The sequence below is a fragment of the Panicum virgatum genome, chromosome 7N, assembly GCF_016808335.1.
Source record: "Panicum virgatum strain AP13 chromosome 7N, P.virgatum_v5, whole genome shotgun sequence".
Taxonomy (NCBI): domain Eukaryota; kingdom Viridiplantae; phylum Streptophyta; class Magnoliopsida; order Poales; family Poaceae; genus Panicum; species Panicum virgatum.
Genome location: NC_053151.1, coordinates 9,021,236 through 9,077,053, shown reverse-complemented (window position 1 = coordinate 9,077,053; position 55,818 = coordinate 9,021,236). Strand labels below are relative to the sequence as shown.

General features: G+C 46.1%; 2 protein-coding genes and 1 long non-coding RNA gene across 3 annotated transcripts; all 3 read left to right on the top strand.

Moving 5' to 3' along the window:
• Positions 1 to 12,841: 12,841 nt before the first annotated feature.
• LOC120683529 lies at positions 12,842 to 27,024 on the top strand. The gene is made up of 4 exons (XM_039965607.1): positions 12,842 to 13,329; positions 25,997 to 26,066; positions 26,148 to 26,219; positions 26,678 to 27,024. The coding sequence occupies exons 1-3, from the start codon at positions 12,991 to 12,993 to the stop codon at positions 26,174 to 26,176; spliced, it is 438 nt and encodes a 145-aa protein (XP_039821541.1). The 5' UTR covers positions 12,842 to 12,990; the 3' UTR covers positions 26,177 to 26,219; positions 26,678 to 27,024.
• An 8,475-nt stretch (positions 27,025 to 35,499) lies between these two features.
• On the top strand, positions 35,500 to 36,345 carry LOC120680907. The gene is made up of 2 exons (XM_039962486.1): positions 35,500 to 35,523; positions 35,683 to 36,345. The coding sequence occupies exons 1-2, from the start codon at positions 35,500 to 35,502 to the stop codon at positions 36,343 to 36,345; spliced, it is 687 nt and encodes a 228-aa protein (XP_039818420.1).
• On the top strand, positions 36,344 to 40,212 carry LOC120683643. Its single transcript, XR_005678864.1, has 3 exons — positions 36,344 to 36,825; positions 37,276 to 37,367; positions 39,954 to 40,212. It is a non-coding gene; the product is annotated as an uncharacterized LOC120683643 (long non-coding RNA).
• Positions 40,213 to 55,818: the final 15,606 nt, after the last annotated feature.

The following is a 55,818-nucleotide window of genomic DNA, read 5'->3' as shown; positions in this document are numbered from 1 at the left end:
GGATCAACCTCATTTTAACCCACAAAACCAAATAAAAAAGTGAGATGTGAGAAGATGACAGATCAACACATTCCTCAAACCAAACACTGCCTTAAGGCAAGTATATTGACATATGTCTGCAGTGTCATAAGTCATTTTATGATTAATGTATGATTTTTTAATGATGTGGAGGAGAGAGAATAAGATGCTTGTTTTGCAAAACAACCGCCTCATAAGAATTAAAGGCTACAGGACCATCTTTTCATCATGGTACTAGTTGTGGTTGTCATTGACCTTAAATATTCCATTAAACCATGCACAGATTAAGGTATTGAGAGATTAATAGGAGACAGTTTAAAAAATATCATATTGCAAAGGTCGTTTGTTAAACCGTCTGAAAGTTACTTGGCAATGCATATGACCACCTATTAGACAAGAGCAATTTACTTTCCTTAAGACTTTGAGTGATATTTTTCTAGTATAACTGTATAAGCTATATTTCCCTATTCTTTTTCCTTTGAAAATTCTCAAACTGAATAATATCTCTGCACCTACCCCTTACACAAAAAAATTATCCAAACCACTTAATTGTCCAACAATGATAATGGCCATCGCATCGTCACATTGGTTTGATTTATCTTTGTTGAAATTATCTAGGTGAATGCCTCTGCACCTCTAAAACCTTTGATCTTACTATGTGGCATACCCACCCATCTACCACACAGCACCTAAACCACTCAACTTCTCTCTTTTCCATTCTTTTTTTGAGGCAGCAATCAATATCTCTTTGACATAACATGGGTATGATGAGGATACATCCTGAGACTTTTAGTAAGAAAACGTGGGCTGAACCTTTTAGTGTGCTGATTTAAAACTAATTCCTATCTGGATATTGTGCTCCAAACCGTTTGTGCTTTGTTTGTTGGGTTTTTTTTTGTCCAGAGGACACATCCAAAATGTGGTTTGTGCAGCGTACACTCCACACTCCGTTTTAGCAGGTTGGACATTCTAAAAATAGGATTTTTCCTGTTGCACGCCGGCCATTTTAGAAAAAGATTTTGTAGCCACGGAGGGAAGATGATGCCTGGTAAATAGACGATTTTACCTTGCTTCATTTTGTGGGTGTATCGTTCTAGTGCGCAACGGCCGGCTGCTTGCATGCAACATGCTACCTCCTATCTATCCCTTCCTCCTGATTTTCTGATTTACCCACACCCACTACCGGAAAACCCACATATGCTGAGTGCCCGGATATTTGCCGAGTGCATAATCTCGAGCACTCGGCAAAGCTACTATTTGCCGAGTGCCAAAAAACATGCACTCGACGAACAAATATCACTCGGCGGCCTATATCTTTGCCGAGTGCCAGCCAGTTGACACTCGGCAAAGAGCGCCACGTGCACCGACAGACGACCCGCAGACGACTGTTACGGTGGCGATGCTTTTGTTTGCCGAGTGCCTACATGGGGACACTCGGCAACAAGATCTTTGCCGAGTGCCCTACAGTCGACACTCGGCAAACGCTGTCACGTGCACCGCACACGCTAGCTCCCCAAGGCCGTTACGCTGTTGCCCATTTTTCCACGGCCGTTACCGTTATGCTTCGCCGAGTGCCAAATTGGGGCACTCGGCAAACATATTGTAATGCCGAGTGTAATGGAACAGGCACTCGGCATTTAATAAACTTTGCCGAGTGTCGTCTTTAGCACTCGGCAAACAAATACAAAAACTTTCTCCAACAACCTCCAAACTTTTTCCTCCGTTCTCATACTATGTGAAAGACATCATATTTAAATTTGGCAAATTATCCTTTATGTTTACTATATTTAGATTATTTATTTGATTACAAGAATATTTTGTGTATAATTCAAATTTGAACTGCCAAATGTTGTCAAAAGTGTTCATAATTAATGGAAAAATTATATTCATGTTATTGAGTCAAATTTGAGGGTTTGTACAAGAATTTAAAGAAAAAAATCAAATATCTTATTCAGGAAACATAGCAATGAATTTGTGGCCGAATAGATTTTAAATTCTATAAAACACAAATGAAGTCCGAAAATTATGAAATTTGTAGTGAAAGCATGATATCATAAGTAGAGGCTGTGGAAAAAATTTGAGAAGATTTCAAAAAAGTTATCACATACGTTGGTTATAGGATGAGGAATCCCGAAGAAGATCCAAAGACATTTGAATGAGTCAGTTAAGTTTTTGAGTCCAATGGACCATCCAATTGAGTTTTGACTTCAAAATTTTTTTGTGTAGGCAATGGTCATGATGGATATGTTTATGGTAAATATTCATTATTTTTTGAGCCCATTTGATAATATTAAAGTTTTTTTTAGTACTATGTAAATTGAATTTGAACTTATACTGCATGAAATAATGGAATTTTTTTGGCTAAAGTATGTTAAATTTTTTATATACGCAATAGACCTCATAAATTGGTTTATGTTAAAGTTTGGTTATTTTTCGAAATGTTTTCGTATTTTTTAATTTTTTTGAAAAATGTAGTGAATTAGTTCATACAAATTGAAATATAGCTAAAAGTGATTGAAATAATATAATTTTTATCATTGAAGCATGATATATTTGTCTGAAATATAAGTTTAGTAATGAAATGTTAAATTATAATAAAAGAAATATGTTTAAATAAATTTTGAATTGAAGGATTTTGAAATGAAATCCTGGCTTTGCCGAGTGCTGCCACCATGGCACTCGGCAAAGCGGTAGCGGCTTTGCCGAGTGCCAGATCACGGCACTCGGCAAAGCGGTCGTGTCTTTGTCGAGTGCCGTGATCTGGCACTCGGCAAAGTTTCTGCCCCCGCCCCCAGCTAAGTGACCGACCCGCACACACGCGCACTCACTCACGCTGCACACACCCGTACTCACGCCGCCGCCTCCACTCCGCCGCCCCGCCGCCTCCACGCCCCGCCCCGGCGCGCCATGCCCTGCCCCGCCGCCTCCACGCCCTGGCTCGCCGTCCCCGGAGCGCCGCCCCGCCCTCGGAGCGCCGCCGCGTCCACTCCGCCGCGCCGCCGCCTCCACGCCGCTGCTCCGGCGCGCCGCGTCCCACCCCGCCTCCTCCACGCCCCTGCGTGCCGTCCCCGGAGCGTCGCCCCTCCCTGGCGCCCTGCCCTCGGAGCGCCGCCCCGGCGCGCCGCGCACCGCCCCGCCTCCTCCATGCCCCGGCGCACTCGGTAATGATGCCCTCAAAGACTTTCCTGACAACTTCATTGTCCTCCTGCTCAATTAGTATTACAAAATGATTTAAAGAAGAAAAATGCAGGATGAGAATAGATTTATCATCTACTGTATACAACTATTTTAGACACCACAACTATCATTGTGAGCTATTATCTTTTCTGTACATCAGCTATGCAAATGAGAACTGAAGTTCAGTCCGATTCTTGGCAAGACTAATCTACACCATACACCCAAAGATTTTGGTTATCCTTGCATTACATAAAGAATCCCCAGTGATACATAGAACTGCCACCAAGGAAGTATACTGACAGCTATACCAAGGAAGTATACTGACAGCTATCCCCAGCTATACATAGAACTATCATTGTTTGTTACTAAAATCCTTGAAACAGAAAGTGCAGTATGATGAGACTGATTTCCCTATATCCAAATAATACGTAACACTTATTAGCCCTCATATGCATGCATGAGCCTTAAGAGGCGGATATTATGTCAACAGAGAAAGTCGTGTTCAATGTGCCCTCAATGCTTTAGTAGTTTCCGCTGATGATTTTGCTTTCTTGCTAGTCATGATGCTTAACCTTTTATTTGTTCTGACTGCACAAAATATAGGCTGGTAGCGGCGTCCGCCTGCGACGTGCTCGACAAGAAGCTTGAACTGCGAGTCCACACCAAGCCGGCCACGCCTACACCGCCGACCCGTTGTAAGCACCGCCACCGTCTTTGCATATCTAGCACCGCCACCGTCTTTGCATATCTAGCACCTCGTAGTTCATGTAACCTAGTTAGGCGTCTCCCATTCGGAAGAGATACAATTGAGATATGCGGATCTTTGCATATCTATAATTATATCTCTTTCGAATTGTCCACGTTATTTGGACAGCCCGAGGATGCGTAGATACGGATAGTTACCATGATCAACTCCCATCCGAGACAGAGTCTCGGCATCACCTCCCCGTTGTTCTCCGGATACACAATCTCCCTTTCGGGACGTGTATTTGGTGAACAGCGGGGAGGTGCTGCCGAAATTTTGTCTTGGATGGTAGTGGACCATGAAAACTGACCATATGTACGCATCCTCGGGTGGGATTAGGACCTACCTTCACCTATTAGAATGTAGGGACAACACGTAGATGCATTTGATTTTTATTCTCACTCCGGTTTAGAGGATGGATGACCGTCATTGGATGTACATGGGCCGTCCAAGTCAGGCTACCATGACCGATGAATGGATTCGAAAGACCAATGATTTTTTGGAAGCCGCGTGGAGTCAGGCTGAAGGATCGAGTTTCTTGTGGTGTCCGTGCAACATATGTGGAAATAAGAAACGGAAAACGAAGAAGGTTATGGGCCAACATCTTTGCAAGTATGGATTTATGCCGGACTATACCCGGTGGATCTTTCATGGTGAAGGCCACCGTATGAGGGACGAGGTCGTGAGGCAATGCATCGATGATTGTGATGCTGATGGTGGGGTTGGAGACATGTTACATGACTATCATGAAGCACATTTCGGTGAACGACTGCAGGAGGAGGAGTCAGAGGCATCCGCAAAGGCGTATTTCGAGATGTTGGAGGCTGCACAGAAACCACTTCACGGTCATACAAAGGTTTCTCAGCTGGATGGCATCGGACGGCTAATGGCCTTGAAGTCTCAGTTTAGCCTGAGCCGAGACGCCTTCGACAGTCTGTTGATCGTGTTTGAAAGTATGCTTCCAGAAAATCACATTATGCCAAAGTCAATGTATCAGGTACAGAAAATTCTCGGTGCACTTAAGATGCCATATGAGCAGATACATTCTTGTCCAAATGGGTGTATCTTATTTAGGAAGGAGCATGAGAAAGATGCTTACTGTCCGAAATGTAAAGCCTCTAGGTTCCTCGAAGTGGACTCTGGTGATGGTCAGCCTAAGAAGCAGCTCATGATTCCCTTGAAAATCCTACGCTACCTTCCTTTCATTCCGAGGATCCAACGACTATTCATGACCGAGGAATCCGCGCAATAGATGACCTGGCACAAGAAAGGTGTTCGATACAACCCTGACAAGATGGTGCATCCATCCGATGGTGAGTCATGGAAGAATTTTGATAGGATTCATCGTGACAAGGCTAATGAAGCTCGTAATGTACGTATTGCGCTTGCAACAGATGGGTTCAATCCTTATGGGATGGTGGCCGCCTCGTACTCATGCTGGCCTGTGTTTGTTATCCCTCTGAATCTCCCTCCAGGGGTCCTATTTCAACAACAGTCCATATTTGTGTCGTTGATTATTCCAGAGCACCCGGGGAATAAAATGAGTGTTTACATGGAGCCTCTGATTGATGATTTGGTCAAGGCATGGGACGAAGGGGTGTGGACCTATGATCGAGCAACAAAGACAAATTTTAGAATGTATGTTTGGTACCAATTCTCCCTGCATGACTTACCCGGGTATGGCATATTCTGCGGCTGGTGTACTCACGGGAAGTTCCCATGTCCAACATGCAAGGCAGCTCTGCAGTTCATCTGGTTGAGGAAGGTGGGTAAGTATTCGTCGTTTGACAAACATCGACAATTCCTCCCCGCTGACCATCCTTTTAGACAAGACGTTAAGAACTTCACAAAAGGTGTAAAAATTACAGAAATTGCACCGCCGATCATGACGGGTGCTGCGATTCATGCTCAGATAGACGCTCTCCGAGTCAACGATGGCGGTGGTTTTGTTGGGTACGGTGAGGAACATGCTTGGACTCAGAAGTCTGGGCTGTGGAGGCTCCCTTATATTGATGATATTCTGCTTCCACACAACATTGATGTGATGCATACTGAAAAGAATTGGGGGGAGGCACTTTTTGGAACAGTCATGGATATTTCTGATAAGACAAAGGACAACGTAAAGGCAAGAGTGGATCTGGCAATGTTGTGCGATAGACTAAGATACGAAATGAGGACTCCTGGACCCGGGAGGAAATGGAAGAAGACACAGGCCGACTTCGTCCTCACGAGGGCCCAGAAGAAACAAGCACTAGAGTGGATCCAAAAGTTACAATTTCCCGATGGATATGCAGCGAATCTTAGGAGGGGTGTGAACTTGACTACTATGCGAATCAACGGGCTAAAGAGTCATGACCTACCATATATGGATTGAGTGGCTTCTTCCGGTGATGGTTCGAGGCTACTTACCTGATAATGTATGGCTCGTGCTAGCAGAGTTGAGCAATTTTTTCCGTCAGCTTTGTGCTAAGGAGTTATCTCGGGCTGTTATTGCGGACATGGAAAAAATGGCTCCCGTGTTGCTCTGTAAGTTGGAGAAGATCTTTCCACCAGCCTTCTTCAATCCAATGCAACATTTGCTTCTGCATCTGCCATATGAGGCAAGAATGGGAGGGCCTGTGCAGTTCCGTTGGTGCTATCCAGTTGAAAGATGCCAGAAGGTTCTTCGAACGAAATGTAAGAATAAATGCAAAATTGAGGCTTCGATTGCTGAGGCATACATTTTGGAGGAGGTGTCAAACTTCACGACTAAATACTATGGTGAGAAGCTTCCCAGCGTGCATAATCCACCTCCTCGTTACAATGCTGGCGATAATAAATCGAGTCTCAGTATTTTCCGAGGGCAACTTGGAAGTGCAAGTGATGCGAGGTACAAGACCCTGAACCATGAAGAGTGGCGTCGTATCATGCTTTATTTGTTGACCAACCTTTCTGAGGTGGAGCCATACATAGGGTAAGTTCTCATTTAACATGTTCATGATGTTCCACGATTTAGCATCTCATTTAACATCTTCTTGCATTTGCACTAAGCAGCATCCAACCCCTTGATCATATTTCACACAGGCAATTTGTTCGTCTATTCTGGCGTCGACAAGGTCTCCGACCCAGAACGAATCGGAGTCTCTTCTAAAAAATGGCGCCGGAAATTCTCAGCCCGATTTCATTTATTGGTTGCAACAAAAGGTAAACTCCGGTTCACATGATCTTTGCTATAGCTATAGGTTCAAGTGCATATGACGAACTTTGTCCCTTTCGCTTTCAGGGGCAAACCGATTCGTCCATGAGTGCCGAGTTGAGACAAGTGGCTGATGGATTTAGCTATAGGGTTAGGTCATTTAACGTTTATGACGTGAATGGATATCGCTTTCACACAACAGGATACGAGCAAAGTCGGCCCAATCGAAAAACCACTAATACTGGAGTATTTACGCCAGGCCAAGATGGGGTCGAGTATTATGGAAGACTTGAAGAAATATACGAACTCAAGTTTCGAGGTTCCGTACCACTGACTCCCGTTATTTTCAAATGCCATTGGTTTGATCCTACATTAACCTAGGCGGACTCCAAATGTTGGCCTAGTCGAAATTCGTCAGGATTCAAAGTTACCAGGCGACGATGTCTACATTGTGGCTCAACAGGCCACACGAGTTTATTATCTCTCATATCCGTGCCAAACCGACAAACGTCTTCAGGGTTGGGATGTTGTGTATAAGGTATCGCCACACGGCAAACTTCCTGTCCCAAACAATGAAGACTACAATAATGGCAGAGAGTTCTTTCAAGAAGAAGGACTAGAAGGGAGTTTCGAGATAGACTTAAGTGACATGATGGGAATGGAAGTGGACAATCAAAGGATTGCTGACGAGGAAGCTGGAGACGAGGTTGAAAATGCTCATGATTTAGAATTACTCGAGCGGCTGCGTTTGGGCAGAGACAGTGAAGATGACATTCCTCCTTCGAATTATGCTGATTACGTCGAGGAGCCAAATAGTGATGATGAGGATTATGATCCAGCTAATCCCGATTATGATGACTATTTCTAGTACATGTATGAACTGAATTATTTAATTCTATGTATATATATTATTTTATTTTGCTTAATTTGCTATGAACCGAATTGTTTGATTCTATGAACCGATTTTGCATATTTGTAGATATATTTATTGTTTATTTTGCATAATTTGTTAAGTACATATTGTTCATTTTTGCTGATTCATTTACAATTATTGATTGCAGGTTATTGATTCGAAATGCCAGGCGGGGGCAAGATTGGTTTCCTGAGCTCCTTGTACAGGAGTAGTGGTGGAGAGCAAGAGGCTCCTGAGGGGTCCAGTGCAGCAGGGGGGGTCCAATGTCTCAGAGGGGTCCAGGAGGCGTTGGGGACGAGGGCCAGGGAGAACGAGAGGAGGTAAGACAGATGGTGGATACCAGGGGAGGACGAGAAGAAGCAGGAGGGAGAGGACACCTCCAGATTTGACGGCGGCGGCGGCGGCGGAGGAGGAGGAGGAGGAGGAGGAGCGGGAGTAGGAGGAGCCGAGACAGGAGGAGGAGGACCAGGAGGAGGAGGAGGACCAGGAGGAGGAGGCAGGAGGAGATACGAGGGCGGTGTGGTTGCGAGGACCGTCGCAACTGCCGCAGCGGCCGATACCTTTTGCGAGACGCCCGATCATTCGACCGGTACCGGACAGGTAATACTTTATGTTATACACAATGGCATTTATTTTTCAATTCATATGTTCAAAATGACAAGATACTAATACTTTATGTTATACACTTTTACAGGTATTGGATGCTCGTGCAGGCGGGTGCCCACAAAAGGAAGCCCAACGGCATCCTGGGAACCCTATGCAGGGAGCTCTTCCCTGGGCTGGTGATGCATGCTGGGAACCTGGAGCCGGCATACACGTGGGACCACTACATCGCCGTCCCAGATGCAGAAGATCGGGAAGGGAGGTCCTTCGGCAACAAGGCGAGACGGGTGGTGGGAGAATTTTGGGTAAGTCGTCGCACTATATTGGTGAATAGTTACCATATATTTGAAACTCTTTGAATATTGACTGCAATTATTGAGTCTATGCAGGATTTCTAAAGGTGCGAGCCAGGATATGAGGCCATAGCGGCTCAGGTGGCTGACACAGCATGTCGTAAACTAGTGAAGGACATGCACTACGAGGCGCGTGTTCAGGCCGTAATTACCTACTGCTGCCGATGTGGAAAAAAGGAAGGTCGGCAAGGACGTAGCAAGAAATATGTTTCTCACGCGGGAACAATACTTGAGGGTAAATGACGAAATCACTACTCATTTCTTTGAATTTCATTTTCGGAAATGTCATCCACTTTGCTTCCATTACATGTAGGTGCCTCCGAACTGGTGTGTTGGCTAAGGGCGCGTGCTGGGAAATGATGGTGGACATGTGGCTTAGCGAGGAGTGGATTCAGCGGCACAACTTATGCCGGGAGCGCCGCTTGTTGATGCAAGGTGCGCCACACCATCAAGGCAGCCGAGGCCTTCCCGAGTACAGGGATGCTTGGGTAAGTCATTACACTTTTTGGTACTTTCAAACTCTAAATTCTGCATTCTTATTAATCATTGTATTCTTTCGCTTTGCTTGCAGTCGGGGTCACAAGAAGACCAGGAATGCAACGACTTCCAGGCATACTATATGGCGCACAAGGGCAGGGCGACGTCCGACGTTTCCTACAACCCGGCGGATCCACCTGAGGCGTACAGCAACCCGAGCGTCCACACGCGCATCACTGAGTACACGGAGATGGGAAAGGCACTCCATGGGGACACATGGGATCCGGCCACCCAGCCCCTTTCTGGAGAAGCCATCATGAGGGCAGGAGGAGGGAAGAAGCACGGCCATTACTGGATCGCCAACAGCCTTGTCGACACAGCCAGTACGCCGACTCTCTCCCAGTTTCGGGCAAGGACCACCGACTCGACTCCGCCAATACGCCCACGGCCTGAGACTTCAGTGGCCAGCGTGCGTGCAATCCAGGTTATTTCTGCTCCATTTGTCGTTCGTTGCTTTTAGTTATATTTTGTTCGCATTGTAACATTTGGGTGAAATCTTATAGGCCCGGATGGACGAAGAGACGAAGAGGCGGGAGGAGATCGAGGCGAGGCTGGAGGAGGAGCGGACGCTAAGGCAGGAGCAAGAGCGCAGGTGGCAGGAAGAGCGGATGCAGGAGCGGCAGAGGATGGAGCAGGCGCTTCTTGCTGAGCGACAGGCCGCGCAACAACAGATGCAGACCATGTTCTCATATCTCCAAGGCCTTGGCGCGACAATCAACTATCAACCGCCGCCAACGATGCCCTGGCCTCCACCACCGCTGCCACCTCTAGGCATTCCGTCTATCTTTCCTCCATCTGGCGCTACAAGGCACTCCTGTGAGTATGATATATAGATTTACTTTGCTTGCACATATATATTCAAATTTTGAGATACTTTATGTCAATATATCATGTGCTATATCTGAAAGAACATCTAGACTCACTTAGTGGAGTGTTGAGATACTTAGTGGTTGGCTGATCGAACACGTGTGCTACATGATCCTTCCCAAGATCTCTCGCGCTATATACTAGAGATTAGCTAGGCTGCCAATGTAATTTCCCAGCAATTAGACAGTAAATTCGTGACTATATATTGCTGTTTAATTACGTATGATTAGGAGGCACCAGGACTGATCTTTCAGCCACACTTGGAAAATTAGTGGAAGTTTAGAACGATCGTACATGATGGACAGATGCATTGCAAATAATACTTGTGTTTGATGCAACATACACAGCCTGCATTTTTATTGTATTTTACCTTGTTCAGATAGTGGCTCTATGCATCACCATGCCAAAAGTTAAAATATATTTTTTTTGTAGAATCAATCGATTGGGGGTCAAATGAGCCTCCGGACGAGCATTCACCGGCACTGTGCTGCATCGTAGTGGCCACCTAGCTGAATTTAGAGTTGTTTATGATATTTGTTCTATGGGCTTGTTGTTGTTGGACTAGACTTGTTTAATTAGTTGGACTTGTGCTTGTTGAACGTTACACTTATACCATCGATGTTGGACTTATGCTATTTGTGATATTCATGAGACACAGCGTGAGATATTTGCGTTATTATGTGATGGATGTGCCATATATATACTGTAACGCTTGTCTGGAATGTATATATATTTTTTTTGTGATGATGAATGTGGTTAATACATAAAAACAGAAAAAATATAAAAAAAACAGCAAGCTTTGCCGAGTGTTTTTACCCTGACACTCGGCAAAGCAACCATTTTTCTATTTCCTGGAAAACATATTTGCCGAGTGTAATTACCTTGGCACTCGGCGAAGTTTGAAACTTCGCCGAGTGCCAGACGACTGGCACTCGGCAAAGATGCAAACTTCGCCGAGTGCGGCCACGTTGGCACTCGGCGAAGTTTGAATCTTTGCCGAGTGCCGAGCATATGGCACTCGGCAAAGTTTTCAACCCGTCCCGTTCGCCAGTTCGCCGTCCCGTTCGCCAGTTCAGATGTCTGTCCGTCCCGTTTCAACTTTTGTTGCCGAGTGCGGCCTGGCACACGGCAAAGGTTTGCCGAGTGCCCGAGAAAAGGCACTCGGCAAAGCCGGCTTCGCTGGTAGAAGAAAGGCCGTGTGCGCTTCGCCGAGTGCTACACTCGGCCAACAATTTGCCGAGTGTTTTTCTGCCTTTGCCGAGTGTCTGTGACACTCGGCAAAGTACCTGAGTCCGGTAGTGACCGTCTCTATTCCTGACCTGCAAAAATTCAAAAAAAAAAATCCTGACCTGCAATGGCACTGCACCACACCACCCTTCCTAGTTGCTGCTGCGCTTCACAATTCACACGCAGGTGAGCTAGTGGACAGTGGAGTGATTTTCCTTCCATTTCTTTGTATGTTTGCGCGTGGAAGAAATACGCATGCCTTTTGAAATGTCAAATTGATGTAAAGATATACACTAAAATTTGTGCATGTTTTTTTGAACAAACAATTTGTGCATGTTGATTACTTATGTTATACTAGTTATTTTATAACATGTTAAGCTACATAAGAAAATACATGTACACTTTAATATGGTCGGTCGTTGCTGTTAGTCAGATTTGTTAAAAAAAATAACAGTTGCTTATGCAAGATGGTCTTGTGCCTCATTTTGGTAGGTATTATACAATCAGGAGTATTTCAATCTTTTTGCTAGACATTCTCCAACTCCCCAGGCTGAAAATGACAAAATTAATAGGGCCGTGTGTTTCCTATAAGATTTTTACGGTGTTCCTTAGACTAAACGAAGGAGTGCTGCCCATTTGGTGGTATTCAGTTCAAAAAAAGAACATTTGGTGGTATCCCTAGGACAAAAGAAAACACTTTGTTTGGGGGTGTTTAGTTCATTTTGCAAAATTGTGTAAAGATGTAAAGAGGGCATTTCAAGTACTAAATGAAGTCTATTTGCAAAACTTTTTGCATAGATGGGTTGTAAATCGCGAGACGAATCTAATGATGCTAATTAATTCATGTTTAATCAATAATTAGCGGATGATTACTGTAGCATCACTGTTGCAAATCATAGATTAAGTAGGCTCATTAGATTCGTCTCGCGATTTACAGCCCAACCATGCAAAAAGTTTTGTAAATAGACTTCATTTAGTACTTCAACTTATCAAGATTCCGTTTCACTTTAATGCGTTTATGGTTTTTTTGCGTTTACATGTAAAAATCTGAATAGGCTTTGTTTCAATATCTTTGATTAGAAAAAGCGCTAGAAACATCCAGGAGACGCACCGTCACCATGCGAGACAAACCACCTCTCGCAAGACACCAAACGCACTAAACAACAAGGACGCCGCCACACCTGACCTGAGCTCAGAGCGATCCGCGTGGCGTGGCCGCCGGCCCAATCCGGCTGCAGGCGGGCCCCACGCCCTTCCAGAGTGTTCCACCATGATCTCTACTCCACTTATGAGGTGAGCAGCAGAGCAGACGAGAGCACGAGCAGAGCCGCGCCAGCAAGTGACACGCGGGCAGGTCAACGATCCTCGCGCCTCCATGGCGTGCATCATGTGCATGGCGTCCTCGCCCTCCGCGCTCGCGTCCGTCGCCAAGGCCGCCGCCCTCCCCGTCCCTCCGCCGCCGTCGGCGTCCGCGGGCGTGGCAGTGGCGCGGCGGCGCGCGCCGGTGGTGGCAACCGTCCTGCGCGACTGCTCGGGCGGCCACGCGCGGCGCAGCGCGGCGCTGGTGGCGGCCTCCGCGCTGGAGGACCTGCGCCCGGCCATGGACGAGTACCCCGAGGGCGTCCTGTCCGGGGAGTGGCCCGGGAACTTCTCCCTGCTCAGCTACGCCGACCTCCGCGCCTACCTCGAGTCCCAGATCACCACCGCCGGCGAGGTCCGATCCGTTCTCCGTCCCCACCTGCCCATCTACCCTCCCTCCTGCTGTCTCTCTTCATTCCTGGATGCATGGCTGGATTATTAATTGGATGTCACATTTATTATATAAGATGATTTAAAACCATACAAACTTTGAAGGACACTCGATACAAATAATGATAATAATTAACCAAGCTACGACATAACACCAGACTGCAAACCACATGGAGTCTAGCATGGGCTAAGAGTACTGCGACAGCGGAGGCATCTCGACAGGGCCGGTTCCATAGGCAAGGTTGGGTGTAGAACGATAACCCTACTCAGCGTCGTCTGGCACGAAGTCTGGGTCTTCTTCTGTAAAAAGTAAGAATGTGGTGAGTACGAACGTACTCAGCAAGTCCGACCACACCCACGGAGGGGGTTATAACAGAGTAATATGCATAGGTAAATCAAAGATAAGGTTACGGTTTAATTTACAGAAAAAATGATATTTTATGCAGGGGTTTATTTTAGCAGAAATCCTTTTGAAAATCAGTTTTTGGAGTAACACGGAGTTTCAAGTTTTAAACTGCTACCGGACTCCCCGTCCGTCGTAGCACACGGCACAACTGCCGGACACAATTCCAAAACAACTCACACCAGCCCATCCCAATGAAACACTAGTTATGTAACCACACCGTAACTCGCCCAATACCGTGGGCACGGACTATTCGAATAGATTCTTAACTCTACAGAGGTGTGCAACGTTACCCACAAGTAGGATACCACAACTCGAACACCGTCGTGTCGGTGTAGATCCCAACATAGCCATTACCCACCTTAGCTAAGCCTGACTAGCCATCACGGAATTCACCAAGGGGTCATCGACCTACTCTGAGGTATAACCGGGGTATAAGTCACACTGAGCATATCCCTTCTCCTTGGTCACCCGTTACTCTCAGCCCTCCTGATGGCTATCACACCAACTAGTGGGATTTATGCTACGTCGTTGCCCATTCAACGGTCGAGTGGTTTGCACGATGATAGAGTTAGGTGAGATGACACATCAAACTATGACAGAAACGTGTATCAAAGGATGGGATTGAACTTGCTGTCTTCGTAGCCTTCGGGGAGGTCCTGTCCTTCGGGCTCGGGGTCGCGGAACTGGTCCTTGTTCACTTGCTCGCAATACTGCTCGCTAGCAGGCTCTCCTTCGTGCACTCTGTGGTCTACAGCGCATACAAACAAGCACTCAATCAATACACAGAAAATAAAGATTTATCGTTGAGCTCGAATCGGAAACTCATAAGATGTGGAGTACGGAGTAATATTTTTGGGTGGATTCCTAATGGCATGGTCAAAACTATGCTATGACAGGAGTGGTAGAGTTTTGGGTTGATCAGGGTTTATTTGGTGCATGAAATGATAGGTTAAACAAAGGTTTAGTGATTAAATTAGGGTCCAGGGGCTTATTTGAAATTAATTTTAAGAAGGCAGGGTCTTGGTTTGTATTTTGGAAACCTCTTGGGTCATTCTAAAAAGGGCCAGGGGCTTAATTATAAATATTTTCATAAGGTGGGAGGGTCTGCTTTGAAATATAATAAAAGCTAGGGTTTCTTTTGCAAAAGGGCAAATGGTGGGGGGTTTCTTTACTGAATAGGGGAAAAGCTAGGGGGTTTTGGGCATATTGCCCTGTCTTCTCCCTTCTCCCGCACCGGGGAACAGAGGAGGGGAAGGCGCTCCTCGGCGGCGGCCGATTCGGCCGCTCTGGCCTAGACGGCGGCCCGGGGTAGAGGGGAAAGGAGGAGGGGGCCCTGCGGGGTCGATCCCCAGCCGTAGTTCGGCCCGAGGCGGCCTGAGGTGGCCCGGCCACTGCGGCCGGCGGCGGCGGCGATGACGGCCCTGGACTGGTATTCCAGAGGGGCGGCGGCAGTCAAGAGGAGGGGGGAAAAGCACTAGTGGGTCTCGGTGGTGCCCAAACCCACCTCAATTCGGGCCGAGGGGTAGTGGAGAGGGGTGCTCCGCGGTGGCCGGCGGCGGTGATGGCGAGCGGCGGCGCTGCAGGCTAGAAAAGGAGGGCTGGGGTGGCGGAGTTGGCTGTGGTGGGGGGTGGTGGAGCTCGGGGGGTGCTCCGCGGTCCCTTTTATAGGCGGCCAAGGCGGTGGGGGGTGAGAGCGGGGCGACGGCTGGCGAGGCAGCTCTGAAGCGGTGTTAATGGTGTGGGGCGGGCGCTGCCGGAGTGGTCTTGTCGCCGTGGCGGTGCTGCGGCGAGCGCGTGGCAGCCCGTCGTCAACCCGAACAGCGGCGGGCCTGTTGCTGAGGCGACGGCGGCGTTGAAATGGCAGCAGCGGGGTAGGTTTGGCCGGCGAGGGGCGGCAGCGGGGTGGAAGCTTGGCGAGGGCGGCACGGCGTCGTGCTGGTCGACTGCGTGTGGCAGGCGGCGGTGGTGTGTGGGCGTCAACGGCGGTGTGCGCGGGCGGGCAGGGCGAGCGGGACCAGACGGCGTGGTGCTTCGCGCGGGTGGGGCCAGGCGGCCGTGGCGTGGCGTGCGCAGGCGCACGCGTGCACGGGTTGGGCAGGCGGGGCGCACGACCGAGCGGAGCAGGGGGGGAACGCCGGGTCTGGCGGCGCTCGGAAGTGGGGCAGAGCGGGCCGGGAGCGGGGAGGGGCGGCGTGGTCGTCGCGGCCCAGTGCGCCGAGCGCCGTGTGCGCGGTCTCACGGCCGGCCAGCGGTGGCGCGCGTGCACGCGGCCGAGCGGGCCGGGCAGGAGGCGCGGAACGGAGCGGCCGAGCAGGGAGGAGTGGCGCGGTGGGGCCGCGCGGCAGAGGGGAGCGACCGTGGTGGCGCCCGGGAGCAGAGGGAGAAGGGGAGGTCTGAGCGCGCGGGGAAGGAGAGAGAGGAGAGGGAGGAGAGAGGAAAAGAAAAAGGAGAAAAGGAAAAAGAAAATGGAAAAAGAGAAATGTTGAGAGAGAAAGAGAGAAAGAGGGAGCGAGATTCACGGCGCCGACCGCTGCCGGTCGCGCACGCGCACCGGTCGCGCGCGGCGTGCGGAACGAGGGCCTAAAGGGAGATGGGACAGCGGGGGATCAAGCTCGGTTCCACGGGGTAACGGGAGATTAGGCGGAAAAAGGGAGAGTTCCCGGAAACTTTGAGCTCAACGATGAACACAACTTTAACGCATGATTTATTTTAGTAAATTTTTGGGATGTTACAAACCTACCCCACTTAAAATGAATCTCGTCCTCGAGATTCGACTGGTTCCTAAATAGGTGGGGAAATTCCTTCTTTAAAGCTTCTTCGCGTTCCCACGTAGCTTCTTCCACTCCATGCCTGCTCCACTGGACTCTGCATATCCGTACTTCAGAATTTCTTATTCTCCTGGTTACAGTATCTAGAATCTTGACCGGTACTTCCTGATATCGTAGGTCTGGTTGTAGATCTATCGTTTCTACTGGCACATGTTCCGCTTCGGGTACCCTCAAACATCTTCTTAGCTGTGAGACGTGGAATACTGGATGTATATCTGACATTTCTTCTGGTAGCTCCAAACGGTATGCTACTGCTCCAACTTTCTTCATTACTTGGTATGGTCCAATGTACCGAGGGGCCAATTTTCCTTGTATCTGAAATCTTCGAGTTCCTCGAATGGGTGATACCTTGAGATACACGAAATCTCCTGGGCTGAAACTTATTTCCCGTCTTTTCTTGTCTGCATAGCTCTTTTGTCGAGACTGGGCTGCTCTCAGCTTTTCTCTAATCTCGGCAACACTTTCTTCTGCTTCTTTTATGAGTGCGGGCCCGACTAGGGCACGTTCTCCAACTTCTGACCACATCAGCGGTGTTCTGCACTTCCTTCCATAGAGAGCTTCAAACGCTGACATGCCCAAGCTTGCTTGGTACCCATTGTTGTATGAAAACTCTGCATAGGGTAAACTTTGTTCCCAGTCCTTGCCGTAGGTGAGAACACATGCTCTCAACATATCCTCCATAATCTGATTCACTCTTTCTGTCTGGCCATCCGTCTGTGGGTGATAAGCGGAGCTAAAGTCCAATTTTGTACCCATGGCTTTATGTAAACTCTTCCAAAACCTAGAGGTGAACTGGGTCCCTCTATCTGAAACAATGCGGCTGGGTACACCATGCAACTTTACTATATTTTCCACATAGAGCTTGGCTAGCTTTTCTCCGCTGTAGTTGGTTCGTACGGGTATGAAGTGAGCCGATTTAGTGAGTCGGTCCACTATTACCCATATGGAGTCATGTCCTTTCTGGGTTCTGGGCAAGCCCACCACAAAGTCCATTCCTATTTCATCCCATTTCCATACCGGGATGGGTAGGGGTTGCAGCAATCCTGCTGGCTTTTGGTGTTCGGCTTCGACCCTTTGACAAGTATCACAGCGGGCAACAAATCGTGCAATATCCGCCTTCATTCTATCCCACCAATATTTTTGTCTTAGGTCCATATACATTTTGGTGGATCCTGGGTGGATGGAGTATGCCGAGTTGTGAGCTTCGTCCATGATTATTTGCCTGAAGTCTCCATTCTGGGGTACACAGATTCTGTCTTTATACCATAACGTTCCCTTATTATCCACTCTAAAATCTGGTGCCTTATTTTCTCCAGTCTGCCTCCGGATTTCCATCAGCCTCTTGTCCGATCTTTGTGCTTTTCTGATTCTTTCCTCTAGTGTGGATTGAACATTCAGCACTCGGCTGGAGCCTCGAGGAGCAATGTGCACATTTAATCGTGTCATCTCCTCTCGTAAATGCTCATCTTTGGGCCCGTAGGATTTCCGACTTAGGGCATCAGCTACTACATTCGCTTTACCAGGATGATAATGAATTTCCAAATTATAATCTTTGACCAATTCCAGCCATCTTCTCTGCCTTAAGTTCAAATCCAGCTGGGTGAAAATGTACTTTAGGCTTTTGTGGTCGGTATAGATTTCGCACTTATTTCCAATCAGATAATGCCTCCAAATCTTAAGTGCGTGCACTACGGCTGCAAGTTCCAAATCATGGGTCGGGTAGTTCTGCTCATGAGACCTGAGCTGGCGGGAAGCATATGCAACTACTTTCGCGTCTTGCATTAGCACACAACCCAATCCTTGTCGGGATGCATCACAATAGATGACAAAATCCCGATGAATGTCCGGTAGGGTTAGTACTGGGGTGGTCGTCAGTCTTCGCTTCAATTCCTGGAAACTCCTCTCACACGACTCCGTCCAGGTGAATTTCTTCTCCTTCTTGAGCAGTTCTGTCATGGGTCGGGCTATCTTAGAAAATTCCTCAATGAATCTCCGATAATATCCAGCCAATTCAAGGAAACTTCTAATCTCACTGACGTTGGTCGGTGGTTGCCAGTTGGAGACTGCTTCGACCTTCTCGGGATCCACTGCTACTCCTTCTGTGGTCAGAATATGACCAAGGGAGGCTACTTTCTCCAGCCAAAACTCACATTTGCTGAATTTGGCGTATAGCCTATGCACTCTCAGTTTTTCCAAAACTACCCTCAGGTGTTGCTCGTGCTCCTGAATGCTCTTCGAGTAAATAAGTATGTCGTCGATAAAGACTGCGACAAACTTATCTAACTCGTCCATGAACACTTTGTTCATGAGGTTCATGAAATAGGCAGGTGCATTTGTTAGACCAAAAGACATCACTGTAAACTCAAACTGTCCATATCGGGTGACAAAAGCTGTCTTCGGGATGTCGCTTTCCCTAATCTTGAGCTGAAAATATCCGGACCTCAGGTCAATCTTGGAAAAATATTTGGCTCCTTTTAACTGGTCAAAAAGATCATCGATCCTGGGGAGGGGGTACTTGTTCTTGATAGTGACTTCGTTCAATGCCCGGAAATCAACGCACAACCTCATACTTCCATCCTTCTTCTTGACAAATAGAACCAGGGCTCCCCAGGGAGACGAACTTGGCCTGATGAAGCCAATTCGTTGTAACTCCTCTAGTTGTTTCTTTAACTCTGCCAACTCGGAGGCTGCCATCCTATAAGGTCTCTTGGCTATGGGGGTGGTTCCGGGGACAAGATCAATGACAAATTCTACGTCCCTATCTGGTGGCATACCGGGAAGTTCTTCGGGAAAGACATCGGGGTACTCATTCACTACTGGGACTTCTTCCAGGTTCTTGGTTTCCATACTGAATACCATCGGGTTTGCTCCACTTTCCCGAGTATGACAGGTCACTCGGACTCCCTCTGGGTTTGTTAGATGCACTACCTTGTCCATACAACCTATGAGGCCATTGTGTTTGCTTAGCCAATCCATTCCGAGGATCACATCTATCCCTTCTGACTTAAGTACTACTAGATCTGCTAGAAACTCTACCCCACTTAAATTAATTCTTACCCGTAGACAATCCAGTTGACATCTGATGTCTCCTCCGGGCGTCCGGGTTAATAGGGGTGTTTTTAGTAATACTGTGGGTATTTTATGTTTCTCCACAAAACTCGAGGATATGAATGAGTGTGATGCTCCAGAATCAAACAGTACTGTTGCAAGAGTTGAGCTAACTAGGTACTCACCGAGTACTACGCCCTGAGCTTCTTGAGCTTCCTGTGCGTCGATGTGGTTGATGTGGGCTCATCCAAAAGATTGCTGGGGTTGCCTCTGCTGGTTGTTGTTGTTGTTGTTGCCACGGAGGGGCACTCGGTTGGCACCGGTCAGGACTGGCTTGGGTCCGTTCACTGTGTTGGAGAAAGCTGAAGTAGCCGGCTTGTTCTTGGCATAGGGGCAGTCGGCGATGAAGTGTCCCGTCTCACGGCAGTTGAAGCAGGCCCTCACGTTGCTGTTGTTGTTGGTGACCTGGCTTGCATTACTCTGAGGGGCCCTCATGGTGTTCTGGCTTCTGAGCTGGGTGTTAGGGGCCCGTGGTCCTGTCACTTGAGACTGAGTTCTGTACTGTATAGGGGCTTGGGACCTTGGTGCGTTGTAGTTGAAGCTTCTGGGCTTCTGGAAACAGTCCTGCTGGCGTGACTTATTCTCCAGAAACTTGCGCTTATTATCCTTTCTTTCATCGATCTTGGCCTTCTCTGTAAGGATTGCCTTGTTCATCAAGGTGTTGAAATCAGGATAGATCTGAGGGGTGAGCAGGGTCCTGAGTTCTGGGTTTAGTCCCTTTTTGAACATATCCTGCTTCTTCTCGTCGTCGTTCACTTCTTCTGGTGCATAGCGAGCCAGCTCCATAAACTGGTGTGTATACTCTTCCACCGTCATATTCCCCTGCTGAAGTGCGCGAAATTCATCCGCCTTGCGCTTCATGGTGGCCGAGGGGATGTGATAACGGCGGAATTCCCTTACGAATTCATTCCAAGTGATGGCGGAGGCATCTCTGACAGCAGCGCAGTAATTTTCCCACCAGGCTAAGGCAGTCCCGGTGAGTTGATGTGCTGCCAGAAGGACTTTATCTCGATCCTGGCACCCAAACGGTTCGAGCTTCCTCTGAATCACGCGGAGCCAATCATCTGCATCCAAGGGGTTTCTGGATCCGGCAAAAGTGGGTGGCTTGGCTCTCAGGAAAGCTGTCAGCTTATCATTAAAGGTCTGTTCTCGTGGCTGCCTATTCACTAGAGCATTGGCCAGTGTCTCCAGTATGAGAGTCTTGTTATGGATTATTTGTGCCAGATCCATGAAGGGGGGTGGTGGTGGTGGTGGTAGCTGTGCACCAAGATTTTCTCCTCTGCCCTGACTCACTTCTTGTTCTTCCTGAGGATGGTTTTGCCCGTCAGGATGTACTCCTGCATCAGCGGCTGCAGGGTCCCTGACGCGGGAGGCCCTCGTAACGCTTCGGGAAACCATCTGCAGAATGAGTGGATTGAGATTAAGATTAGGTGATGTTTAAGTTGTTTAATTCGCATCTTTGAAAAGGCAGTATCTAACTACTGCCGAAAAGCACACAACTAACAAGCACACAAAACCAAACAACAAGCACAACAACTTTATTACTACAAGGGAGGGTACAACACGGGTAAGGCCAAACGCGTACTACACGTCCGGGTACACAACTTCAAAAGAAAAAGGGGGGGGTACAGATCTTCTTCGGACCACACGGCTTCATCCCTTGACGGTCGCTAGCACTTTAGGCAGACTCATCGGCTTGGGTGGGTTCCTCCCTCGGAAGGGAACTCACGTCCTCCGGGGAAATGAGTGGTCCTGGCTCTCCGTCCTCTAGATCTCCGTTTTCCCGGGGTTGTGTCGTGGCTTCTCTTGCGGCGGCGGCCGTAGACCTTCCATGGTTCTCGGGTGGGGCTCGTGGGTTTCCAAAGAGTGGTCCCCATCCAATGACGGGCGTTCTGAGCAGAACAAGGTCTTCTCGTATTGCCGGAACTGGGGCTCCGCTACTAGCCCATTCTTGCATACGCCGGTCCCAGGCTTGCCTGAGGCTCTCCTGAGCAACTGCTTCACTGCTGACCGCGGCTACGGCTCTTGCCTCGGCTTGGGCTGCTCGGATTTGTTGCAGTCTTACCGCGAGCTCTGCTTGCTCGGCACGATGGGTCTGTTCCCTCAGCAAGTTGGCTTGCTCATCAAAGAGCTGATCCAGGGAGGCTAGGTAGGTAGTCACTTGGTACAGGAGGACTTCTTCATGGCGGCGCCATTCCAGGTTTCTCATTCGAGCTTCCCAAACTGGAGTTCTGATGGCTGGTGGAAAGAACCTCATTGGTGTGGGGGCGAGGTGTCTTTCGAAAATCCGACACAGGTAATGAAGTGCTTTCCTGACGGCTAGGGGATAGGTGTCCTGGTGCCTAAACCCGGTAGCGGTCACTCGCCATGACTGGATGTCGGGGTAGCGGTCACTTCTGGCGATGACTAGGATCACCCTGCAGCGGAGAGTGCCATGATGCTCGTACTCTCTGCTGTAGTACCTTGGGCGTTCCGTGACACCAAGGTTTTCCAGGGCGTTGATCAAGAGGCTGGGGAATCCAGGTGCAGCTTGGCAGTCGCCCTGGGTCCATCCTCAGCCATCTGAAAAACAAAGATTATGTGAATCCGTTTTGCATAAAAACGGTCTGTGAGGTTAAACAGGGAAGGGCATAATGGAAAAGGCTTGGAAAAAGGGGTCTCGTCCTAGGGGTCACGTCCGACGGCCAACCTACGGCTCTGATACCACCTGAAGCGTCCCCTCATAAGAGAAGACTTAAATGTGATACAAAACACCAGTCCCAGGAGGCTGATGCTACATTTATTACATCAGATGGTTCAAAACCATACAAACCTTGGAGGACACTTGATATAGATAATGATAATAATTAACCAAGCTACGACATAACACCAGACCGCAAACCACATGGGGTCTAGCATGGGCTAAGATTACTGCGACAGCGGAGGCATCTCGACAGGGCCGGTTCCACAGGCAAGGTTGGGTGTAGAACGATAACCCTACTCAGCGTCGTCTGGCACGAAGTCTGGGTCTTCTTCTGTAAAAAGTAAGAATGGGGTGAGTACGAACGTACTCAGCAAGTCCAACCACACCCACGGAGGGGGTTATATCAGAGTAATATGCATAGGTAAATCAAGGATAAGGTTACGGTTTAATTTACAAAAAAACGATATTTTATACAGGGTTTTATTTTAGCAGAAAACCTTTTGAAAATCAGTTTTTGGAGTAACACGGAGTTTCAAGTTTTAAACTGCTACCGGACTCCCCGTCCGTCGTAGCACACGGCACAACTGCCGGACACAATTCCAAAACAACTCACACCAACCCATCCCAATGAAACACTAGTTATGTAACCACACCGTAACTCGCCCAATACCGTGGGCACGGACTATTCGAATAGATTCTTAACTCTGCAGAGGTGTGCAACGTTACCCACAAGTAGGATACCACAACTCGAACACCGTCGTGTCGGTGTAGATCCCAACATAGCCATTACCCACCTTAGCTAAGCCTGACTAGCCATCACGGAATTCACCAAGGGGTCATCGACCTACTCTGAGGTATAACCGGGGTATAAGTCACACTGAGCATATCCCTTCTCCTTGGTCACCCGTTGCTCTCAGCCCTCCTGATGGCTATCACACCAACTAGTGGGATTTATGCTATGCCGTTGCCCATTCAACGGTCGAGTGGTTTGCACGATGATAGAGTTAGGTGAGATGACACATCAACTCGGTCCTTAGACACGACAAGATGGATATCTCCCTCCCTTGCCCTGCCACACAGGCACGAGCACACCAAGTGGCAAATCACGCAGAAATGCCATCCATCCCGTCTAGACACACTTTTCAAAAACACCACATTTATCTCATCCCACATACGCACACATGTTCTTTTATAAAAACAAGTAGTATTTATGAATAAAATCCTAAGCGTTCTAATATCGATTAACGTCCAAGCAAAATCAGACATTAATCTAGGTGGTCAAGGAATGGTCATCACAAATCAAGGGGTGGCTATCCAACCGTGTTTTTGAAAGCAAGCCATGGTGTTGTGTTTATAAAAACTAGGACAGAAACGTGCATCAAAGGATGGGATTGAACTTGCTGTCTTCGTAGCCTTCGGGGAGGTCCTGTCCTTCGGGCTCGGGGTCGCGGAACTGGTCCTCGTTCACTTGCTCGCAATACTGCTCACTAGCGGGCTCTCCTTCGTGCACTCCGTGGTCTACAGTGCATACAAACAAGCACTCAATCAATACACAGAAAATAAAGATTTATCGTTGAGCTCGAATCGGAAACTCATAAGATGTGGAGTACGGAGTAATATTTTTGGGTGGATTCCTAATGGCATGGTCAAAACTATGCTATGACAGGAGTGGTAGAGTTTCGGGTTGATCAGGGTTTATTTGGTGCATGAAATGATAGGTTAAACAAAGGTTTAGGGATTAAATTAGGGTCCAGGGGCTTATTTGAAATTAATTTTAAGAAGGCAGGGGCTTGGTTTGTATTTTGGAAACCTCTTGGGTCATTCTAAAAAGGTCCAGGGGCTTAATTATAAATATTTTCATAAGGTGGGAGGGTCTGCTTTGAAATATAATAAAAGCTAGGGTTCCTTTTGCAAAAAGGGCAAATGGTGGGGGGTTTCTTTACTGAATAGGGGAAAAGCTAGGGGGTTTTGGGCATATTGCCCTGTCTTCTCCCTTCTCCCACACCGGGGAACAGAGGAGGGGAAGGCGCTCGTCGGCGGCGGCCGATTCGGCCGCTCTGGGCCTCGACGGCGGCCCGGGGTAGAGGGGAAAGGAGGAGGGGGCCCTGCGGGGTCGATCCCCAGCCGCAGTTCGGCCCGAGGCGGCCTGAGGTGGCCCGGCCACTGCGGTCGGCGGCGGCGGCGGCGACGACGGCCCTGGACTGGTATTCCAGAGGGGCGGCGGCGGTCAAGAGGAGGGGGAAAAGCACTAGTGGGTCTCGGTGGTGCCCAAACCCACCTCAATTCAGGCCGAGGGTTAGTGGAGAGGGGTGCTCTGCGGTGGCCGGCGGCGGTGATGGCGAGCGGCGGCGCTGCAGGCTAGAAAAGGAGGGCTGGGGTGGCGGAGTTGGCTGTGGAGGGGGGTGGTGGAGCTCGGGGGGGGGGGTGCTCCGCGGTCCCTTTTATAGGCGGCCAAGGCGGTGGGGGGTGAGAGCGGGGCGACGGCCGGCGAGGCAGCTCTGAAGCGGCGTTAATGGTGTGGGGCGAGCGCTGCCGGAGTGGTCTTGTCGCCGTGGCGGTGCTGCGGCGAGCGCGTGGTAGCCCGTCGTCAACCCGAACAGCGGCGGGCCTGGTGCTGAGGCGACGGCGGCGTTGAAATGGCAGCAGCGGGGCAGGTTTGGCCGGCAAGGGGCGGCAGCGGGTTGGAAGCTTGGCGAGGGCGGCACGGCGTCGTGCTGGTCGACTGCGTGTGGCAGGAGGCGGTGGTGTGCGGGCGTCAACGGCGGTGTGCGCGGGCGGGCAGGGCGAGCGGGACCGGATGGCGTGGTGCTTCGCGCGGGTGCGTCCAGGCGGCCGTGGCGTGGCGTGCGCAGGCGCACGTGTGGGCGCGTGCACAGGCTGGGCAGGCGGGGCGCATGGCCGAGCGGAGCAGGGGGGGAACGCCGGGTCTGGCGGCGCTCGGAAGCGGGGCAGAGCGGGCCGGGAGCGGGGAGGGGCGGCGTGGTCGTCGCGGCCCGGTGCGCCGAGCGCCGTGTGCGCGGTCGCACGGCCGGCCAGGGGCGGCGCGCGTGCACGCGGCCGAGCGGGCCGGGCAGGAGGCGCGGAACGGAGCGGCTGAGCAGGGAGGAGTGGCGCGGTGGGGCCAAGCGGCAGAGGGGAGCGACCGTGGTGGCGCCCGGGAGCAGAGGGAGAAGGGGAGGTCCGAGCGCGCGGGGAAGGAGAGAGAGGAGAGGGAGGATAGAGGAAAAGAAAAAGGAGAAAAGGAAAAAGAAAATGGAAAAAGAGAAATGGAGAGAGAGAAAGAGAGAAAGAGAGAAAGAGGGAGCGGGATTCGCGGCGCCGACCGCGGCTGGTCGCACACGCGCACCGGTCGCGCGCGGCGTGTGGAACGAGGGCCTAAAGGGAGATGGGACATCGGGGGATCAAGCTCGGTTCCACGGGGTAACGGGAGATTAGGCGGAAAAAGGGAGAGTTCCCGGAAACTTTGAGCTCAACGATGAACACAACTTTAGCGTATGATTTATTTTAGTAAATTTTTGGGATGTTACACATGTCAGGTATAATAATAGATTGTGATTGTGGTTTGCACAGATTTGACTTAGTATTCATGCTTGCTCTTATGATGCAGATAGAGTCAACTGTTGGTGAAGTGATGTCGTCCCCTGCTATAACTCTGACACCTGACAAGACTGTCTTGGGTAACCTTCTAACTATAGGGACACATGTATCTTTGTGCCAATTTTTTTGCTAACCGGCTGCTTGTTAAATTATTGGAGCAGAAGCTGCTGCTCTAATGCTCAAGGAGTAGGTTCACAGGATACCGGTCGTGAATGAACAGCAGATAGTGATCGGTAAGATCTTCTAATTCGCATTTCTTTTCCAAATTATGGTTTTACTATCTATGTCATGAGCTATGTGTTCAATCCCCTGTTTATTTGGATTTGCAATTCCTGTCATAGGGTTCCGGGGATGCCCTTACCAATATTCACTGCAAACTCTAGATTTTAGTCATTTTACGATGCTTTTCGTTATTATGGTGACTTAGGCAATCAAGGTTCAAGGCTAATACTTTAGCACAACAGATTCTAATGGAAAAAAATTGAAACCAACCACACTGCTTCTCACACAGCCAATGATCAGTGCCGATGATTGGTACCATTACTAAACCATGTGATTTTTCCCAGTCTTGGCTACCATAAGTTTGTGACAGTAGTGTGATGCAGTGCTTAATCGATCTCTCCCTTAATTAAGAGTTAAGACTTCCATCCTCGTGACAACTTGTACATTGCTGTCTTGCTGATGGAATCAGGGATTATCACCCGCACGGACGTGTTCCAGGCTTTGGAGGCCAACAACGGAGCATGATCAGATCCCTGCTTGTTGACTTGTTCAATTCTCACCACTGGTGGATCGCCGAATGTTGCTATTTGTACATATGATCAATCAGACTTCTGATCCGTCTTGTCAATCATAGCCGTGTAATAATAGTAATTATCTGGGTGTGTTAAACTGAAGCTTACGATCGAGTACGTGTGATCTACACATGCCATGTTTCCGACTTCCTTAGGTGTAAGTGTGCCGGATCCATATTGTACTGTTGAGTTTAGCTGCTCGTTCCTCCCTCCATTCCAAATTAAATATAGATCATTTTGTGTACTTTTAGGTGCATAGGATTTTTACCTATAAACATGGGTGTATATCTAGGTGTATAAAAAATTGTGTATCTACTAGAAAATTATACCTCTAGTTTTCATATAATTCGAAATAAAAAACGATCTATAATTTAGAGCGGACGACACTCTCTAGCCTCTAGTTTCCGTATAATCCGAGATGTCTCGTGTCTGTAGTAGGACCAGTTTTTAAGGACTTAATCCCTCTATCCTAAAATGTAAAAATATTTTGTTTTGTTTTAAGTTAAAATATTCTTACTTTGATCAAATTTATAAAATACCATTAAAACGTGAGTACGGCAGAAGTCCGCATATTTGAGGGGCATGTGCCAAGGATCTCTCTAAGCAGTCATAAGGCAACCGGGTCTCCACTCCCTAAACCCTACAACAGTTGGTGAGAAGCAAATGGATAATTTTTAGATGCACCTCCAATTTTTTCTACTTCAAAATTTTGTATTAGTTTTTTTAAATAGGATCTCATATTGAAAAAGTAGTATAGAATTTTGAACTTAAGAGGATTGGAGGTGTACCTAAGTGACGGGGACATGGGTTCCCGATCCTCCGTCAGATTCTGGATAACTATCGTTGTGTTCGGAGAGCGACATACCGATCCGGCTTCAGATCAACAAGATCCGACTCTGCAATCTTAGTACCACAACTCCTCTGGTTATCAACCGTGTAACAATCCGATTGACCTCGCCACGAAGGCTAATCCCTGCAAGCGCAACGAAGAACACAAGCAAGAACAAGGAAGAATACAACAAAATTGCAGATGTATGATTAAACTCACGAGTTGGGGGTCTAACAAACCGATCTAGCGGCGAACTGTTCTTCACAGAATAACTTAAGCAAAACTCAAACCCTAATGGTGTGGCGGCTGCTGTTTATGAAGACTCTAGGGTCGTGCAAGAACGAAAGACAGCATCGCAGCGCCGGGACAGATTCTGTACGTCAAATTTCTCGGACGATTCCTGTCGACTCCAAATAAATTTGGGCTTGAGACCACTGCCATTGGAAGAGTCTTGGAATTATCTTTCCAACCATATAAAGTGCACCTAAATCCGACTCTGAATACGACCTGGGTGTCCGTTTTAGTGCGGGTTGTTCCTGGAGTCCGAAACGGACTTGAAGTTGATGTTGTTTGGGCCTCCAATTGGTTTGGACGCCCCTTACTGGCCTCCTAAGGTGGTGGCCAAGGTGGAGGACGTCTTGGGCCATCTCTAAAGTGTTCTCCATGTCCTTAAGGCATCCTTCTACTTGGGCCGGGGTCCCAAGGGTGAAAAAGCATTGTTGGGCTGCCAACGAACCGAATGTTGGACTTTGGTGAGCTTGCACTTTGAAACATAATTGTACCTTCAATCAAATAGAGACATGTACATGTGAAACCAAGTGAATTGAATAATCATTATGCAAATATAAAAACAAACTCACCTTATAATCAATGTCCGTATCCAAAGGTATCATGTCCTCCTCATCCTCTCCTTCGTGGCAGCAAACCGTCCTCGGTTTGAGGACATGTTGTCGGTAGTATCCAATATTTCTCTCCTTCCTGAAATTTATCATGTTTCTTTAAAACAAAATTAGGGTTTCTTCACATGACATTATTATAGATATTACATCCCTCAAGTTGATCATATTGCCGCATAGCAAAAGGAGAATTCAGATTTGAACAAATATAAACTCGGTGTACCATGTAGTCTCCTTTGCAAGTATATTTGCTAATAAAATTATATGTACATCTAGACAACCAAGACAATTCAGCACATTTAAATTTCTCTTCTAAACTACTAAGAGTACAAAGAGTATCAAACAGAATATAACCCAAAGTATTTAAAGAAGATAATAATTTCAGCTCATCTTTTTCAGTGGCAATAGAAAACAATTGTTTATTTTCAGCACAAGCATTTTGATCCAAAACAAATGAATCGGTTTCCTTCATAAGTTGTGGCATGGGAATAATTATAGCACTTTGTTTGTCACAAAGATCAATAAAACATACATCGTCTGATGAGGAAAAATCAATAGATGGTTCTAGTACTTTATTAGCATCATTGGTGGACAAATTCAGCACATCAAGAAAGCTCTTACCTGAGACAATTGCATGTTCTTTCTCAATCACCTTGTCCTCTTCTTTTGATACATGGTGCAAAATATTAGTTCCAACAAAAGGCAAAGCAATATCTTCATTTTGTACAAAACCAGATTTAGATGAAAGTGTTGAAACATTCGAAACAGCCCATTCTCTCCTAAACGGTTCACTCTTTCTTCTCTCATCCCTTTCAAGATTAGCTTCTAAAATTTCAATAGCATTCATAGGTATAAGAGTAATTTTTCTACCATGGTATTTGAAAGAATATTTATTAGCAATTGTATTGTGCACAACATTATTTTCAGATATCCAAGACTTGCCTAGCAATAATTGACATACTTGCAGGGGTATTATATCAAAATCTAAATTATCCTTATAAAAACCAATGGAGAATTCAATATTTACAATTTCAGTTACCTTTATTCTATCATAAGAATTTACCCATTGGATGTAGTATGGATGAGGGTGTGGTCTTGTCGTCAAGCCAAGTTTCTCGACCAATTCTAAGCTTGCCAGGTTGTTGTAACTCTCGTGGTCGATGATGACACGACAACGCCGCTCCTTCACAGCAAAGTATGTTTGGAACAAGTTGTTGAACTGGTTTGCTCTGCTTTCTCCATTTGAGAACTGAGCACTTGATGGGCTACATTATTCATGTTGTCCTACAAAAAGTTAGTAATACGAGAAAGGACAGCCAAGGATGATCCCTATCAACTTCTATGAAAGTGGCTAGTGGTGCCTCTCAACACTGCAAAAGGAAGCGTCTTACCAAGCTCTTATAAGGTTCTTACTGCCGCAAAGCACAGGATGCCAACCGGTGACTGGTTCTTATCTTGAGAGAGTGGTACAACAATTGCAAGGATATTTTCTATACTGATCTGAAGTATATATGTGGATCTTGGGAGGCGCACAAAAGAATAAATATATGTATGTGGCACACAAGTCAGTAACAGATAGCAATATTGAATAAATGTCCAAAGCACTTGTCCTAGTTGCTGGCCTATACGTGTTCCTAGCACTAATTTGTGATAAATAAGAGAGGGAAACAAGTATGAAAGGAAGAATAAGGACAAGGCAAAAGGCACTGCAAACAAATAGAGCTATTGGTTGTTGTTTATATGCTCCTCTTTTCTTATCTTTTCATTCACTATTTATTTTTTTTCTCAATCTTTTCTATTTGCTCTTATACTTTGATATATATTTTTTTTTCCAGCAAGGACCACACAAGAACAAATCACAAAAAATATGAGCTCAATTGAATAAATGATGTGGTCTATACAGAATCAGAATGGTGCTCTCAAATGCATGCCAAACATGTGGGCTCTGAAACTCGACCTTCCTGATCGAATTTCACAATTCTAATTTTGCGAACCTAGCACAACTAGGATGAAATGGATCTAAATTTTTTGTAGTTCTCCGTAGATATAAAGTTCGCACCTTTTCGAGTTCGGACGCAAAAGTTATGATTGTTTTATGGAAGACATTCGAATCAGGGTGTTATATGGAAAAAAAGATTTGGATCTAGTGGATGGTGATAGCAAGGTTGATGGAAAACAAAGGGGGATCACACAAATTAGACTGAAACACAATCTAAACTAGCAACAAGACCTTGACCTAGGACAAAAACTCAACACTACGAACTCTGAAACTGAAATATGCAAAGGCTATGGTGCGGATGGTTGTAGGGTAGGAAATAAATATGGCAGTGGACTATGGGATGAAAGACAGAAAATACTCGAAGTAAAGGATAAATGTAAACCTGACGGTAAACCCGTCTTTGAATATCACTTGATGGGGACAGGGGTTCCCGATCTTCCGTCAGGTTCTGGATAACTATCGTTGTGTTCGGAGAGGGACACACCGATCCGGCTTCAGATCAACACGATCTGACCCTGCAATCTTAGTACCACAACTCCTCTGGTTATCAACCGTGTCACAACCCGATTGACCTCACCACGAAGGCTAATCCCTGCAAGCGCAACAAAGAAAACAAGCAAGAACAAGGAAGAATGCAACCAAATTGCAAATGTATGATTAAACTCATGAGTTGGGGTCTCACAAACCGATCTAGCGGCGAACTATTTTTGACAGAATAATTTAAGCAAAACCCAAACCCTAATGGTGTGGCGGCTGCTGTTTATGAAGACTCTAGGGTCGTGCAAGACCCTCTGGATGCACCCCTAATGGGTTCCCACACGATATAAGGCCCAAAGGCCGAAAGACAGTATCGCAGTGCCGGCACAGATTCTATACGTCAAATTTCTCAGACGATTCCCATCGACTCCGAACAAATTTGGGCCTAAGACCTGGTGCAATTGGAAGCGTCTTGGAATTATCTTTCGAACCATATAAAATGCACCCAAATCCGACTCCGAATGCGACCTGGGCGTCTGTTTTAGTGCGGGCTGTTCCTCGAGTCCGAAACGGACTTGAAGTTGATGTTGTTTGGGCCTCCAATTGGCTTGGACGCCCCTTACTAGCCTCCTAAGGTGGTGGCCAAGGTGGAGGACGCCCTGTGCCATCTCTAAGGTGTTCTCCACATCCTTAAGGCATGCTTCTACTTGGGCCGGGGTCCCAAGGGTGAAGAAGCATTGTTGGGCTGCCGACGAATAGAATATTGAACTTTGATGAGTTTGCACTTTTGAAACACAATTGTAACTTTAATCAAATAAAGATATGTACATGTGGAATCAAGTGAATTGTATAATCATTATACAAATGTAAAAACAAACTCACCTTATAATCAATGTTCGTATCCAAAGGTGTTGTGTCCTCATCACTAAGGATCACTCATTTGCACCTCTAGATATGACAAAGCTTGATAAGTAATTTGGTAAATAATATTTTATGTCAAGTGGTGAAGAACCAAATATGTCATAGTTACAAATTAAATACACATGTGATTTGAATATTCATTAGTCAAAATATATAAAATTTGATTTCATTTGCTAAAATAATTTATGAAGGAAGGAAGTGAAATGCAATTTAACTAGACTATTTCAACATATAAATGGATTTATCAAAAGTACTATTGCTACCTACCCAAAATATAAGATCTAGTTTGACTTAGCATAGTCCTCAAGATCACACTTTAACCTTTGTGATGTGGCACTGCCCCGATCTTTCGGCAAGTATGATAGATTCATTTAGTGGAGAACTCGATGTTGGCGATTTTGACTTCTAATAGACACGATTCGAACCCTAGCAACCGTTACACCGCTGCTCCGTTGGTTATAAATGAAGCACAACTTGATTGACCTCGTCAAGAACACTCAATCTGAAATTGTAGATGTGTATGAAGCGAGTATGAGTATGGGGTTCAAACTCTGATCACAAAAGGACTAATCATCAATGTAGTATAGAACAAGAACGGGATCCTAACTCACAACAAAAGGACTCGATGTCATAGTTGCAATGAACGATGTATGTTTCTCAAAAGAAAACTAAACTCAACAAAACCCTAACCCTAATGTGGTGGCTGCTGCCGAATATATGAGGGTTAGGTCGTGGATTCGCCCCTACGGGCTCCAACACGATACACGGACCAACGACCCAAAAGACGACGGCGCAACACCCTAACAGATTTTGGATGCCCACTTTTTTCAACGATCCCCGTTGACTCGGATCTAATAAAAAAGTGGAACATATGTCATTGGAAAGCTTATCTCCTTAGCTTTACATACATATGTAGAACGTCCAAAACGGACATCGTATGTGATCTGGGCATCGTTTATAGTGAGTGCTGCTCCTAGACTCCAAAGTGGACTCAAACTTGAGTTGTTTTGGGCCTACACCTTGGCGACTCAAACTGAGTTAGCCTTAAGACTCCTTCATGACTTGTACACCCTTGTTGGACTTCTTTTGTATGCCATACACCAATCATGGTCATATGCATGGGTGTCATATCTTCATCACTTTGTGCCAGCAAGTGTTTGATAGTCAGTGCCGGCTTTGGGGGGGGGGGGGGGGGGGCGACGGCCCGAAGCCCACGGATTAGGGGGGGCAAGATCTAGTAAGTAGTAGGTAGTAATACTTGGATCAACTTGGAGAACCAGTCACGTAGATCTTCCGAAATTCCGCTTGAATTACATATATTATTAGAATTTCTATCTTCCTTTTAGTTACAGTCTTAAATGAAAATAGTTGGCCTAAAGCCCTCCACAATGTGAGGTTTGAGTGATGCTGAAAAAAGAGAAAGAGAATTGGGGCATTACTCTATACACTGTGGAAGATGATGATTATTTCAAGCAATGAAAGAAAATATTGAGCGGGGCAAGAACTTGTGCCGGTGCCATTTCTATTAAAAGTTGTTTGTCCTTGTTAGCTCTCCTCGCCAATTGCCGCTCACAGCTTGTCTCGGGTCTGGGAAGAGAGAAATTAAAAGTAGTGCTATTTTATTTGACGTGGGTCTCAAATATATTTGATAGCTTGGATGCCCATTCATTTGTACACTGTAGCTCTATAAGGTCAATGCATATTCACTCACTTCTAGACTTTTTTTTTCTCAAGTATCACTGCAACATTGTGGAGGGCCTAAAGGGCTCAAAGTGTCTCGGTCGTCCTGGGCCTTCAAAACTATGAGCCGGCCCTATTGATAGTTACAGATATTTATATTTCTAAATACAAATCTATTTAGCTTTGCGTAGCTTCTTAGTCCTCAAAGGAGAAGTTGATCAGCAAAGCATATAGTAAACCAGGTTAGTGATCAAAGAAGTTAATGATCAGTTAGAAAACATCGACGGCAGTATGAGATGAAAACTAATACGCTGCGTGAGCAAGGATGGCAACGGGTCGGATTCAGTTCGGGTGAAGTGTCTAGGCACCCAAAACCGAAACCATAACCTAAGACCCGAACCCGCCCTGAACTCCAATTCGGGTGTGAATTCATCCCAAAACCGAAATTCGCAGATATCCAAGACCTGATGGATAATCTGAAACTCGCGGGCTGCATTCCATTCCATTCCAACAAAGGACAATACAGAGAGTCGCATTCCATTCCGGCTGCCAGCGAGATCGCGGTCAGGGCGTCTGGCCGTGCGGGTGCGGGCGAACTGGAGGCCGGGGTCGCAATCGCGGTCTTGCCAAGTAGAGGCTAGCGTCGTCGCGGCAAGGCCCGGGGCCAGCGAGGGGCCGTGCGCCTGGGCGGGAGCAGTGTGGGGAGAGGCGCAGGTGGCCGCCTCCGTCGTGCACCACGGGGTACGAAGCAGCTGCCTCCGCCGTGCGCCGGGGCCGCCCGTTCCATGCCCGGGCGGGAGCCGGGAGGGGCGCACAGGGCGACGGGCAGAGTGCGATGGGAGCGGGGCGCGGCCGCGCGGGTCGGCGACTCGACCGTCGGTGCTGGAACTCGGGCGTGAGTGCCTGGGACTAGGTGAGGAGATTGCGTTGGGGATAGGAAGGCTGGAAGGGTGCGGCGCGGGGGAGGGGGGGCTCCGTGACTGGGTGAGGAGCTGCGGAGGGAGGACTCAGACTTGAATAGTTAGGGTTGCAAGATGGGCTGCTATGGGGCTCGTTCGGACTTGGTAAAGGTTGTCGCACCACCTGGAGGCCCGATGGAGCTCCGCGGTATATTTAAGGATCCGCCTCAAACTCAAAATATTTTGGGTATCTGAACCCGCAAAGCCGCGGGTGAAAATCAAGAACCGAACCCGAAACTCGCAAACCCAAAATCCGCAGATACCCGTCCCGAACCCGATCCACTGCCATCCTTATGCGTGAGCCTTTTATATCCACACAACAATCAGTTTGATTTCATCTCGTGCAAAAAGGATTTCTTTAAATAAGAACACACTATTTTCATGTAGACATGGTAAATTTGGCCTATCTTGTTTTCTTGTATCAAAATACAGTAAGATTGCTGTATAATAATCCAATTCTCTAAAAAAAATTCGGCACTGGTACACCGTTGTACTCCCAGTGCCCCAAAAAAATACAAGTCATTTACCGAGGAGTCAAACAAATTTCCAGTTTGACCAAATGTATATAAAAAATTACTAACATTTATTTATTCAAATAGATTTAGTATGAAAGCACATTACATAATTAATCTAATAACACTTAAATATTAATATTATTTTGTATAATTTTGGTCAAATTTAAATTTATTTGATTTCTTGAAAAATAAGAGTGGCATTTTTTTTACGGAGGGAGTATAATGTTGCCGTCTCCGTCCACCATGCCATATTAAGATTGAAAAAAAAATCCGATTGGGTCAAAATCCTTTCCCCGTGGGCCTCTGCTGTTACCCCGGGCCCCAACGCCGCTGGTCCACCTCCCACAGCCGCAGCCCTGCCGCGGCCGCCGCTGCGCTCCTCCGCCTGGAGGCCCTCAACTCCCGGCGCTCGCGTCCCGGCTCAACCCGACGCACTCAGTCCGATGGAGCACTCCAGATGGGCGAGGGTTTGATGCGCGGCCGCCCCCCCTCTCTTCCGGCGCCCTCAGCGGCGGATGGAGGGGGCTCCAGCCCCCCTAAGAGCCCATAAGTACACGTAAATCAGTGTAGCAAAATTTCAAATCACCATTAAATCTTCACACAGATCAACATCTCCATTATTTCAGCCTCCTTGTCTCTCATCGTGCATCCGCCACTGGGCGCCCTTGCCGGACGACGACAACCTCCTCCGTGAGATCTTCCTCCGCCTCCCGCCGCGGCCGTCCTCCCTCCCCCGCGCCTCCCTCGTCTGCAAGCGCTGGGCCCGCCTCGTCTACGATCCCCAATTCCTGCGCCGCTTCTCCGCGTTCCACGGCCGCCGCCAACAGCCCCCGCTCCTGGGCTTCTTCTCCAAAGGCCCCCACGACGTTGGCTTCACCCCGACGCTGGACCCGCCCGACCGCGTCCACCGCTCGCGCCTCTCCCTGCAGCCGCATCGCCTCGACGAACACTACATCTTCTTCGGCTGCCGCCACGGCCTCGCTCTCAGCTTCAACCCGACGCGCCGAGAGATCATCTTGTGTGATCCTGTAGCCCGAGACCATCGCCTTGTCGCTGTCCCGCCGGCGTGGTTCAACAACGAAGACCCACGCTCTACCATCCGCAATGCTGCGCTGGTTTGCGACGGCCACCAGGCCGGCCGGTTGCCACTTGAAGCCTTCAAGGTGATCTTGCTACGCTCTGATGATGTGCTGCATGATCCTGACCCAAGGTGTTCGCCTCCCTCCACGAATCAAGGACTGGTGTCTGGAACGACCTCGTCTCGACATCGATCACGGCACTACTTTTGATGCTCAGTCCCAGCATCCTGGTTGGAAACTCACTGTGCTGGTTCCTTGGTGGCTGTGGGAACCGTGGCATTCTTGTGTATGATTTGGCCAAGCACAATCTAGCTCAGATTGATACCCCAGTGGATGCACACATTGCAACAGCATCGCGCTTTCAAATATTGAGGATGGAGAATAGCGAACTTGGCCTCGCCGTTTTGTCAGGCGTGAGCATGCAACTATGGGAGAGGAAGGCCAGTTCCAATGATGGTGTCACATGGATGCTTCAGAAAACCATAGAACTGGACAAGCTCCTTTCATTGAGGTCACTAATTTGTCGAACATGGACAGCGATACATGGATATGATGAGGATAGTCATGTGATGTTTGTATCAATAGATCTTGAAGTCTTCATGATCCCACTCAAGTCACTGCAGTTCAGAAATCTTTTCGAGATTGATTTCATGACCACCTATTATCCCTACACAGGTTTCCATACTATAGGTAATAACTCTTATCTTTTAGGAGGAACAATTTCTTCCCTGTATCGTTGCTGCAATCTTCTAGGAGTAGCAATATTTTCCCTAGAAATTCGTTCACGTGCTTAAGAGTTAAGACTACTGATAACCATGGATAGTATTTTCCCTTTTTGTTCCTTTGGCCAGCTAGTAAACTGAATAACTGATGCCATTTTTTCAACTGCTACTGAGTTGAGTAAAAGACTGCTGAAATTCATTTGTTGACTGTCCATGGATGGATACATAAAGTTTTCTATATTTGTCTTTTTCTGTGATTCTCTTGGGTTGACCCTTTTCATCATAAGTTTACTATATAGTTCTAGATATATAACTTCATTTCTCCTGATCAGCTTGACATTTTTTGAACATGTTTTTCAGTCTAAGCCCCACTTTGCATTTTGGTAACCTTATCACTTCAGAGTTATTTCTCTTGTAGGCAGGAGCACTGTCAGTATAGATGTTGGATCTGACACTTTGAACAACACTTGAGACTATCCTCAGATCTGATAACTTGAGATGATTGAACAGGTAATGCAAATCTATTATCTGCTATTTGTATAAGAAATACATATTGAGTTAATGACACCATGGGTAAGTAAACATGGCATGTTTGTTCAAGTTGGTTGCTCCACTCCTGTTGTGTTTGTTTGAGTTACCAAGTTAAATGGTCAATCTAATGTCCATGGAAGGCCAATAAGGCAAGCGCTGCTGTTGTGGCACTGCAATAGCCTCTGTTCGCAGGGAGGGTCCTTCGCTTTCTGAAAGGCAGACCTTATATATTGATCTTCTTTTTTTAATTCTCAAGGCCCAATTCACTTCTGTTCTTCCTATTAATTGGCAAATCGCTAGAAATCTCTTGTTCTGGCAGGTGTCAGCCAGCATTCTAGAGGCCATGGCACTATCTCCCAAGAAAAATAAAAAGAAAACCCCTTAAAAATTGCCATCATTTTCTTACTGCTGAAAATGGAGTAACTAAAATAGAGGAGCATATCTAGAAGCTACTGCTTGCTGAGATGATATGATTTGGATCCTGCTGCTTTTCTCCAACAAATGCGCATGATTTGCAGCCTATTCTATGTAGTAAGGATGCCATGCACCACAAAAATTAACTAATAATGATGGAGCTCTGGCCTCTGACCTGAAGGGAAGCTTGTTGACAATGGGTGTGGTTTTCAGGCTAAGGTTCTTGCTAGTTCTAGTATCCATAGCTTTACCGTTCTCAATAAATCCTACTCCCTCCGTCCCAAAATAAGCGTTGTTTTAGAAAATTTCAGACACATTACTCATCCTAAGAAATGACTTTGTTACCCCTAATTACTTCTAGCAATTGTGATTGAAAACAGTGTTACTTATTTGGTTTTCTGGATCCTCAATGAATGCGTATGCATTGGAACTAGAAAAGTAGCATCTACTAAGTATTTGAATCGCTCTATGTGCTTTCCCTTGGTACATGGTATTGGTTTAATTAGATGGATCTCATTACAAGCTAAAACAACACTCTTTCCGGGATAAAATTTGAATGCTAAAACAACACTTATCTTGGGATGGAGGGAGTATGTATCTATTATATTAATAGCTTGTCCCTGGTCTACCTTCGATTCCTCTGTTGGCATCATAGCGACAATTGAGCTAGACATTAAACCATTAATATTAGTACACAACAAAATGACAAAAACCTCAATACAATCACTGAACCATGCTACAACAGGAAGTTTTATTCCCCTCGCAGCAGTTTCAACGTATGCGACCAAAGTATGCGAGGGGCATCTTTGGCAGAGCTCCCAGGCTGAGACCGAAGTGCCAACAAGAATCAAAAGGAATAAAGCTCCAATTGCTAGTATATGTAGGTGGGATGGTAAGGAGGGATTACGTGAAGAGTGACTTACATCGACACATGACTATGTGGGTAGCTCAAGGGTGTCTCCCTTGGGTCTAAAAGAATACCTTTTTGCTATTTTCTTTGTCCAACTTTGGTTTCACTATCTGTGTCAGCTCCTGTTGACAGCTGGCATGGATACGTCCCTACCAGCTGAGGCGCAGGCACAGATACATGAATGTCTGTTTCTCCTCTGTAGTGCCACTTCAAATAGCTGGCATGGATAAGAGTCAAGAGCCGAAACTGGTGAGGTGTGTGTTTTGCTGTAGTGTGCACACGTTAGGAGCAGATTACCTCATGGAACAAGGTTGAAAGGTGGGGCAATTGCAGACCACTACCTCGATCGCTCCTGTTTCGACCATGGGAGGAAAAGGTTGAACTAGTGTGGCTTATCGGTTCTAATGGAGAAATACATAGGTTCTTCCCGAGTGCCATGTTGGCAGTGCTAAACTTTTATCTTTTACATTTCAGGCTTGTGAGGACATTTGATAACCCACTTAAACATGTTCCGAGTGCAGACCTAAATGTCCGTTCTAAGTGTTTGCTGATCTGTTTGAACCAATGTGACAAGTATAATGACCCATGGTGGAATTTACTAAATAAATTTATATGTTTATTAAGTTAGCATGTTTAGGAATCCCTTACCTTCTACTCCCTCTGTCCCATAATAGTTACTTGTAAAGTTTTTCAGACAGATTAAGGGTGGATAGTAAAAGTCTATATTACCGTTCTTTTGTATAATCGACACCTTCTAACTTACTGAAAAGCCCAGCCAGCTGGTACACAAGTTAATCTGGGAATATCCATTAGCAGTGAGAAAACTACTGCCTCCGTCCCAAATTATTAGCCGTTTTGGCTTTTCTAGATTCAAACACTTTGCTATGCACCTAGACATAATACATATTTAGATGCATAGCAAAGTCTAGATGCATAGCAAAGTCTATGAATCTAGAAAAGCTAAAAACGACTAATAATTTGGGACAGAGGGAGTAATGTTTAAAAAGTTTTAGATAAGCAATCTATTACCGAAGTTTCAAAAATTTAAGCGACTCTCGAGCACACATGTCAACTTCATGCATTACATTTGGGGTTGTACGTTGACTTGTGCATTATGATACCTTGATAGTTGATACTGAGCAACTGCCACAGAACTAGGAGTCATGGTTCAAAGATAAAAAATAGCTTCATTTGCATCAGTTAATGCTCCAGGCCTCTGACCGTTTTGCTTTTTGTGTCAGATCAACTCGAAGAGAACGGAGTTATGCAGCCCATGATGAAGAATCGACATGATGCAGGTTTATTATTGTTTTTCTCTGCTCTTGACTGTAATTTACCTGTCTTTAGTGTGGCTATCGACTGTAATTTACTTGTCTCTTACGTCAGCCTTCATCTACTGTGGAGTTGACCCACCGACTTTTATCTGTTCTCAGCATTAGATTGTCAACTGAGGTGGTTTGCTTCCAGTAACCTGCCTATCAGTTATCACGTTCTGTTTTATGTGAGCGATTTTGATGGCAGCTGGTTGATTTCGTTCTAACATACGACGACACCATGCTCATGTATGGATTTCTCGTGCTGTCTTGTAGCCATAACTTTGATGTTGTAAATGATGAGAGGTATGTTGGGTTTTACAAAGACGTAACTTTGATATTGTAATGATAAGAGGTATGTGGGTTTTTTTTTTTCATTTAAAACCAAGACATCTCTCTTCCAAGAAGGCAACTACGGAGGGACAGAGAGCTTTCCCAATAACAACCGGTGGAGTCTCGGACCTTAAAAATCTCTAGTAGTTTCTTCTTAACAAATTTCTCAATAGTCAGGTAATGGAATGTTTTAATAGTTTTTCCATAGCTACTAGGGGAGTTGTTTATACTCTCAGTAATCTCGTCTTGATCTAACTATCATATTAGGAAGAGTTCATGTAAGTTTCAAATCTTTCTGTTTTGGGAGAGTGGATGTAAATTAGTTTGTTCTAATAATTATTGGAAATGAGAAAGATAGATGAATTTTATTGAAGTAGTTGATTTGAAAAGTGAGGATCTGCTGAAGATAGTCAATGTCTATGGTGGCAACACAAAACTTAAAAAAATAATCCTCTCATTTTCCTCTATCGACACACGCTCCTCGTGTTATCTGCCTGCACTAGACAAAGCAAATTCGATCACGCCTATGATTAAAAAATAGTTTCTACTCTCTTGGTCCCTAAATTATTAGTCGTTTTGGTTTTTCTAGATATATAGTTTTACTATGCATGTAGATATATATCATGTCTAGGTGTATAGCAAAATTGATGTATCTAAAAAAGTCAAAACAACTAATAATTTGAGAAAGGAGGAGTGTACCTATATATTTTCCTGCTTCACTCCTCCCTCTCCTTCACACACCCTACTGTGTTTAGATCTGAGCTCACCTGCCTCTAATCCTTCGCTATATCTAGGCTCAAGCTGTGCCATCGTCTCCAGATTCGTAATCCACACCACAAACCCTTCCCAACTGGCCTCCTCCATTGCCACGCAAGCTGCCACCTCGCCGTCCCGTCCACACCTCACCATCATCTATCCGTTCATCTTTCTAGTCCGGCAACCACCAATCCTCTCTTAACTCGAAACACCAATCTGAAGAAGAGCTCGCGGGAGAAAATAAGATGCTCACGGAGAAAGGTCATCCAAGTTAGAGGTGCTCCTGTTTGTTATTTTTTTCTTTTCTTCTAAAAAATCCCGTCCCCTCAAAGTGCATTTGGCCCTCTAAGAGAGTTTTGATGTTGATGACATGCATAATTAAGGAGAAAATGAGTATATCGAGCAATGAACAAGTTCAAAAATTATTGAAATGAAAAAGAGCATTAGAAGACACCAATTTTGTTAAAGGAACGATATTTGATATTTGAGCTTAATTGAAGATCTTTTATAATTTTTTTATTTTGAATTTGAGTACAGAAAACACCATACTATTAAGAGGAATGCGCAAAGATTGCTTGTACTTTCCAAAGTGCCTAATTGAGATGCAAACAACCCATGAGAGACACAAATCACTCACTTGAGCACTTGTTCCTGCCTTTTTTTTTCCAGGGGTCGGAACTCGGAAGCTCCGACTAAGGGTCGCCTGGTCGGAAGTTCCGACCCCAATCGGAAGTCTCCTGCTTCTTCCGGTGAGCGGTTCTCGGCCAGGTAGTTTTAATTAGGTCGAAAATTCCAACCCTGTGTTGGAACTTTCGACAAGTACTTTTCTCCACAACAACGGTTATATATACCCTCTCAGCCCCTCTTTTATTTGCTGCTGACTTTCCACGAACAGAACACACTCTTGAGCTTCCAAAACTTCTCCTCAATCCCTTGTTGAGCTAAACTTTGAGTGAATTTGAGCTATGGCTTGGTGAGAGCAGGATTGAGGTGTGAGCTTGAGCCTTTGAGTTGTGAGTGCAGCCAAGTCCATCTCAAGGGCACTAGAAGCATGTCTGTCAGTTGATTCGTGTTTGTTACTTCTGAAACTTGCTTTTAGACAGTTAGGCGTTGTCCAGTGAGCGTCCTCTCGTGTGTGCGCGCGCCCTGGGAAGTTTGTATTACCCCATCCTTGGTGTACTTTTGATAGTAAGTGACTCAATCATCCTTATTGGTTGATTGAGTAAGGGAAAGGGTTAGTGGACAACCCTGCTCTCTGTGAGGTCTTCCTTTGTGGGAGTGAACTTCGTGAATATCTTGTGTCACTTGCTCTTATTGCTTTTATCTAGTTCTTGTTAACCTTGAGTTTGTTTTGTCCCGATCTACGTTTGTGTGTTGTTTCTTTGGGCAAGTTCACCTATAGGTTACTCTAAGACTTACTGCTAAAGTTTTGTTTCAAACAGGTTCTACAAATTTAACTCAAACCTATTATTTCGTTCAAATTCTTACTCTTGTCGGAAGTTCCTACTCAGTATCCGAAGTTCCGGTCCATTGGAACTTCCTACATAGGATCGGATGTTCCGATGTATTTAACCTCTACGAAGAATTTTCAGCTTTTACAGGTTCGCCTATTCAAACCCCTCCTTTAGGCATCACCAAGATCCTTTTTATCCCTGGCGAATGTCATAATAGTCTTAGAGCAACTTCAGCATGCTAGCTATCCTGGCTGGGTTCGCTAAAAAAAGAAAACCACCCCCAAAATCAGCATCCAACAACCTGGCTATCTTCCTCGCATTGCTATCTGCCTCTGCAATTCCTCCCCTTCCCTTAGCAAAGATGCCGACCGAGACGGACTCGCCATGATCCCGGCCTCCCATGCCCTCCCGCGACCTCCCCGTCTTTCCTGTGTGCTGTTGTGATCAGCGTCGCAGACCTCGTCGCCATCGCCATCGCAGGCAGAGCAACAACTTCTTCTTGGATGACCTCACTGGCTAGATGGATGGGTGCCACGAGCTCCTCCCTCGATTCCCCCATTGGCTGGCCGAGCCTCTCACCGGAGTAGAGCTCGACATCGCCGCCCGAGCACCTGTACGCTGACGACCCTCCTCCCGCCACCTCCGACCATAGCTCTCGTCTCAAATCGATCGCAAGTGATCCCCTCATGTTCCCCGACCACTTTCCCACCGCCGGCAAGCCCTTCCCTCATCGGAATTTCATATATGCCGATGTAGCCATGTCTGGGGACTACATTGCAAGCCCTAAGTTCTTTCTATGGTGTTTATTTGAGGACTCTGTTGATTTGCGCTCTGATTATGATTCTCTATTTTTATAGACCTTCTAAAACTCTAAATTTAGCTAGGATTGTACCCTCGTTCACCGGCTCGAGGACAGACCAAAGACAAAGGGAAAAAATGTCACCCTTTTTTAGAGTAGAGAAGAGAAAACACACCACACTCATATGTATGGATTTCTGGTGCTGCCTTCTAGCCATAACTTTGTTACAACAGTCCTTACATGGCTCATTCCCCGGCTCGAGCCCCCCTTATTCCCCGCCAGAAAAATTAGTTCCATAGCACTGAAAGATCTCGACATCTGTAAAATATTGTTAAAATCTCATGGTTCGGTAAAATACCATTGAAAAAATGATCTGTCAACTAAAAATAGCATTTTGTCAATTTAAGATGAAACACGGTCGACCCCATCTACTACTCCTGCTCAAGCTGGACCAACTGAGCTCATCGTCTGTCGTCCATCGTCCCTCCGCTCGACCACGAGCCTCCACTACCACTCTGCGCTAGGAACCTGCAACCTCCTCCTCCTGGCCAGCTCCTGCTGGAGTCCGAGCCCCGTGATAAGGTTGCGGTCAAACTTAAATATGACTATGCTTGTACAATTTTTTGAATAAGATGAATGGTCAGACTTGATGTCAAAAAAATTAAACAAATTATAATTTGGAACGGACATCTCTCCTCCGTTGTCTATCCCCATGGAAGCAATCAAGCAGCAAGCCACCTCCAAGCACCAGTTACAATCTTGTTCGATCTCTCTATGCTAATATCCTCAAATCGGCAAGTAAGCATCACCTCCTCAGCTCCTGCGTCTCCGAAGAAAACAAGCATGTGTGAGAGCCTCCAGCATAGCGCCTCCAGGTCCTCCATCCACAAGCTCCTATCGCCGAGGACCAGAGCCAATCAGACCGCAGCGCCTGGGGCTGCGAGGCATGCCCCCGGGCCATCCATGCACTCACTGGTCTGGATGCATAGGCGTGCCCTTCGGGCCGTTGCAGCGCCCAGTTGAGCTCGTAGGGGCGGCGCCTAAAACCACGATGGGCGTACCAAGGGCGCCGTCCTGGTCCGCAGCATCCGCGTTGGCTTGGGGTGGAGGCGGGCAGGCAGCAGCCTGGAGCAGGGGTGGGCTGGGGACATTGCTGAAGTTGTGGAGGGAAGGAGCTACATGGTGTTGAATGCTATTTTACGGGAGGTTAAAATTTTATTGTGATCTTTCAATGCTACTATACTATCAGACCAATTTTCCCTTTATATAAAAAAACCAATTTCCCTTCCCCATCTGACACATCGACCGAGCAGGAGGTCAATTACTCGAAAGATGGGCGAGGGTTTGATGCGCCACCGCTGCCCTCCCCAGCCCCCCTTTGCCGGCGCCCTTGCCGGACGACAATGACCTCTTCCATGAGATCTTCCTCCGCCTCCCACCATGGCCATCCTCCCACCCCGTGCCTCCCTCATCTACAAGCGCTGGGTCCGCCTCATCTTCGATCCCTGATTCCTGCGCCGCTTCTCCACGTTCCACGGCCGCCTCCAACAGTCCCCGCTCTAGGTCTTCTTCGTAGAAGACAGCGTGGCTTCCCCATCTTCACCCCGATGATGGACCCGCCCAACCATGTCCCCTCCACGCGACTCTCCCTACAGTCGCGGTGGCGCTGCTAGCTCTGCATGTTCCCTAGCTTCCTCCATGGCCTTGCATTCATCCTCAACCATGCGTGCCACGAGATCACCGTGTGGGACCCCATCGACGGATACCTGCGCCGCATGGCCGTCCCACTGGGGCGACAATTCGACGGGGCATGCCTTCACTTGGCATTCAGCAATTTTGCGGTGCTCTGCGACAACCACCTCACAGACCGGGCGTCACTCGACGCCTTCAAGGTGGTATTGCTATGTGCCGAAGGTGTGACGTTTGATGCTGACCCTCAAGTGTGTTGGAGTAATGGGCTTGGCCCATTCATTCTAAAGCATTAAAAGAATTTAAAGCCCACTATTAATGCTAGGGAATCAATGCTTAATTCCGTACCGGGAATTGAGGAGGATCTCAATCGACTTAAATAGTGGACCTTGTGTACACCACTTGTGAAGCCGGTAAGAGGAGGACGGTGAACCACACGCGCGCGCGCGCTCGCTCGCCTCGCCGAGCCGGGCCGTGGCCGTGGCCGAGGCCGAGGCGCGGCGCGGCGCGGCCGGCCGGCCGGCCGGACGGGCGGTGCGGTGCGGTGCGGTGCGCGTGCGCGGCCGAGACGTGACGTGACGTGACGTGCGTGGCGCGGTGCGATGTGATGGCTATTTTGCCGTTGACAGCAATTAATCGTGCGATTAAACGTGCAATTAAATCTATAATTAATGGCCATAACCGCATCACCTAAATGACTCTGATGGTGTACATGTTCAACGATCCTGAGCACCTGAGTCACTATATAAGAAGTGCCATTCCCCTCATCAATTCTGCACCAGAGCATTGAGGCAACTCGGCTCCTCTCTTCTCCCTCTCCAGTTGCAACAACTGAGTTCCCCAACGCTAATTTCTGCGCGCACAGAATTAGCGTGAGCAGGCCTCCGAAACCTCGCTCGCCTTGAGATCCTGCACGGGATAGGCGGGCAATCAGGTTTTTGGGTAACGCTTTAGCGTGACTGCTCAAAAATACAAAGGCTTTGCCCGATTGAACGACTACTTCCTGGTGGACGAGCCGAACGACTACGTCGACTACATTCTGGTGGCCGAACGACTACGTCGACTACATCTTGGTGACCGTTCGCGGGACTGCACTGCGAACTTCTTCCTGCACCGATTTAGTTCGACTACTTCGACTGAGGACCAACCGAGTAGATGTCTACTCCAGTTGGTAAAAGCGCAGCCAATGCCTCCGGCAACGGCCCCGCTTCAGGGTACTCCCTGAAACTTTGGTTATTTATATTGTTTATGCTTATATGTGTGATAAGTATAAACATGTTCACATGTTTTATTTTACTCCTTAAAGTCATAGAAATATTGCTAGTTTATACATTTAATTTTGGAATTAAATTGTGCCCGAAATTGCCTAAATTCCTAACAATCCAAAAACCTGATTGTGTTAATAGGCTTTCGGTATCTAGCTTTGCTGCATCAATCAAACCACCACCTTTTGATGGTTCAAATTACAAACGTTGGCAAGAGCGGCTTATACTGTGGTTAACACTATAGAGAGTGATCTATGTGCAAGAGGGTAAGCCTGAACAATTCTCTCCAGAGGAAGGGAGTGCGTTCGATGAGGCTGATATCCTCTTTCGAGGCTTGATCATTAGTGTTCTCGGTGATAACCTGGTGGATTCTTATATCCAGGCTGCCAACTGGCAAAGCATTGTGGGATGCTCTTGAGGCTCAATATGGAGTATCTGACGCCGGGAGTGAGTTGTATATCATGGAGCAGTTCCTTGAGTACAGGATGGTCGAAGACCGTTCTGTAGTGGAACAGTCTCATGAAATACATACTCTGGCAAAAGATCTCAAAAATTGCAGCAAAGAGTCCCCATGCGTGTTACCCAATAAGTTTGTGGCCGGAGGTATAATCTCTAAGCTGCCACCTTCTTGGAGGGACTTTGCTACTTCTCTAAAACACAAGAGACAGGAGTTCACAATAGATGGACTCATAGGGACTCTTGATGTTGAGGAGAAGGCGAGAGCAAAGGACATACGTGGGAAAGGAGTTGTTGGTGCTTCAAGTGCCAATCTTGTTCAGAAGAACAACTCTCACAAGAACAAGAAAAAGCCACCGCAGAACCAACCAAAGACTAAGAAGACAACCACTTTTAAGAAGAAGAAGAAGAAGAAGACGGGAGCTTGCTATGTGTGCGCTAGTACGGATCACTTTGCTGCAAAGTGTCCGAACCGCAAAGGCAACGACTCCGCCAACATGGTTATGTTATTAGCGAGCCTGGAGGAACATCGGGGTACGGTAATTTATTACCTACTGTTCTTTCAGTCTTTGGTTCACCCGAGTGGTGGGTTGACTACTGGTGCTAATATTCATGTTTGTGCTGATGCTTCTTTGTTCTCTTCTTACCAGACCGGCGGGACTTCCTCCTTGCTGATGGGGAACGGATCACATGCGCGTGTTCTTGGTGTTGGTACGGTAAATCTGAAGTTTACTTCGGGGAAGACCGTGCAGCTGAAGAACGTGCAGCATGTCCCCACCATCAAGAAGAATTTAGTCAGCGGCTCTCTACTGTGTAGAGATGGTTTCAAATTAGTCTTTGAGTCCAATAAATGTATCTTGTCTAAGTTTGGTACTTTTGTTGGAAAAGGTTATGAAAGCGGAGGCTTGTTCCGTCTTTCTTTGTCAGATGTTTGTAATAAAATTACATACAATATTATTAATGTTGATGAAACAAATGTTTGGCATTCGAGGCTTTGTCACGTTAATTTTGGTTGTATGATGCGCTTAGCTAATTTGAGCTTAATTCCAAAGTTCACTTTTGTCAAAAATTCTAAGTGTCATGTATGTGTTGAATCAAAACAAACTCGTAAGCCTCATAAGACCATGGAGGCAAGGAGCTTGGCACCCTTAGAATTAATTCATTCCGATTTGTGCGAAATGAATGGAGTGTTGACAAAAGGTGGTAAAAAATATTTCATGACTTTGATTGATGATAGTACTAGATTTTGTTACATCTATTTGTTGAAGTCAAAAGATGAAGCTTTACACTACTTTAAAATCTATAAAGCTGAAGTAGAAAACCAACTTGAGAGAAAGATCAAAAGAGTTAGGTCAGATCGTGGTGGCGAGTATTTCTCAAATTTATTTACTTTATTCTGCGAGGAACATGGTATTATTCATGAGAGGACGCCTCCCTATTCACCTCAGTCAAATGGGGTTGCCGAAAGAAAGAACCGCACTCTAACGGATTTGGTTAACGCCATGTTAGATACAGCGGGACTTTCCAAGGAATGGTGGGGTGAGGCTATATTGACTGCATGTCATGTCCTAAACCGTGTTCCTACAAAGAATAAAGAGATAACTCCATTCGAGGAATGGGAGAAGAAAAGGCCAACACTGTCATACTTACGTACATGGGGTTGTTTGGCAAAAGTGAGTGTGCCAATAACCAAGAAACGTAAGCTTGGACCTAAAACTGTGGATTGTATCTTTCTAGGTTATGCTATTCACAGCATTGGATATAGATTTTTAATAGTGAAATCTGGAGTACCTGACATGCATGTTGGTACTATAATGGAGTCCAGAGATGCTACATTTTTTGAAAACATTTTTCCCATGAGAGATGAAACAAGTTCATCTAGGCAAGAGTTCATCGAGGATGATGGCTCTGCTGAGCCGATAGAACATAATGAACATACACTTGTAGAAAATCCTGAGGAGGATAACAATGATGCTCCGAGAAAGAGCAAGAGACAAAGGACTGTAAAGTCTTTTGGTGATGATTTCATTGTATACCTCATAGATGATACACCCAGAACCATTGAAGAGGCATATTCATCTCCTGATGCTGACTATTGGAAGGAAACAGTAAGGAGTGAGATGGATTCTATTATGTCTAATGGAACCTGGGAGGTCGTTGAACGTCCTTATGGATGTAAACCGGTTGGATGCAAGTGGGTGTTCAAGAAAAAGCTTAGGCCAGATGGTACTATTGAAAAGTACAAGGCTAGGCTTGTGGCCAAGGGTTATATCCAAAAAGAAGGAGAAGATTTCTTTGACACTTATTCACCAGTTGCCCGATTGACCACAATTCGAGTGTTACTTTCCCTGGCAGCCTCTTAGTGGTCTTCTCGTTCATCAGATGGACGTTAAGACGGCTTTCCTCAATGGAGAGTTAGAAGAGGAGATCTATATGGATCAGCCGGATGGGTTTGTATCAAAGGGTCAAGAAGGAATGGTTTGTAAGTTGTTAAAATCTTTATATGGTCTCAAGCAAGCGCCTAAGCAGTGGCATGAAAAGTTTGATAGAACTTTGACCTCTGCCGGCTTTGTTGTGAACGAAGCTGACAGATGTGTGTACTATCGCTATGGTGGGGCTGAAGGAGTGATTTTGTGCTTGTATGTGGATGACATACTGATCTTTGGCACTAGCCTTAATGTGATTAAGGAATGTCAAAGAGTTTTTATCTCAAAATTTTCAGATGAAGGATCTGGGAGAAGCTGATGTTATCCTTAATATAAAACTGGTAAAAGAGATCAATGGTGGGGTGATTCTTACACAGTCTCACTATGTGGAGAAGGTGTTAAGTCGTTTTGGTTATAGTGACTATAAACCTGTCTCAACACCATATGATGCCAGTTTAATTCTTAGAAAGAACAAAAGGATAATGCGAGATCAGTTGAGATATTCTCAGATCATTGGTTCATTAATGTATTTAGCGAGCGCTACAAGACCTGACATCTCGTTTGCTGTAAGCAAACTGAGCCGGTTTGTTTCAAACCCGGGAGATGATCATTGGAAGGCTCTTGAAAGAGTAACGCGCTATCTAAAGGGGACAATGAACTATGGAATTCACTACACAGGGTACCCAAGGGTGCTAGAAGGGTATAGTGATTCAAATTGGATTTCTGATGCTGATGAGATAAAGGCCACAAGTGGATATGTGTTTACACTTGGTGGTGGAGCTGTTTCCTGGAAGTCTTGCAAGCAGACCATCTTAACGAGGTCAACTATGGAAGCAGAACTCACAGCATTAGATACCGCCACTGTTGAGGCTGAGTGGCTTCGTGAGCTCCTTATGGACTTGCCGATAGTTGAAAAAACCGTTACCGGCAATCCTAATGAACTGTGACAATCAAACGGTAATTGTCAAGGTGAATAGTTCAAAGGATAACATGAAGTCATCTAGACATGTAAAAAGGCGGTTGAAATCTGTCAGAAAATTGAGAAACTCCGGAGTTATAGCCCTGGACTATGTTCAGACGGCTAAAAATCTGGCAGATCAGTTTACAAAGGGTCTTTCACGAAATGTGATAGACAATGCATCTATGGAATTGGGCTTGAGACCCACGTGAGTCATTCTATAGTGGAAACCTGTCCTATGTGATCGGAGATCCCGTGAATTAGGATGGTGAAACAAACTAAAGTCTGACTGTGAGAAGAGAACCTTTGTGAAAAGGGCTCATTCCGTGTATAAGGTGCATTTCTCTTCTAATCTATATGGCAGGTTGGTCTATATCCTTAATGTGTGCCAGGATGGTTTCTTTTAAACAAATGAGTTGTTTTCTTGAAACAAAGATGTTGTCCTACAGAACATCTGAAAGGAACACACCTATATGAGTTTGACCACTGGTCATGGTCTATGAGAATTGGGTATTCTCTAGAAACTCATGAAGGGCCTGGAGTATGACTTATAAGCTCCAAACCGCGGGGATGCTTTTGCAGCCTAGTACCAGTGTAGGACTCTGGTCAAACTTGTTTGCACAAAACTGGCAATTCAAGGCATAGTCCATTGCACAGTTGTGAATAAGTGTAGCCTTTGTCCTAGATGGAAGTTGCAACTTAACAGTCTCTGTCGAATACTGGTATATCAATGAGGGAATGAGGGTATTTCTAGTGTGGCTTGAATTTCTTGGTGGGGATTGTTGGAGTAATGGGCTTGGCCCATTCATTCTAAAGCATTAAAATAATTTAAAGCCCACTATTAATGCTAGGGAATCAATGCTTAATTCCGTATCGGGAATTGAGGAGGATCTCAATCGACTTAAATAGTGGACCTTGTGTACACCACTTGTGAAGCCGGTAAGAGGAGGACGGTGAACCACACGCGCGCGCGCTCGCTCGCCTCGCCGAGCCGGGCCGTGGCCGTGGCCGAGGCCGAGGCACGGCGCGGCGCGGCCGGCCGGACGGGCGGTGCGGTGCGGTGCGGGTGCGCGTGCGCGGCCGAGACGTGACGTGACGTGCGTGGCGCGGTGCGATGTGATGGCTATTTTGCCATTGACAGCAATTAATTCTGCGATTAAACGTGCAATTAAATCTATAATTAATGGCCATAACCGCATCACCTAAATGACTCTGATGGTGTCCAGGTTCAACGATTCCTGAGCACCTGAGTCACTATATAAGAAGTGCCATTCCCCTCATCCATTCTGCACCAGAGCATTGAGGCAACTCGGCTCCTCTCTTCTCCTCTCTCCAGTTGCAACAACTGAGTTCCCCAACGCTAATTTCTGCGCGCACAGAATTAGCGTGAGCAGGCCTCCGAAACCTCGCTCGCCTTGAGATCCTGCACGGATAGGCGGGCAATCAGGTTTTTGGGTAACGCTTTAGCGTGACTGCTCAAAAATACAAAGGCTTTGCCCGATTGAATGACTACTTCCTGGTGGACGAGCCGAACGACTACGTCGACTACATTCTAGGTGGCCGAACGACTACGTCGACTACATCTTGGTGACCGTTCGCGAGACTGCACTGCGAACTTCTTCCTGCACCGATTTAGTTCGACTACTTCGACTGAGGACCAACCGAGTAGATGTCTACTCCAGTTGGTAACAGCGCAGCCAATGCCTCCGGCAACGGTCCCCGCTTCAGGGTACTCTCTGAAACTTTGGTTATTTATATTGTTTATGCTTATATGTGTGATAAGTATAAATATGTTCACATGTTTTATTTTACTCCTTAAAGTCATAGAAATATTGCTAGTTTATACATTTAATTTTGAAATTAAATTGTGCCCGAAATTGCCTAAATTTCTAACAAAGTGTTCACCTCCCCCTACGATTCAAGGACCGGTGTGTGTGGGGCGAGTGACCCCATCTCCAAATCATTAATGGAACCACGTTTGGTGCTCAGTCGCAGCATCCTAGTTGAAAAATCACTTTGCTAGTTGATTTATGGGGGTGGGAACAATTACATCCTTGTGTTTAATTTGGCTAAGAACAGCCTAGCTCAGATCGATACCTAGTGCACCTGCTCATTACACCAAAATCACGCCTTCATATATTGCGGGTGGAGGATAGCGGGCTTGGCCTTGTTGTTTTGTTACATATGAGGATAGAACTATGGGAGAGGAAGGCCAGTTCCAATGGTGTTGTTGGATGGACACTTTAGAAAAACATCGAACTAGACAAGCTCTTTACACTGAGGTCAGCGAGGTTAGTGATTGATCAATCATGGGCAAAAATGCAGCGTGGGTAGGATGAGGATGGCCATTTGATTTTATATCAATTTATCATGAATTCTACATGATTGAACTCAAGTCACTTAGTTCATGAATCTTTTCAGGACCAGCAACAGGGCCGGATCCAGCAGGGGGGCAGGACAGGGGGTTCAAGCCCCCTACCCCCAGGAACTCCATGGAAAGAAGAGGAGAGGAGGGAGAAGAAGAGGACTGAAGGGAGAGGAGAAGAAAAGGGGGTTGGAGGAAGGACAAGGGAAATGAGCCCCCCCTCCAAAAAAAAAATTGATCCTCCAAGAAGAGAGAGAAGAAGAAAAGGGGGCTGGACGAAGGAGAAGGAAAATGAGCCCCCCTCCCCCCCCTCCGGTGCAAATTCTAGATCCTCCACTAACCATTAATATCCTGGCCGCCTATCATCCCTACATGAGTTTCTTTACTAGAGGTAATAACTCTCTTTACTTTTTGGAAGTAACAAATTTTTCCCATCATCGGGTTCCTGCAATTTGTTGGAAGTAACAATTTTCTACCTCAATTGCTGCAGTATCCCAAGATTTGTCATATCCGCTGGTAAGCTATGGCTGAACTTGTTATTTTCTGCCCAGAATACTCTCAGCCCAACTGCCGACACTGGAACCGAACCTGAGAAAAAGTTGTTTCCCATATGGATCTCTCTAAGAGTCTGACTTAGACCCAGCGGTAACTGACTAGTAAATTGGTTGTTTTCAATCCTGATTGTGGTTAAAATGGGTAGATCCAAGCAAATTGACACTGGAAAAATCCCAGTTAATTGGTTTCTAGAGGCTACAATGCTCACCGGTGAATCACATTTGCTGAGATCGTTGGGGAATGCACCAAAAAAATTGTTATTCATAACATTTAGGTACTCTAGGTTTCCTTTTCTGCATAGAGTATCTGGGATGTCATTTGTGAGGATGTTATTTGACACATGAATTGATTGTAGTAAGGAGTGTTTTCCAACCTCTGGTGGTATAGAGCCTGACAGGAGATTAGTTGACAGGTTAATGGCCATTAGGCATGGGAGAAGGCCAATGCTTTCTCGGATATTTCCATGAAATTTGATGGAGTCCAAAGCAACTGAAACAAGCATACTCATCAGGTTTCCCATGTCTTGGATGTACCCAGAAAGGTTATTGTTTGATAAGTGTATCTGGTTCAAGTTCACAACTGTGATTTCTCCTCCAATATCTCCATTAAGATTGTTTGAATACAATTCCAGTATTTGAAGCTTCTTGTGTTTCAGAATCCAATTCGAAATTTGCGCATGAAGCTTGTTGTCTGATAGATCAAGTTCCTGGAGCTCTGTTAGGGCAGATAGGCATTGGGGAATCGAACCAGTGTAATTTGCATTTCTAGCTGAAAGTTTTTGTAACTTCTTCAGTAGACTAAATGAGGCGAGTATAGCCCCCCCTCCTCCCAAAGCACAAATTCTGGATGTCACTGACTAGTAATATCTCGGCCGCCTATCATTTCTACATGAGTTTCTGTACTAGAGGAAATAGCACTTTTTACTTTTTCAGAGTAACAAATTTTCCCCAGCATCCGTTCCTGCAATTTGTTGGAAGTAACAATTTTCTACCTCGGTTGCTGCAGTATCTTTCATGCGCTTAACTTAAGATTAACTATCAATAACCATGTATATAATTTCTTATTTGTTTCTTTGGCCAATTGGTTAGCGGATGCCAATATTTTATTTTGGTATTGCTACTGAACAGAGTAAGAAATTCATTGTTGACTGTCTATACTGTTGTATAAATAAAATTTTCAATATTTATGTTTGTGAGGATCTAGGATGAAACTTTTTCAACATAACTTACATGTGGAAATGACAAAAAAGGAATACAACCTGAACTTGAACCATCTATCATGTGAGATAAAAATATTCATTGGCACATTGGAAGCAGAAACATTGTTTTGGTGTTTAATTTGATACTTTCCTTGTGGATGCTATTAGTATCTGCTTATCTTTCTACTATTGATCTACACTGATACAAGAAGCACGCATCAAATTAAAATTGTATATCAAACACGAATCCACAGCTCTTGGTCATCCATTCATCAAAACAGATGACTACAATCCTTACCCCAAAATAGTACCTGTGCTTCATACATTCTGGGAATATTAAGAGATTTGTTTAATGCTTTACCTCCATTTTTCTGTAAATATATTTATTTGATGAACAATGTTCCTAATTTACATAGTAGTGCAGGTTCCACATCTGCATTAAGCAGTAAATCCACACAGTGAGTTATATTACATATATCTTTCCATATGAAATATATACTATTTTTCCTTTTGAAAATGTCTTGTTGCATCATGAAGGAACACACGCCTTGTTTGTAAAGCCTTAGTTTATCTCTCTTAAATAGTCTTTTTAGGCCTTTGGAAAGTTCCCTTTATTTTAATGCTTCTATTGTTTTTAATGCATGTATCACAGCAGGGGATCCTGTACTGTATTTCCCTGAAAAAAAATACTGTCTTACAAGACCATATGTTAGGTAGATATAAGCTGAACAGGTAATGGGAATCTATCATCTACTATTTGTATAAAAATATTATTTTATGTATTACTCCCTCCATTTTTTTATAGGTGTATTGCAAAAATTTAAATGTTCATAAATGATAGCTATATTTGCTATTGGCATGGGTTGTGGCAATAAATAGCACTATTAACAAGAAATTTCCAGTTAAAATATTGGAGAACCAGTAAAAAAGTCTTTGTTGCATTTATTATATGATAAGTAAAGTTATTTTCTTTAACTATCAAAATAGAATGGAGGGAGTACATCTTAGTTTAATGTTTTGAGTTAATGACACGATGCATGACTAAATTTGCCGTGTTGATTCAAGTTAATTGTTTGATTCCAATGGTGCAATCCATCCTAGTTTTCATCCACTACTCTAACTTACCCCTTGTTTAGATGCAAAATTCAAAATTTCAAAACTATCACATCGAATGTGAATCTTAAATACATGGAGTATTCAATCTAGACGAAATAAAAAACTAATTGTATAGTTTGCTTGTAAATTATGAGACGAATCTAATGAGCCTAATTAGAGCATGATTAGACACTAAATTGCTACAGTAATTGCTACAATAAACATGTGATAATGATGAATTAATTAGTCTTAATAAATTCATCTCGTAGTTTACAAACGAGTTCTGCAATTTGTTTCGTGATTAGTCTATATTTAATACTTAAAATGTGAAAAAAATTCTCTTCCAAAAAGTTTACACTGTGCATCTAAACCAGGCCTTAATTACTTAACAGCATGTTGTATTGATGGACTTACGGATACCCCCAAGACACCTAGGTGGCCAAG

Excerpts from the sequence above, each read along its gene's own strand:
- LOC120683529 (XM_039965607.1), top strand. The coding sequence starts at position 12,991 with ATGGCGTGCATCATGTGCATGGCGTCCTCGCCCTCCGCGCTCGCGTCC. Across the intron at positions 13,330-25,996 it reads AGATCACCACCGCCGGCGAG|ATAGAGTCAACTGTTGGTGA; the intron begins GTCCGATCCGTT and ends CTTATGATGCAG. Across the intron at positions 26,067-26,147 it reads ACCTGACAAGACTGTCTTGG|AAGCTGCTGCTCTAATGCTC; the intron begins GTAACCTTCTAA and ends TTATTGGAGCAG.
- LOC120680907 (XM_039962486.1), top strand. The coding sequence starts at position 35,500 with ATGGAGCACTCCAGATGGGCGAGG. Across the intron at positions 35,524-35,682 it reads AGCACTCCAGATGGGCGAGG|CCTCCTTGTCTCTCATCGTG; the intron begins GTTTGATGCGCG and ends CCATTATTTCAG.